The sequence below is a fragment of the Erinaceus europaeus genome, chromosome 17 (assembly GCF_950295315.1).
Source record: "Erinaceus europaeus chromosome 17, mEriEur2.1, whole genome shotgun sequence".
Classification (NCBI taxonomy): domain Eukaryota; kingdom Metazoa; phylum Chordata; class Mammalia; order Eulipotyphla; family Erinaceidae; genus Erinaceus; species Erinaceus europaeus.
Window position 1 is genome coordinate 47,461,907 of NC_080178.1, and position 63,214 is coordinate 47,525,120.

At 46.2% G+C, this 63,214-nt stretch overlaps 1 pseudogene; it reads left to right on the forward strand.

The window, feature by feature from the left end:
* Positions 1-23,107: 23,107 nt before the first annotated feature.
* LOC132533743 (NADP-dependent malic enzyme, mitochondrial-like) lies at positions 23,108-60,426 on the forward strand (annotated as a pseudogene).
* The last annotated feature ends 2,788 nt before the right edge of the window (positions 60,427-63,214 follow it).

The following is a 63,214-nucleotide window of genomic DNA, read 5'->3' on the forward strand; positions in this document are numbered from 1 at the left end:
TGAATCCTTCCTGGACCTGTATTCTCCCCACCCACCCAACCCAGAGTCTTTCACTTTTGTGTGATATGCCAATTCCATTTCAGGTTCTACTTCTGTTTTCTTTTCTGATCTTGTTTTTCAACTTCTGCCTGAGAGGGAGATAATCCCATATTCATCCTTCTGTTTCTGACTTATTTCACTCAACATGATTATTCCAAGGTCCATCCAAGATAGGCTGAAAACGGTGAAGTCACCATTTTTTAGAGCTGAGTAGTATTCCATTGTGTATATATACCACAACTTGTTCAGCCACTCATCTGTTGTTGGAAACCTGGGTTGCTTCCAGGTTTTGGCTATTACAAGTTGTGCAGACAAGAGTTCAATAACCAACATATATAAATAGCTTGCAAAAATCAACAATAAGAAAACAAACAACCCCCTCCAAAAATGGGGGGAGGACATGGACAGAATATTCACCACAGAAGAGATCCAAAAGGCTGAGAAACACATGAAAAAATGCTCCAAATCTCTGATTGTCAGAGAACTGCAAATAAAGACAACAAGGAGATACCACTTGACTCCTGTGAAACTTTCATACATCAGAAAAGATAATAGCAGCAAATGGACTGACAATTCTATCAGATTTGCTGGTGGAGCTCTTAGAAACTCCCTTTACTCTGCTATTCTTCTCGAGGACCAACTGTAGCAGTCCATGCAATTTACAGCCAGCTGTCTCAGGACCCTGCAATGCCAGATCACCCCTCTCGCCCCTTGGCCTATCAGGATCCTGCTCCTCCACCTAACAGGAAGCGCTTCTTCCACCCACTAGGCAGCCCCTCTCCACCTACCAGGCCTCCCCTCAGCATCACACTGGCCCTTGCTACTCTTACTTATCACTCCCTGTCTTATCCCAGTTCTTTTAAAAACACCTGCACTATATCACTCAGGTTTCTACACAAAAGGTTTCTGTTCACCCCTACACTGCTATTCCTCTGAGAGAAATGGAGTCTTTTACAACATTGACCCATTTAAATATGACCATTAGATAAAATGAAAGGGGAGATGTCAGAAAATTGTGAGGATGTGGTTGAGCTTGGCAGGGCTTGATATGAGGAGTACATCTATACTGTCAATCTCTCTCTACCAAGAGGTTGAGCAAGAAGGGACAGGAGTAAGCCCTAAGGTTTGCCCCATCTTAGCAGACTATGGCCATACTGATACTATGGCCATTAGATAAAAAGAAAAGGGGTGATGTTGGGAAATTGTGAGGAGCCTCACAAAGCACCCTGCATTTTTCTGCCTCCAGGAACCTGGCATTCCTCAAAACATTAAGCCAGCTCCACCTGTTCCACCCTGAATTCCTGATACTATGGCCTCTCTACATAATCATTGTTTTGGCTGAAAGATCCCCACCCATTCCATTCCTTAGATCTATTTTCTTTCAACTCTCAAGACCCTTCCTGCCTGCATGGTAGCATTACTCCTACCAGATAAAACTTTCACAACAGTTGCTAAGGGAAGTTCCTACCTTTCCAGTCCCTTTTGCCTTTCTCCACCCCTTTCATAGCCATTTCCGTTTCCAAGTTGCCACTTCCGGGTCTGCCCTTTAAAAACCTGGGCTCTCTGGTCAATAAATATATTGCATTGCCTCACCGACAAGTGTCTGACTTGAGTCCTTCAAGTCGCTGAGTGAGTAGCAGCCCAGGCACGCTTCAGTTGAGTTCTCTCCAACCTAGAGATTATGCATTCAGGAAGAGGTACTGCTATGCTAGCCTTGCAAAAAAGAAGATCAGAAGGGAAAACACAAGTAGAACCTGTACTGGAATTGGTGTACTGCACAATAGTAAAAGATGTGTGTGTGTGTGTGTGTGTATGTGTGTGTATGTGTGTGTGTGTGTGTGTGTGTGTGTGTGTGTGTGTGTGTGTGTGTGGATCAGGCCCAAAAAAGATGACACAGGAACCAGTGGGGGTTGTATTGTTATATGGAAAACAGGGAAATGTTATGCATGTACAAACTATTGCATTTACTGTTGATTGTATAACATTAATCCCCCAGTAAATAAAAAAAATTCTTGTGTTGAGGGTAGAATACTGGGCACCCACAAACCCACCTGGTTTCCTCATGTGAGTTTAGGATGCCCTGACTCTTTCCTATAAATAGTGGGTCTGTCAGTGTACCCCAATCCTGCATCCTTCACTGTGTCTCTCTCTGTTCCAGCTGAAACACAGACCTTACAGACTGCCTGTATATGAGCCCATGAGCACCTTCACTATCTTTGGGATGAATGAGATGACCCTGGAGGTGAGAAATGGCAGTGAAACATAGATTGTATGAAAGAGCAGATAGAAGACACTACAGGTGACAAAAGAAAGACTATCCTGAGCCACATTAAAAGTCGTCAAAAAGGCAAACACATGCTACAGAAAAACCAAGAAAAGTAAGGGGCCTGGGCCTTCCTTCCCCACCACAATACTCTCCTCCCTTTCCTCCCTCTCCTCCCCGCTCCCCCTTGACACCTTACTAGAAACATGGGTGGACACATGGAGAGTTCATGACTGGCCCTTGCTCACCCCACCCTGCTTTCTCATCTCACTCTCCCCAGTCACCTCTGAGGCTGTTGCATGCCACAATCCACCCTATGATATGAGTTTTTGTGGGACTATGTGAAAGCTTCGTAGAGCTTAGGGAAGCTCTCCCATCATTGGATGGAGGTCTGGAAAGACACCACACTTGTTAGCCTCTCTCATCAAAGAGATGAGCCAATATGGAAAAGTCTCCCAGACTCAGTTTCTTCTTGTTAGACTCTCAAGCTCGCAGAAATTTTACAGTTTCTCCCTGCTAGCAGCAGACCACATGGCTGCCTGATTTAAGGTTCATTCAAAGTTCACATACTCACTCAAAGTTCACACATCCACTTCACCATTTAATCACAGAGGAGAAAACACTCTATCATATACCTCCCCAACACCAGACAGAGAAAACCCCAAAACTCCATTTCCTGATGGTTTTGGATATCCATGGTTTACATCAAGCCTTGATTCTCTTCTCTCTATCTTACCTTACTGGTTAACCCCTATGCTTCTCTCAAATGCCTTTGGATAATTAACTTGACTGAATCTTGGAGGAATAGTTGTCTTGACCTTTATGTATCACATCAATTCTTGTCATACTAGCCCCCTACCATAAGGGCAACCTGACCTTTAAAAACCTGTAATTTCAGACGTATTTGAAAAATGTTCTTTGTTTAACTTTCTATATATACTCAAGCCCACCCTCAAATAAAACAAGTGTTTGTACCAAGATGCTCCCTGAGCCCTTTTTCTTTTTCTAATCCAGCGTGACATAATTTTATTTTTATTTTATTCGTATAGATCTACAAACTTATAAGGTAACAAGGATATAATTCCGCACCTTTCCCACCACCAAAGTTCTGTTTCCACATTCCTTCCATTGAAAAATTTTACTTGTTTTCCTAAGATTATAGATATGGATTGACTATTACTTCTATAATTATACATCTATACTTTTCTTTATCATGCAGTCACTAGAACTGGTGAGAGAGGAACGGTAATCTTACTTCCTGGCTGGATCCACCCAACATGAGCCCCAACAAGTTTTTAGATCAGTTAAAAGAAATGAACAGCTTTTGGGTGGGGATGGATTGACCAGAAGAGGGTCTTTGCTGAAAGCAAGCAGTCCTGGACTCCTCAGTTATCTGAAAGCTAGGGTTCTTTGTATTTGCTCATGCTATTGACTCTTTTTCTTTCATTCTTCCCTTTTACTTTTATTTATTTATTTTGGATAGAGATAGGGAGAAAGGTAGAGAGATACCTGCTGCACTTCCATCCTGAAGCTGAGGAACTGAGGCTTGAACCTGGGTTCTTGCACACTGCAATGTGTATACTTCAAGTAGTTGCACCACCACCTGGCCTCTGCTTTTACCTCCTGTTTCAAAGAGTGAGAGCAAAACCAGATTTCCTACTGAATCGAAGGGTACAAGGACTTTGGGACGGTGGTGGTAGTGGATGGAGTCAGACTCTTGCCTTCCCTCCAGGTATTTAGCAGGAAGGTGTGCATAACACGATTGAAGGAACAAAATAAATTTAAGCCTACAGAAAGAATGGGATGAAGATGTGCAGAAGCAGCAGCGAGATGAAGATGCCAAGGCTTTTGACAAGTAATTGCCCTCTGGGGTTGCAAGTTCCCTCCTCTCCCAGTTTCCTCCCTCTGATCTCGGGGTCTATAGAGCTTCATGAAAATATATGGGGATTGCCAATGGAGCTCCATGAAGGATAGAACTCTGGGTTTAGTGTGGGGACAGTTGTGTTGCCTGTTAAATGTCTACCAACAGTGCTTTGGTCTGCCTCTACTCAAGAGATCCTTATTTTCCTTTTGTGGAGGGTGGGAAAACCTGGGTGGAAGAAGGGGCAGCACATTTCTCTTTGGAAATAACAAGTTGGAAACAGGGCGAGTGACTTTGCATCCCAAAATTATGGAGTTGTCAGTCAAGAACAGAACTGAAGAATCTTGGGTAAATGCATGGACAGTTAAGAATGGATCTGAAGAGTCATGAGTAATGGGTACTATACAGTGTAAGACATCCAGCTGGGAACCTGCCCAGACCATCCTCCCAGAGGGCACCTGTCCCCTCTCCTCAGCCCTCTGGCTCTACTTAACACCCAGGAGCAGAGCCTCTATCCCAGGGCCCTTGAAGTTAACAGCTAGCCTGGGAAATGCTGATGATCTTTCATCTTATTTTCATTTGTCAGTGGGGAAAATTAACATGTGCCTGACTGAGAATGTGAAAAACTTGCCAATAACAGATGGAGCCTATCCCTTCAGATACTATCAAAGCATCAATATGCCAAACTTTTTTTTCCCCAGACTTAGGTCAAGGTTATAGTTGAGCTGTGGATCAAACTGGAACATAAAAGGAAATGAAAGTCATTTTCAGAACCACTGTACTATCTCCCCAGCCCCAAACATTCTAAACAACCAATTAACAAATTGTTATCATGGGTAATTGTTATCATGGGTAATTGTTATCATGGGTAATTGTTATCATGAGAACTCCTCCTCCTCCTTCCTTTTCTCCTACTCTTCTTTCTCTCTCTACTCCTTCTTTCTGGTTGATGATGGTACAGGGGATTGAACCTGGGACCTCAGAGCCCCAGATATTCAAGTCTTTTTCAGAACTGCCAAGTTATCTTTCCCACTGGGATATAATCTCTTCTAGAGATGTTTTGATATTGGTGGAAGGTAATTCCTCCCCATCTCCAATGTAGGGCCCATCTTTTGTGGCAGTGAGTGAGAGGAGAAGGGCAGGCTGAGGGAAAGGGGAGCAGGTACTGGGGGGGTCACTGTCCTTGTCTCCTTTTCACCATTTTGAGGAAGGCCTCTCACCATTGCCTGTGCTTCTTCCCCTCAAGGGCCCCAGACAAACTATTTATTTTGGATCAGTGTAATGACTACAAACGCTGCAGTGTCAGTGAGACCCGTCCAACAAGGGCGAGACCCACTTCTGGCCCTACAATAAACACTTGCCAGGGTCTTGCATGCTCATGTGAAGCCAGAGTCTGGTCCTTGCCTCCCAGTTGTCTTGGGACTCCAGCAGGATGCCAACTGGGAGTTTGCAGAGGAGATTGTGTCTGTCCTCCCTCCCTTTGTGAATCCATGTGTGTCTGACAACCCCCAGCCTCCCCCCAGTCCACCTGCACCCCAGAACATAATTTGACAGCTCTGGGGCAGAGTTATGTAGCCTCACCCTAGGGTGGAGTGCTGTTTTCCACCCCCACCCCGGACACCAGTCCAGCCTCAACCTCACAGCACCCGCTGCCAGGGTGGCAGGGGAGTAGGCAGCTAGCCTCACCTGAGCTGTGGTGCACTGCCCTCAAACCTGCCTCCCCACATTTCCTTCCCTCACAGTCCACTGGCCATCCCCTCAAACCCAAGTCCACGTCTACCCCAGCCCACCACTCTCCTTCCAGTCCACCTTCCTTCCCCCCATTCACCACCTTCCCCTCATCCACCACACTCCCTGCAGTGTGCCTCCCTTGCTCCAGTCCACGTCCACTCAGTGTACACTACCTACCCCCCTCAGTCCACCGTCACCATATACCACCCTGGCTGTGGTGTGCTGTCCTCATCCTCATTCTACCCTCCCCTAGTCTACCACTTCAGCTCTAAATACACACCCTTCCCTTTACTGTACCTCTCCCCTCTTATTCCACCACCCACCAATCCAGATACCTCACCTCCACTGGACTCCCACTGTCAAAACACCCACCCATTACTCCACCCTCCTTCAACCCTCCACTCCCTGTCCATTCTCAGCCTGAAAGCTACCCACTGCCAGAGTGGCTGGGGAGAAGGCACCCAGCCTCCATTTGGCTTTCCTGTGCTGCCAACCCCCAACCAGTCCAAACCCCCACCTCCTCACTTCTGTCCTTAAATTAATCCCTTACAGGAGTCAGGGGACATTCAGTGAGTACTGGGCTTTATAACACCAGGAATGTTGGTCAAGATTCATGGTCAAGACTATTATGTATTTATAAAGATTTTATTTATTGATTCATGAAGAATGATAGGAGGAGAGAGAGAGACCAAAAACCAGACATCACTCTGGCACATGTGCTGCTGGGGATTGAATTCAGGACCTCATGCTTGAGAGTCTAGAGCTTTATCCACTGTGCCACCCCTTGTAGCACAGATTCTATTTTTTATTTTATTTGTTTATTGACTTATTTACCAGACCACTGCTCTGCTCTAGCTTAGAGTGGTCTGGGGATAGAACCTGGGATCTTGGAGCCTCAAGGCATGAAAATCATTTGCAACACCATTATGCTGTCTCCTAAGCCAATGATATCCCACAGTGAATTTGCACATCTTTATTAGCACATCCAAACTCCTTTGTTCCTGCCTAAAATAAAACCAAATGGACTGGTTCATGCTGGCAATTCATCAGGACCTCTGCTTGGCACTTCTGATCATTAGAATATGAATGTCACAGATGCAAGGCTTTTTAAAAAGAGATTCCTTCAGGAGCATCTTGGGTCAGGCATCCATGAGAGCAATTCCAGGCTTGGGCTCTCCTTATCTGAGATGTTTGATCAGGAGCCCGGCCTGAGTGTTCCTGCATTGGTTTTACACCCACAGAGCACTGTGCTGGCTGTCATTTTGTCAACCACATTGGAGAGAAGGCTTCATATCACTAAGGACACCACCACATTAGTGTCCTTGATCCTGCATAGGCTCCCATCCAGAGCTCTTTTAACAACTCAAGCTATACAAGGCTTAGTCCTCAGGTCTCTGGGACAATAGTAACTTCCTGCCTTGCAAATGAAAAGACTTGTCATAGTCTGGGGCACACATGTGCTCTGTGAAAAACTCCACCATTCACTTTATTTTTTCATCCTTTCTCTTTATTTTTTATTTATTTATTTTTTCCCCTCCAGGGGTATTGCTGGGCTCGGTGCCTGCACCATGAATCCACCACTCCTGGAGGCCATTTTCCCCCCTTTTTGTTGCCCTTGTTGTTTAGCCTCACTATGGTTATTACTATTGCTATCGTTGATGTTGTTTGTTGTTGGATAGGACAGAAAGAAATGGAGAGAGGGGGGAAGACAGAGAGGGGGAGAGAAAGATAGACACCTGCAGACCTGCTTCACTGCCTGTGAAGTAACTTCCCTACAGGTGGAGAGCTGGGGGCTCGAACCGGGATCCTTACACTTTGCACCACATCCCTGCACTTTGCACCACATGCGCTTAACCCACTGTGCCACTGCCTGACCCCTCCCCCCTTTATTTTGAGAAGACTCTGGCATAACAGAAAGAAACAGGGTCTGTAGCACATGATATGCAACCCTTTCAATAATTTGATCCTTTGTTGGCACCATACTGTCCCTTTTTCCCCCCTTGGAATGTTAGCTTGCCTCTCTCTGTGGAGTGAGGCTTGCTCTGTCTTTGTGAAACACAGCGCCTGCAAAAGAAAACTATAGAAACTGGATGCTTGAAGGAATGATGTTCTTGGCTAATTTTACCTTAGTGTCAAACACTTGTCTAGGTTGAAATTTTTTTTCCCAGAAATTAAGTTTTAATAATATTTGCAGAAAGAATATTATAGCAAGTCGACTCATTATTTTTCCTTATTATTTTTTTATTTAAGAAAAGAGACATTAAGAAAACCATAGAATAAGAGGGGTACAGTTCCGCACAATTCCCGTAACCCGATCTCCACATCCCATCCCCTCCCCTGATAGCCTTCCCATTCTCTATCTCTCTGGGTTTTATTTTTAAAAGTATCTTATTTACACATTTTGAATAGAGCCAGAGAGAATTTGAGAGAGGGAAGAGGAGTCAGAGAGGGAAATAGAAAGGGAAATACCACAAGTGCTATTTAATTGCTCATAAAACATAACCCTTTCACTTAGGTACTGGGGGCTTGAACTAGTCCTTGCTCATAGTAATATGAGTGCTCTACCAGGTGTCACTGCCCAGCTCTCTCATTCTTTAAAAAAATTTATTTGTCTATGATTTTTTTTTTGGATGGAGACAGAGAAATCAAGAGAGAAGAGGGAGACAGAGAAAGAGAAAAAATGAGAGGCACCTGCATCACAGCTCATGAAACTTCCTCTCTGCAGGAGGGGACTGGGGGCTTGAACCCAGGCCATAGAATATTATAAGATATTTGTTCTACCAAGTGTACCACTGCCGGGCCCCTGACAACTCACTCTGAGTACATTTCTTGTGTTACCTGGACAAAGGTCACATCATGTGCTCTAGTCATGAAGCTACAGACAGCAAAGAAAAGTCCAGGGAGTGGGAGGTGGATCACCCTTTACAGCACACATTTTCATACGTGAGAACCTGAGTTTGAGCCCCAAGTCACCACATGGGAGTGTCTGCTGTGGGGAAGCTTTATGATTGGCAGAGGAGTGTTGCAATACCTTTCCTTCTCTCTGCCTTTCACTCTGTCAGAAAAAGAAATGGCCACCGGGAGTGAAGGAGTCAAGCAGACACTGAGCCCCTATGGTGACCTTGGTGGGAGAGAGAGAGAGAGAGAGAGAGAGAGAGGGAGAGAGGAGAAAAGAGGGAGGGGTAGAGGAAGGAAGGAAGGGGAAGAGGGAAGGACGGGGCTAGGGGAAGAGAATCCTGTAATGAATACACATTTTCTGGAATGAAAAGAGACTTAGAAAGCTAGTGGCCTTGCCAAATTGTAAAAAGCATCAGTTTTATACCATGACTTTCCCAAGTCTTTGATCTTGTATAATGTCCTACAGTGTAATTGGAGTTACTGCCTTTAATACACTTCTTTTTGTAAGAGTGGATTTTCATAATGGAGACCACTACCAGAAACATCTCATGTAATTACTCTTCAAGGGAGGAAGACTGAGAACACATTTGCATCCATTTAGCTGAGGGTCTGTAGATCTGAGGGACTCTTAGGCCCCGAATTTCCATGGAGGAAGCGTTTATTTCATTAACTTCATCTCTTAAGCCCACACAGACAGGAACTGCTGTGTTAGCATCTTTGGTCAAAGTACTTCACTCAAGTCCTTTCTTTTGGTTTCTGTGTTCTGATACCATTTCTGCTTCAAACTTGTGAGTTTTACTACTGTTGTTTTCTCTATTTTCCTTACCAAGTGTGTGAGGAGATGACTCTCCTACTCTTCTCTTCTGCTTGATATTTACCCCATTAGAATTGCAAAAGGGGATACTAGGACTTCCAGAGGTGGGGCTACAGAGTAGCAGCAGCTATGTTTCTCTCCTCTCCTCACTCTGGCCAACTAGGAATATCAAAGAAGATCATTTGAGGCTGCAACAAGACTAGACTAAGACTGCCTTGGGAACCCACCAAGTCAACGGTGAATGAAAACACATGTGACTCGTGGACAGAGAGGGGTCTAGGGAGATATTCCTGGGGCTGAAACCCATATCTACTCCTGAGCAGCTGGTAACGGTCCGGTCCAGCAGTTTGCCTGTTGAGGAGCAACCTCCAGTCTGTTTCTACCAACAAAAAGACTGCTGAAGGGAGAAGAAGACTCTCCTAAAGCTCACCAAACACAACTGTGAATCTCCATTGCTACTGCCTCTCGGAGACTGGAGCAACAGTGGGGAGGCCCTGTGCTAACATCGGGGAGCAGAGAACTGACAGGGAAACTCAAGAGAAGATCTACATCCCAGTAGTCTAGAGGTGGAGCTGTATAGTGGGAGCCTACTGGGATGAATAATTAATTGCCTCAGAACCAACGGACTATAAATGGGACTTGTTTAGAAACTCACAAGACCAAGCAGAACTGTGCAGCTTGGCAGCTTGGCTCTGGCTACTGGCAGAGAAGCTGAATTGAGCTCGAGTCTTTGGATCCTTGAGGTGTGGGAGTCTCTTTTCATAACCACTGTGTATCTCTCCCCCACTCTTCTTTATCTCTAGCTCAGGAGTGAGTGATTAAGCTAAAAATATTTACTTATAGGTAAAAAGCCCTCAGGCTACCATAGCCTACAGGGAAGAAAAAAGAGGTTTTGGACATGGATGTTTACAGTTCTGTTGGGCAGATCTTCACACTTTTTTTTTCTTTATTGGGGGATTTAATGGTTTACAATCACAGTAAAATACAGTAATTTGTACTGTGTAACATTCTCAGTTTTCCACATAGCAATTCAACCCCCTCTAGATCCTCTTCTACCATCATGTTGTAGATCCTGGCCCTTGCCCCTACCCCACCCCAGATTCTTTTACTTTGGTACAATATTATTATTCAGTCTCTCTCTCTCTCTCTCTCTCTCTCTCTCTCTCTCTCCCTCTCTGATTTAATACTGATAGAAAAGATTGTGGGATAAGAAGGGCATAATTCACACAACTTTCACCATCAGCGTACCAAATTGCATCCCCTCCACTGGAAGCTCTCCCATACTTTATCTCTCTGGAAGTATGGACCAAAGATCTCCACGGGGCACAGAAGTTCTGGCTTTTGTAATTGCTTCTCCTCTGGACATGTTGACAGGTTGATCCATATCCCAAGACTGTCTCTAACTTTCCCGAGTGGGGTAGGGATCCAGGGAGGTGGAGGATCTTCACATTCTTGAAGGGGTGATCTAGCTTCCTGGAGCTTGATGTTTTCATGAGAGATACCTGCAACACTGCTCCACCACTTATGAAACTTCTCCCTTGAAGGTGGGGACCAGGGCCTTGAATCTATGTCCTCACTCATAGTAACCTGTGCACTCCAATGAGTATGTCATCACCAGCCACTACTAATGTTTTTGTTTGTTTGTTTTTTAAAGGATATAGCCAAAATGACCCATAGGGAGGCAGAGCCAGGCTGAGGTTTTCTGCAGAAACTGGAAGCCAGGTAATTCAGTTAAGACAGAGCCACATCTGGAAGTTTAGTCCCAGATCTCATCTTTTCCCTTGTGGATATTTCTAGGGCCTCTCTGTTTAGTGTCTGTAGTGCCTTCTCCTCACTTCCTCCTGTCCCTGGTCTGACATGCATTTTTCTCTTTTATCAGTGCCAGTTCATGTCATTTCCTCTGGAACCCTTCCCAGGCAGCTCTGCCCCAAATGTGGGCACTGTACCTCCACATTTCTCCATTGAATCTCCCTGTTTGTCTCACCACCCTGTTCACACCCTTGTTTTTTATCACACCCACCTTTATGGACTCCCCAAGGACAGTGACTGTTGAGTCTGTTGTTATGGCTCCAGGAGCCTGGGTTGGCGCTGTACATACAGCACAGCTGCCTCCTGGTGCTTGCTGAGGGAATAGTTCCTATAGCCCTGCAAGGACTCAGGCTTCTTCTCTCTGCCATGGGGGCTGTGATCCAGGCTTCTCCCACTGAGTGTCTACCTTTACTGCCCAGCTCCACCTCCTCTGCACTATGAGAACTCTCTCTACCAGGGACAGATCAGGAGAAGCAGAAGAAGAAAGCAGAGAGGAGTTGAGTGGTAGTGCCACGGGTTAAGCACATGAGTCGCAAATCACAAGGACTGGGTAAGATCCCGGTTCAAGCCCCCTGGCTCCCCTCCTGAAGGGGAGTGGCTTCACAAGCAGTGAAGGAGGTCTGCTAGTGTCCTTTCTATCTCCCCCTTCTCTCTCAATTTTTCTCTGTCTCTATCCAATAAAAAAATAAAAAATAAATAAATAAATAAAAAGAAAGCAGAGGGCTGGGAGACCATCACTAAGCACTTCCAGCATGTTGGGGGGGGCATGTTCAGATTATCCAAACCTAACTATTTTCAGTGCTTCTGTGAAGAATGAAGTGCAGACATCACCACCCCTGGGGACTGGCAGCAGGACTCTGTCTGAATTGCCTGTCATTGTCCCTTATCACCCACCAGCTTGCAGGGATGGTCAAGGACAATATTCAAAGGGGCCCGCCAGAGCATTTGCCAGAGAGACTGCAATAGATAGAAGAGGATTATCTACTAGCCTCTGGCTGGATTTGTTGTTTTTGTCCACTACCACCACCACCCCCAAAACAGAAAACAAAACATTCAGCAAATACAAAAGCCAGGACCCTTTTCAGCAGGAATGTGATCCTTACTCTTGGGCAGGCTGGAACTAGGATGCCACCAGCCATGCTCCTTGTTTTCCCAAGGCAGGGTTGGGTACTGCAGCCCAGATGCCACAACTGAGCACTTTGGAATCATGGGGTGTGATCCTGAGTCTGATGTTGGAAGGACTCTCCTGGAGGTGCTAAAAATGAAGTTTCTGGAAGGTGCTATACTCAAGATTCAGGCCCAGGAGATTGTCATCACATGTGTTTGAGTGTCTGGTCTCCTTGGTCTTAGTTTATCAATTACTTGATTGAGAGAGAGAGAGAGAGAGAGAGAGAAAGAGAGAGAGTCTCTGTTGGACCCCCTTGAAAGGTTCCCTTGACTTCCAGCCCCACTGATGGCCCTGGTGGCAAAAACAAATAAAGAAATCTATACAAAACACAAAAAGATCAGTCCCATGCTGAGTCAGCCTTTCCCACCCATCCCCCAACTCCCCTTCAGCTTTGCAGAGTGCCCTGTTGTTTTTAAGAGCTGATTTCCAAAGCTAATGCTGTCTTTAAGAAGTCAAGCCCATGGGCTCACCCCACAGTTTTCTCTGGAAATAAATTCAGAAACCCACTGACAAAGTCGTGGAAGAGTCCCCACTGGAGGAAATGGGATGACAAAGGACTGCATGTTCAGGGCCACTGACTGGACAGGCTAGAGAGGCTAGCCATTCTCATGACCCTGTGAGAAGATAGCAGGGCTGTGGTTTCCAGCCCTAGGCTTTCATTCCTCACAGAAGACAATTGCTGGGTCAGGCCCACTTAGTCTTCTGCATCAACAGCTGACTTTCTAGGGAGCTTGTGTGTGTGTGTGTGTGTGTGTGTGTGTGGAGGTGGGGTTTGAGAGAGAGGAGTGTGTGTCTCCCAGGCCCCTCCCTACAGAGAGAATTGAATTCTGAGAGTGCTGAAAAACAAGGGAAAAAAGTGAAGATAGTGGGGACTACAGGATAGTGCAGCAAGATAAGCACACATGGCTCAAAGCGCATGGACCAGCATGAAAATCCTGGTTTGAGCCCCTGGCTCCCCACCTGCAGGGGGGTGGCTTCACAAACAGTAAAACAGGTCTAATAGTGTCTATCTTTCTCTCCCCACCTCTGTCTTCCCCTCCTCTCTCAATTTCTCTCTGTCCTATCCAACAACAGTAACAACAAAAATGACTAACAGCAAGGGCAACAAAACGGAAAAACTAGCCTCCAAGAGCAGTGGATATGTAGTGCAGGCACAGAGACCCAGCAATAACCCTGGAGACAAAAAAAAAAATGAAGACAACTGCCCAGGATGTGATGCAGTGGCTAGAGCACTGGAGTCTCAATGTTGAGGTCTCAAGTTCAATCACTGGCATCACATGTGCCAGCATGATACTCTAATACCTCTCTCTCTCTGTGTTTGTGTGTGTGTCTCCTCTCATAAATAAGTATGTCTCTAATAAAAAGAGTAAAGAAAAGTTGAGAGAGAGACAGTAGGGGAGTGGTCTTCAAGCTATATATACATATTTAAAGTTTTTATAAAATGAGAACACTGACAAGACCAAAGGATAAGAGAGCTACAATTCCATACAATTCCTGCCACTGAAACTCTATATCTCAGACACACCCCATAGCTTTCCTATTATTTATCCCTCTGGGAGCATGGACCCAGGGACATTATGGGATGCAGAAGGTAGAAGGTCTGGTTTCTGTAGTTGCTTCTCCACTGATCATGGGTATTGACAGGCCGATTCACACGCCCAGCCTGTCTCTCTCTTTCCCTAGTGAGGCAGGAATCTGCGGATGTGGGACTCCAGGACACATTGGTGGGGTCATCTGCCCTGAGAAGTCCAGTTGGCATAATGATAGCATCTGGAATCTGGTGGCTAAAAATGATATAAGATAGAAAACAGAGCAAATTGTTGACTAGTCATGAACCTAAAGGAAAGAATATTGTGGATGGAGGTCTGGGGTCTCCGTTTTGGAAAAAAGCTAGTAGGTCTATCCTAGGTACATTCCAAGGCGTCCATAAGCCAAGCAGTTCTTGCCTATACCTGACATCCAATATGTATGTGACCTATGCTATTGTCTGGGATTTTTAATAATGACTTGATCTTTGAAATATTAAATCTCCTTAAATCTTAGACCAGGGAGAACAAAAGCAACTGGTGATGTTCCTTTATAAGGTAGAGCTATAAGTAAATAATGTAAAAGGACATAAATTATGGTGAGGTCTTGTATGTTACCGCAATCCTAATAATGGGATTTTCAAAGTTAACCCAAGCTTTATTTTTATAAGAAGTATATTAATTCTGCTTCAGTCTCTGTTTACTGGATTGGAGGCATCTGGCTGGAACTCTACCACACTTGATCCAGATTCAGACAAACAAAATTGAAAGCCAGAGTGATGCAGACAACCCTCACACAGTGGCAGCAGGCAGGTCCAGGGGAAACCCAGAGTCAGGGGCTGGGGGCCCCTCAGAATGCTCTAGCTTCTTGATTCTCTTCATGTTAGAAAGACTTCTGAACTAGGAATATCAAAGGAGACCACCTGGGACCACAACAAGACAGGACTAGAACTACTTTGGGAACGCACCAAATCACCAGAGCATCCAGAGACCACAACTCTGTGCAGACCCCCAGCTCTATCCAGTTGAGAAACTTCTCCAAATGACAAGAAATATCAAAGATCACCTGAGACTGCAACAAGGTGAGACTGGGAGCCCACCAAGTCATTGGTGAGTGAAAACACATGTGGGACAGAGAGGAGCCTAAAGAGAGATTCCTGGCGCTAAAGGACATATCTATTCCTGAGTGGCTGTTAACAGTCTGGCAGTTTTCAGTTGAGGAGCCACATCCAGTCTGTTTTACCAACAAAATTCTGCTGAAGGGAGGAAAGGACACCGATAAAGACTCACCAAATGCAACTGTGAGTCTCCATTGCTACTGCCCTCAGAGGCTGGAGCAGCAGGGGCGAAGTCCTGTGCTGACATGGGGCAGGGAGGGGGGCAGAGAATTAACCAGGAAACTCAGGACAAGATCTACACCCTGGTGGTCTATTAGTGGGACCCTATAGTGGGAGCCTATCCACATTGTTCTCCTGATGAGAACATGGGGAATAATTGCCTCAGAACCTACAGACTATAAACAAGTCTTGTTTAGAAATTCACAGGGCCCAGCAGTGCTGCCCAGCTTGACTCTGACTGCTAGCAGAGAAGCTAAACTGAGCCCAAAGCTTTGGATCCTTGGTGTGTCAGAGTCTCTTTGCATAACCACTGTGCTGTCTCTCCCCCCACCCAGCTTTATCTCTTGATCAGGGGTGAGTGATTAAGATAAAAAAACTAATTACAGGTAAAAATCCCTCAGGAGGGGACCAGGCGGTAGCGAACTGGGTTAAGCACACATGCTTAGACACATGTAAGGACCCTAGTAAGAACCTAGTAAGGACCCTAGTAAGAACCCCTGGCTCCCCACCTGCAGGGGGTGAATCACTTCACAAGTGGTAAAGCAGGTCTGCTGGTGTCTATCTTTCTCTCCCCCTCTCTGCATTCCCCTCTTCTCTCCATTTCTCTCTGTCCTATCCAAAATCAACTATATTAATAATAATAACCACAACAATGATAATACAAGGGCAACAAAAGTGGAAAAAAAAGTCTACACAAGCAGTGGATTTGTGGTGCAGGCACCAAGTCTCAGCAATAACCCTGGAGGCAAAAAATAAAAATAAAAATAAAAATAAAATCCCTCAGGCTACCAGAGCCTGCAGGGAAGAAAAAGAACAAAAGAGGCTTTAGTAGCCGCTGTGTTTCAACTCAGGGACTGAGATAACATTGAGAGAACTGTTACTTTCCACAACTGTGAACTCTTTAAGTATGTTACTTAGACACAAGTCAATCCAGGCAAGAGTGATCAGTGGACTGAAAAGTACTGAGAGAAGAACTTCATAACACATGATAATAATGGTTAAAACAAGGAGAAACATTGGAGAAATGAACCAGGACAAAAGTTTGGCGAAAAGACCCTAAAGGTTGAAGCACCGAACAATGAGGTCAACATCCAAATGTTAATTAAGGAGTTAATCACAGGAGTGAGGAAAGAGTTTCCAAGTATAATCATCAGAAATGCAGGAACAACAAATGAAACTCTAGAAGAAAACACTAACTATGTCTAGGTAATTAGAGAGCTGAAAGCTGAAATAGCTGAGCTAAGAACACGCTAAACATAGCTGAACAAGCTAAAACAGTATCAGAAAAGGATAACAAAATAGCTGAGCTACAGAAAATAACAGAAGGGAGAGAGAACAGAATAAATGTGGCAGAAAACAGAATTAGCAAGATTGAGAACAAATTAGAGACAACTAAGAAAGAAGTAAGGGATCTCAAAAAGAGATTAAGAGATACTGAAAAAAGCAACAGAGACCTTTGGGGTGACTTAAAAAGAAATAATATATGCATTATAGGCCAACAGAGGGAGAAAGAAAGGGAGAGGAAGAAAACATTCTACAGGACATAATAGATGAGAATTTCCTTAGTCTAGGCAACACCAAAAACGTAAAGGTTCAAGAAGCCCTGGTGAGACCTTTCCTTTCATAGTATTCTCTAATTCCATTCCAGGTGGTCCACTCCCCAATAAAGTCCCCAAACCTAGATATAGTCCAGGTCCCCTGAGATAGAGCATAGGTTCACATGTGCCCATACCCATAAACTAGGGGGAAAATATATACCTGAAAGCAGAAGTACACAAGAGCATCCAGGGAATACCCCCCAACACTTCATCTGCACTATTCCAGTCTTTAGGTCCATGATTGTTCAACAGTTTGTTTGGATTTGTATATTAACTCTCTTTTCAGCCACCAGGTTCCAGATGCCAGCAAGATGCTAACCAGACTTCCCTGGACAGACGACCTGATCAATGTGTACTGGAGCTCTACTTCCTCAGAGCCCCACCCTACTAGGGAAAGAAAGAGGCAGACTGGGTGGATCGGTCAGTCAATGCCCATGTACAGCGGGGAAGCAATTACAGAAGCCAGTCCTTCCACCTTCTTCAACCCACAACAACCCTGGATCCATACTCCCAGAGAGATAGAAAATGGAATGGCTATCAGGGGAGGGGAGGGGATATGGAGATCGGGTTATGGGAACTGTGTGGAATTGTACCCCTCTTATTGTATGGTTTTGTTAATGTCTCCTTTCTTAAATAAAAATAAAAATAAAATAAAAAATAAAAAAGAAGCCCAGAGGGTCCCAAAGAGAATTGACACAGACTTAAAGACACCAAGACATATCATATTTAGAATGAAAAGTAATAAGTGTAAACAAAGGATCTGGAAGGCTGCAAGAGAAAAACAAAGAGTCACCTACAGAGGAAAACCCATAAAATTAGCGGCAGATTTCTTCACACAAACACTACAGGCCAGAAAGGAATGGCAAGATATCTATCGAGTACTCAGTGAGTAAGGCTTTCAACCAAGACTACTGTATCCTGCTAGCCTGTTAGTCAGATTAGGAGGCATAAAAACCTTCTCAAACAAGCAACAGTTAGAAGAATCAACTATCACCAAGCCTTCCCTGAAGTTCTGAAAGGTCTCCTATAAGCAATCAGATCACCTTAAACATGTCATATGTCAGAACACTCTAAAATTCTTCAAAAAGGGTGTTAAAATATCTTCATTCTATAATATTGATAAATGCCAGTGGCCTGAATTCACCTATTAAAAGGCACACAGTAGGAAGATGGGACCAGAAAACACAACCCACCCATATGTTGTCTGCAAGAGTCCCAAAACTCAACAAGACAAACACAGACTCAAAGTGAAAAAATGGAAAACTATCATATAAGCCACAAAAAAAGGGGGGCAGGAATAGCTATTCTCATATCTGGCAAGATAGACCTTAAAATAAATAAAATTTAAAAAGATAGGGGTGGACATTACTTAGGGCTCAGAGGACTAGTCAATCAAGAGGACTTAATGATTATCAACGGGAGTCAGGTGGTAGCACAGTGGGTTAAACGCACGTGGCGCAAAGCAAGGACAGGTGTGAGGATCCCGGTTCAAGCCCCCGGTTCCCCACCTGCAGGGGAGTCGCTTCACAGGTGGTGAAGCAGGTCTGCAGGTGTCTGTATTTCTCTTCCCCTCTCTGTCTTCCCCTCCTCTCTCCAATTCTCTCTGTCCTATTCAACAATGATGACATCAATAACAATAACAACAATAACTACAAGAATAAACAAGGGCAACAAAAGGGAATAAATATTAAAATAAATAAATAAATAAATGATTAGCAACATCTATGCACCTTTTGAGAGGTCATCTAAATACATCAAACAGCAATATATCAGTAGCAGCACAGTAATAGTAACACCCCACTCTCTCAAATTGACACTTCATCCAGGCAAAAAATTAATAAAGAAAATGAGGGAGATAAGTTAAGAGATAGATAAACTAGCGCTATTGAACATTTTCAGAGTAAAACTGGTGATTTCACCATTTTCATCCCATCTTAGATGGAGCTTGAAGAAACCATGTTAAGTGAAATAAGTCAGAAACAGAAGGATGGATATGGGATGATCTCACTCACAGGCAGAAGTTTAAAAACAAGATCAGAAGAGAAAACACTAAGTAGACTTAGACTGGAGCTCATGTAATGCACCAAAGCAAAAGACTCTGGGGTGGGTGGGGAGAGTACAGATCCTGGTACAGGATTGCAGAGGATCCCATGGGGTTGTATTGTTGTGTGAAAAAATTAGAAATGTTATACATGTATAAACTATTGTTGACTGTAAAACATTAATCCCACAATAAAGAAATAAAAATAAAAAATTATAAAAAGAAATGCAATTTCTCCTCCTCCTCCCCAATTTCTCACATAGACTGCCCCCAGATCCCAGGCTTATCTTAGCTTACAAAAGATACAAGTTCTGCCTTCACATCATCTCAATGCTAAATTATGAGAGAAAGAATAGGATACTCCAATTGGAAGGAAGGACCACACATCTTGGTGTGACATACTGGAGTGTGAGCTGGATGGTGGTGGAGACCCTGAGCTGGCAGACACTCCAAGGATGTCCACTACATTTACAATAGGGCATTTTTATTTCCGCCTATCCACAATGCATCTGAACACACAGAATACTTGGTGACTGCTGTTGAATGGGAATATCCATCAGAGGTACCTATGAAAGGGACTATTGGGGGCTGGATGGGTGGTGCAGCTCATAGAGTGCACATGTCCCTGTGCATGATGTCCCTGGTTCAAGATCCCAGTCCCCACCTATGAGGGGCAAGGAGGTTTCAGAAGTGGTGAAGCAGTACTACAAGTTTCTCTCTCTCTCTCTCTCTCTCTCTCTCTCTCTCTTTCTCTTCCTCCTCCACCTCCTCCTCTCCTGTTTTTCCTCCTCTTTATCTCTTCCTATAATACATTAAAATTTTTTTTAAGGATTCAGGCTTCACTGGGTTAAGTGCACATGGGGAAAAGCACGAGGACTAGCGTAAGGTTCCTGGTTCAAGCTCCCAGCTCCCCACCTGCAGGGGAGTCACTTCACAAGCAGTGAAGCAGGTATGCGGGTGTCTCTCTTTCTCTCCTCCTCTCTGTCTTCCCTTTCTCTCTCCATTTCTCTCTGTCCTATCCAACAACAACAAGAATAACTACAACAATAAAACAACAAGGACAACAAAAGGGAATAAATAAATATTTTTTAAAAAGTAAGGGTAAAAAAATCCTGGGAGTGGTGTACAGGCACTAAACCACGGTGATAACCCTGGTTAAAAAAAAAAAAAAAAAAGATTGAGAAAGGGAGGGAGGGAGGGAGGGAGAGAGGGAGAGAGAATGTAAAAATCAATTGATTGAAATGCAGGTTAAGTTGTCTTTTTATTTATTTATTTATTTATTTATTTTTGTCTTCTGTGCAAGAACACTGTTCAGCTCAGGCTCAGGCATAAGAGTCTCTTTGCATAACCATTTTGTTATCTCTGCATAAGCTGTTATTTCTCTAACAATGCCCTGGTTGCTTGACTCTTGCCTGACTGGTCGCCTCAATAGCATATAATTAAAACTAACAATAATAGCAAAGAATCATACAGCACCTTAATAGGTCATATCCTGTCCTAAGTTCTTTGATTTTTGTCAATCCTTTCAAATGATATAATGCATACAATGATGATGACATAGTTCAGCAGACAAATGTCTTTTGCTCCTTTCTAATATACCTGGAAAAAAAACCAAATTCCATGAGGTGATGCTATTTGCAAAGTGGTATGGTCATTTACCCAGGTCACACTTGTCAGTGACACTGTGGTCAAGATTTCAGTGCAACAGCTAGAGAGTCAGTGCTTCAGAGCCAATGCCTGAAGGCTTCAAATACAAAGCTGGAAAACCACACTGGCTGGGCCACTTTACCGAGTTTGAAAAAAATATCCCTATCATGGGCTGATGATGGAGATCAAAGATAAATGCCAGAGGTCACAGATGCTACCCCAGCATTGCCATATGCCAGAGCTGAGCAGTGTTTTGGTGTTTTGGTGTTTGGGAGTCAAGAACAATAGGCTTACAAACAGACTCTTGGAAAGCAGGGAGCTGGCCACAGGGAATTCTGTTTAAGGAATGATTCACCAGCCTTTCAGAGCACTTCCTTTGTTTGGACAGGACACCATCCCAGCAGTGCCAAAGATTTCAGGGACAGACTCAACCTTTCTTTCCACATTGGTTCACAACCAACAGCTTTGCAAAACAAGTCATCTACAGGCAAAAAAATGAACAAAAAAAATAAATCCTCATTCTCAAGTGCATTTGAACTGCCTATGCTAACCATGTGACTTTGTAGTACTGTAGACAGAGATGAGCCTCAGTTTACTCTTCCATAAGTGCTGTCAGAAACCCTCTGTCCTGGTTGGGGTCAAATGGTCTGAATGGCAGGGGCCTGGGCACACCCAGTAGAGCACATACCACCATGAGCAAAGACCCTGCTTCAAGCCCCAGCCCCCACCTGCAGGGGGGAGCATCATGAGCAGTGAAGCAGTACTGCAGGTGTCTCTCTTTCCCCCTCTACTTCCCTGTTCCCTCTCAATTTCAGTCTGTATCATACACAAATAAATTTAAAATGAAACTGTAAAGCAGTACAAAGCTGCAAGGCAGCTTTTCACATCAGCAGGGAGATGTGGCAAAATCCTGCAGATACTTGCACACTGAGTTTTAATTTTACAAAACACTTAAATGAATAATAGAGAATATACGGTGTGGCAGTGGTGCAGTGGGTTAAGCACACAAGGTGCAAAATGCAAGGACCAGCATAAAGATCCTGGTTTGAGCCCACAACTTCCCACCTGCAGGAGGAGTCCCTTCACAAGCGGTGAAACAAGTCTGAGGTGTCTATATTTTTCTCCCTCTCTCTGTCTTCCCATTCTCTCTTGATTGCTCTCTGTCCTATCCAACAACAATAACAACAATAATAACAACAGTGATAAACAAAGGCAACAAAAGGGAAAAATAATGGAGAATATAAAATCAGTCTGCTTTTTGACAATTAAGTTCATGCTCTCTTTTCTTTCTTTCTTTCTTTCTTTCTTTCTTTCTTTCTTTCTTTCTTTCTTTCTTTCTTCTTTCCTAAAGTACATCTTTCCTTGTTAGTATAACTCTTTCTCTCTCTGTCTCTTTATGTCTTCATTCTCTCTTTTCTCCCTTCACCCTTTGCCATCAGTGTTATTGCTGAGGCTTCACAATCCCCAGTGGCCATTTTTTAATAGTGGTAAGACACAGAGAGAGGAGAGAGAGAAAGAAAAGGACAGATACCTGCAGCACTGTTTCACTGCTCCTAAAGTTCCCCTTCCCCATCCAATGCAAGTGGGGGCAGAATTTAAGCCTCTTGTGTACATAAGAGGCTTTCAAATGCTTCTGCTGTGCTAGCTGGACTTCAAATAGCACTGAACACCCAGGAGATGTTTAGTGGTATTGTAAGGGTAAAAGAAAGTTCACTTGGATAGTGTGCTGCTTTGCCATGTGCACAACCTGGATTCAAGCCCAGCCCCATCACACTGGAGGAAGCTTTGGGATTACGGTCTCTTTCCCTCTCTCCTTGCTTCTCTCTCTCTCTCGTAAAAATTATCATATTGGAGCCAGTGAAGCCCCCCAGCAACAGCAATACATAAATTATCATGTTTTTTTTGAGAAGTAGTGGAGCCCCAGTAATAACAAAAAAATTAATTAATTAAAAACAAATGAAAGAGAGTGCCAATCTGTGTGTATCTTCTATCCTATTCCTCTCCCTCTCTCTCTCTCTATATATATATATATATATATATATATATATGTGTGTGTGTGTGTGTGTGTGTGTGTGTGTGTGTATTTCCTTTTTTTTCTGTAAAGCTAAAAGCTATATCAAGATCAACTAGGTACAACACAGTGATGACCCAAACCCCAGGCAGTTCACAAGCAGAGATGGTGCCCCAATTCCCAGGAGGAAGCTAGGGCACAGAGTAGACCCTGACTTACCTGTGCCAGGTGGTTGAGTCAGCAGAGCTGGAGTTCAAATGCAGCTCCAACTCCCCACCCCCACTCGGAATCTGCAGGGAATTCAGGGCTAGATGGTGGGGTTCTAGATACCCATGGGTCTGCCTCTCTTCCTCCTCTCCAGGGCATGGCCTTCATGCTAGAGGAGCAGCTGCAGCTGTGCATACATGGCTTGACCCCGCCCTGCTTCCGGAGCCAGGACGTGCAGCTGCTCCGTGTCATGAGGTCCTACGAGCGGCAGCAGAGTGACCTGGATAGATCAGTGGTGTCCTCTGGCCAACTGCTTTCTAATACACTCCTGCAGGCACCCCAAACCCAACCTGGCCCCCAGAGCAGTGCAGGTCCCCCTAAGGTTCTATCTGTTTGACTGGGAAGGATTCCATCCATGAAAACCCAGAAAGCCCCTTAAAAAGAGGTGGCATTTGAGTCAACCAGAGAGAAGCATGAATGAATGCCTTCATTGAACTGTGTGGATTTTCTGGTGGGACCCTCGGCTCCTGGAATGAGGAGAATGACGCTGTGTGGGGTGGAGGGAGAGAAGAGGGTTCCTTGCCTCCAGGATCCTACTGTCACATGTGATACTAGTGAAACCTGCCCCCAACAGGACAGATGGGGTTCTGGGGACATCAGTGATCAGAGTGGTAAATGGAATTGAAGCTTACTTCCAGCCACTCAGAGACTAAAGCTGAATCTTGAGACCAAAGCACAGCCTCAAGGACTAGAATCCTACTGGTCTTTGGACAGATAACTCAGCTAGGTAATCTCTGCCATGTGAGTCACCCAGGTTTGAGCCTGGCCCCCAATCACTGGACAAAGCTTCAGTGCTGTGGTCTCTCTCTCTCTCTCTTTCTCTCTCTCTCTCTCTCCCTCTCTCCCTCTTCCTCTCCCTCTGTCTCGAAAGACAGAAAGTCCACCTGATGGTTTTACCCTCTTGAAACAAACAAACAAAAAAATCAAGACCCTTTGTGAACTGAAGTCTAGGAGGAAGTTTTGAGACACTCTACTCCCAGAGGTAGGAAAATGCAAGGTGTTTGGCTTCTCTCTGCTTGCCCTAAATCAGGTTAAAATCTTTCCAGTCCTTCCCATGGCCATTCTTAAGGGAGGGGGAGGTGAAATGGGGTTTCCTGAATGTCATGTGTGAGTGTGTGTGAGTGTGTGTGTGTGTGTGTGTGTGTGTGTGTGTGTGTGTATGAAAGAGAGAGAGAGAGAGAGAGAGAGAGAGAGAGATTCAGACAGAGAAAGAGGGAGACACACCACAGCACCAGAGCTTTCCTGGTGCTCTATCACCCTCCTGTGTGGTGCTGGGACTCCAACCTGGGCCACATACATGTCAAGGCAAGTCCTCCCCAACCAGTGAGATATTTCTCTAGCCCCTTCCTCTATTTCTACCTACCTAGAAGGAGCGAGTGCGTCAGGTAGTGGATTTCATGGACTCTATCTCTGATTTCCAAGTTCAAGTGACAATAATGCAAATATCTTTTCATGTCAAAGCTGGCATGTGACAGCATCCAGCTTTCAGGAAGGGAAATGTTTGCTGCCTACATGAATCCACCATCCTGACCACCATTTTTTATAATGAGTGACAAGTAAGAGAAGGAAAATAAGGGAGATATCTGCAGCACTGCTACACCACGTGGAAAGCTTCCCCTTCAGGTGGGGGCAAGAGAGTCAATCCTGGACCCTCACAAATGGGGATGGGATGAGCCACCACCAGAGCCCTCAGCCTGGTTCTTGTCTTCCTTCCTGAGGTACATCATCCCCATGACGCTCCAGAATCAGAATGAGAAGCTCTTCTACCGGGTGCTGACATCTGATGTGGAGGGTTCATGCCCATTGTGTACATGCCCACCATGGGGCTGGCCTGTCAACACTATGGCCTGACCTACCGGAGGCCACAGTGGGTCCTGGGGATAGTAGTAGAGGTGGAGACATCTCCTGGATAGGACCCCATTCCTTCTGCTGGCTTTGGCCACTGGACTTCTACTTGCCAACTCCTGATGTTAAAAATAGTTCTTATTTTCTTTTCACCATGCCTGGGGCTTCTCCTCTCCATGCCACCTTTTTCAGAGAGAGAGACAGACAGACACAGAGAGAGACCACAGCATTGAAGCATTGTCCAATATGTTGGGGACCAAAATTGACCCTGGGCCACATACAGTACAGGGCAAAGCAGCTCACTATCCAGGTGAGCTCTCTTGCTAGCCCAAGACATCTACTTTTCAGCACTACCCAATAAATAAAGAAAGAAATAAAAGGGAACAAGGAAATAAACAAATTTGACAGCACTGACTATACTAAATGCATCACATCCCAAAGACAATGTCTCTATGGAACTGTGGGCTGCATCTGCAAAACCCCACCACCTCCTCGGCTGATGGAGGCAAGGGTTGGGGGACCACTGGAGGCCCATGGAGGTACCAAGGGCCAGGCATGGTCGTGTGGAGACACGAACTTCTGGGAGTACTTCAGAGAGACAACTCAATTTTATTGGGGTGATAACAGGTATATATATGGTTAGAAAAGGAAGAAAAGGATTTGGGCGGTAGCACAGCAGGTTAAGTGCAGGTGGTACAAAGACAAGGACCAGCATAAGGATCCTGGTTTGAGCCCCTGGCTCCCCACCTGCTCACAGGGGAGTTGCTTCACAAGCAGTGAAGCAGGTCTGCAGGTGTCTGTCTTTCTCTCCCCTTTTCTGTCTTCCCGTCCTCTCTCCATTTCTCTCTGTCCTATCCAATAATGATGACAACAGTAATAACTACAACAACAACAACAAACCAACAAGGACAACAAAAGGGAATAAATAAACAAATAGAAAAAATAAAGAAATAAAAGTGGCAAAAAAGGGAGAGAACTAATAGAAGAGGATCACTCCAAATAAGGACTATTGGGGAAAGGCCCATTGCTAGTATGCTGAACAAAGTGGCTAGTAAAGGAATTTATGATCAGGCTGGTCCTGGAGAGTAGGGCTAATCTTATCTCTGGCCAGGGGGAGGGCTTCTTTTATTGCAGGTCAGTGGTCCATTCAGCTTCTTGTAAGCTGAGGCTGGAAGCACATGCTGATCTCTTTGTAGAGGGAACCTGGGGTTCAACCCCCTCAAGGCTTAAGGACCACTCTCCACATGGAAGTAACAAGTTGAGATGAGAAAGTTTTGACAAAAGCACTGCAGAGCTCCCCCAGCCCTGACTAAGATCTGACCGGCAAGTGCCTCATTCAGAGCTGTGTTGCTGTCTGTTTTTCTCCCCGTATCTCCCTCTCACCTCCCCACCGCCTGTTTCCTGGTCATTTCTGAAGGAAGGGAGGTGAGCTTGCCTGCCTGCTGGGTGTCACTGATGGATCACTGAATGTTTGGATTCCAAAGACAAGAGTTCTCAGGCTGACTCAAAGAGCCAAACACCCTCCTTTGTGTTTCACTCTAATTTCACTTCAAATGTGATTTTATTAGGGTGGGGCAAGAGGGGACAGGGGTTCCAACTTCTTTCAGAAACAAAGATTTCCAGGAACATTTCCTAAAGCGATCCCTCATGGGGGGTTTGTGTGTGGGGGGGTTGTTTTCATAGTGTATTCATGCCCCTGCCAACGGGACATGAACATGGGCTAGGAACCCAAGAACCTGAAATGAAAGGAACAGGAGACACAAGGAATGACAGCAAGACAGGATTCTGATCAAGCTGCAAAATTTTATTGTGTGCACAGGCATTATAAGGCTTTGGGGAAGGGGAAAGTACTGGAGGAGGAGGAGGAGGGGGAGCAATCATCAGGGTGGAATGTTCCTTGCAACATACAATAGCCGAAACCATGTTTGTTACCACAACTATGTGGTGTGTCACTTGCTTTCTGATAAATGGCCTACCTGAGGGGAAATTGCCTGCCCGTGGGGGAAATGAAAACTTGTCTTGAGGGCTTCCATTGTTTCAAAGCTTCTCAAGCAGAGAATGGCTCCTGGCATCTCCTCCCTTTGTTACAATTTAACTGAGGCAGGCAATCATGGGTGAGGTATAGAGACCTTAACAGCAGTTTTGGTGGGCATTAACCAGAGGGAAGAAGTATTGACCTGATTCCTCCTGTGGGGTGAATGTAAAACCAGTCTTCCCGCATCTTATAAGGCTCTTGGTGTCTTTTTGGGGAGGGGAGGCAGAGCCAAAGTTTTCAGGGTGTAGACAACTTCAAGGCAGAAGTTTTTTCTTGCTGACACCAACCTCCATGCAAATCAGGTTTGCTTCACGGGGGACTCAGAGGTGGACTATAGGGTCCTCCCCCTGAAGTGCTTTGCCTTTCACCCCTTCCTGGTGCCCTTTCCCTGCCAAGGTTGGATGTCTCAATTTATAATTCTGAGTTTTATGCCCTCCGAAAAGGAGGTCTGTCACCCTCAGGTTCAGCCAAGCCTCTGTCAGCCAAATCAAACCTATCATAATGTATTTGTAACGGTTTTGATGCCAAGGAGTCAATTTGCCATTTTATAAAATCAGTAATCTTATTAAAAATAAAGGGTCCTAAGGTAATCATTAACAAAAGACTAATCAGGGGTCCCACGACTGAAGGCAGCCAAGAAGGGGGAATTCATCCATGATTGTGCAGAGGAAGGGTCATATCTATTTCTCAAATCTCGACTAAGTGTTTGTAGGTTTTTAACATTTTGTTCTATAATTCCTGATTCATTAATATAAAAACAACATTATTCTTGTAAAGCTAAGCAGGTTGCTCCCTTTTCTGCTGTGAGAAGGTCAAGGACTCGTCTGTTCTGTAAGTAACCTTTGTCAGAGATGTGATCTGTCTCTGTAGTGACTCTAGACTGTTTGTGGTGGAATCTATGACTTGTTGTAATTTGTCAGAAAAGTCATGGGAGAAGTAAATAGAATGTCCTACTGCCCCACCAACTATGCCAGTAGAGGTAGCTAAACCTATGCCAACTATCAATGGGAGGAAAACAGATCTTTTATGAGTGGAGTGTAGGAGCCATGCAAACTCATCAGGTTCATATAAAGTGAGTTGGGGGACTATAGCTACCATGAGGCAGGGCCCAAGGGTAGTGGTATTTATGCTAGTCAGAAGTGTCCCACAGCACCAGAAGTAAGCTAATTGTGGTGCTTCATGGACAGTGCTTACAGAAACATTATGGGTGCAAGTGAAATTAACAGGGCCAGTGTTGTTGGTATAAAGGAATACCAGTATAAATGAATTGCCTATGTGTTCTAGAAAAAGTGGGACTGAGGAGACGGAGGGATGGGGCCCCATAGGGGGTTCATTTGTGGTTGCATCTAGAAAAGTTGGCAGTGTGTTGTTTAAAGGTTCTGCTGCAAGAATGGGTAGTGAAAGGGATGCACATAGCAAGCAATGGGAAATGTTGAGAAAAATCTGAGAATAACTTAAAAGGTTAATTGCATATTGGAGATGTAGGGGCCAAGTAGCCCATTTTTTAGTTACTTCCATGGCCGAATTTGTTTGGAAAGCCGAATGGAGCTTATTCTCTGTTTCTATAATGACTTGATTTACTTGTTCTCTATGCTTGGCCAATGCCAATTGTCTGGAGATATGTATAGTTACTGTAGGATATGTGGAGTATCCATTATTATATAATTTACCTGTAACTCCCTCTTGCCAATGGGTATCCCAGGGATCAGAAATCTGAATAGTAAACTGGGACCCTTGTAATCTGAGACTACTGGGCTTTCCTGTTTTGGTTCTTGGCAAGTGGGCATCATGGAGAATGCAGGACCAATAGCGGCAGCCTCCACAAGTGGAAACATCAGTAAGGCATCTGCTCCGGTCCTTATTATCAAAAAGAAAGCAGGCATAAGGCCGATGGGTGCTAGATATAGTCTTGGGAGAAATATTAATGACAACAGTCTCCCGGAAACCTTTAGGAGGATAGAGTGCTGTGCCAATGTTTTGGACTGTAGTGTGAGAGTCTTTGGTTTGTGTCTCTCTAACCTGGAATTCCCACTGATAAACAAGGACTGTACAAGTGGGAATGGCCAATATTAGGGGCATGTAGAGAAGACAAGGAAGCATCACACGGTTGGACTTCTTTGGAACCATCTTCAGATTTTAGTGTTGTTTTCCTGAAAGACAAAAGAAGAAAAAAGGGCCTCAGGAACTCACATTCTTGGGCACGGAATACATTAGTAATTCTTGGGGCTTTAGTGAAGTGTATCAACACTGTTTTTAGGAAGAGCAGGGCAATCTCCCCTTGCGGGTGAGATTCCATTGACTTGTCTAACAAGCCTTTCAGGAAGCCACGTAGGAGCTCCTTCATTTTGATCATATATGCAGGCCGAGCCACGTCCCCAGATGAGGACAGGGTCAGGACCTTTCCATTGTGAGGGGGTCATACCACCTGAACATGGCTTGTCTATTATGGGTCTCAGGATGCCAGAGATGGTTAGCAGCAGATCTTTCTTGTGCATCCAGATTGAGAAAATTAAGAACAAAAAGAGCATGGTTGAGGCTATTACGTGGCACTCCACGAGTTTCATAGATGGAAGTCTTTTTGAGTTTATGTAGAGTTGCCTTAAGCATTTGGTAGGGTTCCCATCAATACGTAGGCTGCAGTTCCATTAACAGAGCCGTCAGTAAATACCAAGGAGGCCTTATTAAGAGGCTGGGTAGCTGTTATCTTGGGGAATACAAAGGGATGCACAGCAGCAAATTGTAGCAGGGGACTGTTGGGATAATTATTATCAGTGGTGCCTGAGAAGGAGGCACATGCAATAGGCCAGTCATCAGAGGCTTGGAGCAACCAATCAAGCTGATTTTTAGTGTAGGGTAAGATAAGAGAGTCAGGATCTTTTCCAAAATATTGACGGCTCAGTTTTCGTGCTTTTATAATCAGCTGTGCAACCAGGAATGGATATGTGGCAAGCACCTTTTGAGGGGAAGCAGGCAGATGAACCCATAGTAGGGGGTGCCCCTTATCTTTGGCTTTAAGTGAGTTTTTCCAGAAAACACCAGTGGGTGTATGAGAAGTGGAACAGATAACAAAATAGCAGGGGTGTATTATAGTCAATTTGAAAAACAGTCTGCTCTTGTATAGTGCGGTTTAAGGAAGCTTGGGCTTCAGCGGAGAGCTTTCTGGGAGACAATGGGTTTGGGTTACCGTTAAGGACTTCATTTAGGGGGAGCAGGGAATGAGTGGGCAATTTTAAATATGATCTAAGCCATTGAATATCACCTAGAAGTTTTTGGAAGTCATTTAAGGTCTGTAAATGGGAGGTGCATAGTTGAATTCGAGAGGTTAGCATGCGATGGTGAAGCAATTCATATCCCAAATAAGTATAAGGGTCAGCTATTTGTACTTTATCGGGGGCAACTTGAAGTCCTCTATTTGAAAGGCTGGCTGTCAGGTCTTCTAGGCATTGAAACAGGCTGTCCTTTTGGTCAGCAGCCAAAAGTATATCATCCATATAATGTAGAATATATATGGAAGGCCATTTTTGTCTAATTGGAGCAACAGCCTCATCAACAAATTTTGGACAAAGGGTATGGGTATTGGCCATGCCTTGTGGTAATACTTTCCATTGATAACGGGGCATAGGGCCCTGAAAATTTATTTGGGGTATGCTGAAGGCAAAATGGGGCCTGTCATCAGGGTGTAAGGGAATAGTGAAGAAACAATCTTTGAGATCAATAACTATTTTAAGATAGCCATAGGGGATTGCTACAGGGGAGGGTAGACCTGGTTGAAGGGTCCCCATAGGGAACATTACTTTGGTAATAGCTCTTAAATCTTGTAATAATCGCCATTTTCCTGATTTCTTTTTTATGACAAAAATTGGGATATTCCACGGGGAGGTAGTTGGCTCTATGTGACCTACAGCAAGCTGCTCCTGCACTAGCGTCAGTGTTGCTTTGGCTTTTTCTTGTGTTAAAGGCCATTGATCAACCCATACGGGGACACTTGTTTTCCAGGCAATTTTTTCTGCTTGGGGTGCAGGCATGTCAACGGCCATTAGGAAAAAGGCAGAGGGGGAGGGATACCCAGCCCAGACTGATCTGTCCTTTGGATGACTGTAAGGGGTTCTCTAATTCCTTGAGAGTTTTTTTACAAGTCCACTTCCCGGGAGAAAACCTTGATTTAACATCTGCCGGGACACCTTTTCGTTGGGGCTGCACATAATGACATTCATTTGAGATAGAATATCACGGCCCCAGAGATTAACTGGCAGCCCAGGGATAACAAATGGAGTAACAGAGCCAGTATCGCCCTCTTCATCTGACCAAGTAAGAGCCTGGGAGCTGACTTTGGGGTCAGTGGACTGGCCTATGCCTTTTAAGTGGGTGTGAGAGGCCGTTAAGGGCCAAGTGTGTGGCCAGTCTTTTTCAGAAATGACTGTGGCATCAGCCCCTGTGTCTATAATATCAGTAAAAGGTTTGCTATTTAAAAATAGTTTTAAGGAGGGGTGGTCGAGAGAAACCTGTTGGACCCAATATGCGTCTGAGGACCCAGGGGGGGTCATCGAGATGGGACTGTTTATGGAAATTACTATTAAGGTGCTGTAAGGGAAGTAATATTAGTTGTGCTAAATGCTCACCGGGTGGAATGACCTGTGTGCCTTCTTGAGAGGAGGCGATAACTTTAATTTCTCCAGTGAAGTCATTGTCAACAACTCCGGGGACCACATGTAGACCTTGGAGGGTGGAACTAGCTTTTCCTAGTATTAGGCCAGACAAATTTTGAGGGAGGGGGCCAAAGACTGCAGTATTTATGGTCAGAGGGCCTGCATCAGGGGTTAATACTGTGAGGGAGGTGGCACAGAGGTCCAGTCCTGCGCTGCAAGCGGTGGCTCTCCAGAGACTAGAGACCGATCTTCTGAGGCATTGGGAGTTGGCTGGGGAGGGGGAAGCAGCTGGGCTGGAGACTGAGGGACAAACCTGATAGCCCCAGGGGTTGTCCTTTGTGTGGGGGCCAGGTGCCAGCCCCGCAGGAAGTTTCCCAACGGTCGGGGGTTTAAGAATTGGCCCTGGATGTTACTTCTAGATCTACATTCAGAGGCCCAGTGCTTGCCTCTTTGGCAGCGCAGACAAACTGTTGCTGGAGGAGGGTGCCCCAATACAGGAGGTTGGGCTTGGGCGGTGGCCATACACTCTCTGATAAAATGACCAGGCTGTTTGCAGTTAAAGCAGGTCTTGTTTTGTTGGCCGGCGCCTGCAGAAAAATTGTTGTTACGGAGGGTGACACCAATGGCAAGCCCAAGAGCATGTGTAGTGCCGATGCCAGAGCAAAGCTTAACATAATTAGCAAGAGTGCCACGCTTGTGAAGACAGATGGCATCTTGACAAGCGGGATTAGCATTTTCAAAAGACAAATGTTTAACACAAGGATTATCAGTTTCATCACCTCTGAAAAGCCTTTCTGCTTTTGATTTAGCCTCATTTAAGCGGCTAATAAAATCACTATAGGGCTCTCTGGGCCTTGTCAGGCGCTTTCATGCTTTTAAGCCAGCCTGTTGTATCTGGGTGAGCAAGCCGGGTGGGAAACGGGCTTGAACCTCGTTGGAATTATAGGGGCTCTCACCTACGAGTTTTTTAAGAGTCCAAGTCTTTGAGGAATCTTTTTTTCTCATTGCGCTGAGCCAGGTCCCTACAGTTTTCTATAAACTCAATTTTCCAGGAGACATAATCGCCTCCATTAAGAGCAGTGTGAGCCAGCCGATTCCAGTCATTGGGAGTGAGCCATTTATCACTAAATCCTTCTAACAAAGCTACAGTAAAAGGAGCGGTCGGACCATAGTTAGCAACCACCCCTTTAAATTTTTCTAAGTATTTAAAATTTAGATTTTTATGTTTTTGAGAACAATTATCATCATTATCATCATCTGAACTTGATTGGGCTTTGTCATTTTTAGTTTTAGAGGGGGTGGAAGATTGTGGGAGATTATTGTCGCTATCAACATCTGAATCTGGAGGTTCTTCAGGGTCTTCTATTTGTATAGAAACCTTATGTGCAGGGTCAGTTTGAGTCTGGCTCCGAGTGACAGGGAAAGCCAAAACTGGTTTTGATTTGGATGATTTAGTTTTAGGGATTGGGCTTAGGTTTTTTGGTGAGGCTAAAAATGTAAGTTCTTCTGTAACTGCAGCTATTTCTTTCATTAATTGAAGCTGCTCTCTCCAGTCAGCAAGGACCTTGTGGAGGGTGGAAATTCCTGTAAGGGCTCCTGAGCGTGCCTGCCTGATGGAAGGATCATCAAGGAGGGGATCAGGCTGGAGAGCAGGGGCATGAATGTAAGGAGGGGGATTAAAGGGAAGAGGACACCAATCAGGATTGTGGTATTTGGCAGCCTCTCTTTCTAGCGAAGCCTCCTCCTCCACGGGAAGTGCTTCAGGAGGGGGGGGGGGTTTGTAAAACTGGATAGAGGCGGGGGAAAGATTGCAGGGTTTTATTCTCATGTGAATTAGCAATACGAGGGTCAATGGAGGTAACTTTAGTGAGTGAGGTGGAACCTGTAGGCAGGGGGACAGGGTCTTTATTTTGGCCGGATACGGGGGGATCAAGGTCAACAATTACAGAAGGGCACTGGGATGGGGTCTTTGTCCTGGAGGGCAGGCAAGAAAGTTGCCGGAGGACCTTTTCACCCTCTGTAATGAGGCTTTTAATATCAGGGTGATTATTATAAATTTTTTAAGATATCATTAATTAAATTCCAATAGGAAAAGGCTGAAACAGGGACATTTTCAGGACCAAAAGATTGATAGTAGTCATTAAGACAATCACCAATTCTCCTCCAACGCCTCTCATCAATAGTGCCTTCCTGGGGAAACCAGGGGCAAATATCTCCAATATAGTCTAAAAACTTCTTTAAATCTTTCTTTTTAACCCTTGTTCCTCGTGTCTTGAAAGACTCCTTGAGTCCATTAATAAATAAATCCTGTTTGCTAAATGCCTGTCCCATGGTAATGCTTACCTTGTGCCTCTGTGACACTCCTTCAGACCTGACTCACGGCCGGGCAGCTCCATGGTGATCTATGCGAGCCTGTGCATTACCTCCTCGGGCCACGGTGGCTCAGTGAATTTCGAATAGCAGCAGCATTCCAAGGTCCAGAAGGCTTCTTCACCCCATGTTCGGGCGCCAGATGCCCCAGCCAGCGGGGTGTGAATAGGGGCTAGGAACCCAAGAACCTGAAATGAAAGGAACAGGAGACACAAGGAATGACAGCAAGACAGGATTCTGATCAAGCTGCAAAATTTTATTGTGTTCACAGGCATTATAAGGCTTTGGGGAAGGGGGAAGTACTGGAGGAGGAAGAGGAGGGGGAGCAATCATCAGGGTGGAATGTTCCTTGCAACATACAATAGCCGAAACCATGTTTGTTACCACAACTATGTGGTGTGTCACTTGCTTTCTGATAAATGGCCTACCTGAGGGGAAATGGCCTGCCCGTGGGGGAAATGAAAACTTGTCTTGAGGGCTTCCATTGTTTCAAAGCTTATCAAGCAGAGAATGGCTCCTGGCATGTTCAAAATATCCTTTTTTTAAAAATTTTGCAATTGGGGGCTGGAAGTAGCCTACCTGGTAGAGTACACATTACCAAAAGTAAAGGCCCGGATTCAAGACACAGGACCCCAGCATGGGGCGGGGGTAGGAGGGACACTATATGAGCAGTGAAGCAGTCCTAAATGCTGTCTCTTTCTCCCTCTCTGTCTCTCTCTCCTTCCTTCCCTCTCTCATTCTACCTTTCACCTTCTGTTTTAAAAAAAAGCCACTAGGAATGGTGGAGTCAGGCAGGCATATATCAGTGATAACCCTGAAAACCCTAATGACAAAAAGAAAGGGCAGCAGTTGGGGGGCCAATTGGACATATACCTTGTCATCCCCATGACACAGGCACCACATGGGAAGTGCTATGACATGACAGCAGAGGAAGCTCCAGTGCAATGGTGTCTTTATATGAAAGAAACAGTTGCCATGAATTATGAAACCATATATGTATAAAACTTCAGCTATGAAAAAAATTAAAATTTAATACATAAAAATAATGAGAGAGGAAGTCAGGCGGTAGCAGCAAAGCAAGTTAAGTGCACATGGCAGAAAGTTCAAGGACCTGCATAAGGATCCCAATTCAATCCCCAGCTCCCCACCTGCAGGGAGAGTCACTTCATAGGCAGTGAAGCAGGTCTGCAGGTGTTTATCTTTCTCTCCCCATCTTTGTCTTCCCCTCCTCTCTCCATTTCTCTCTGTTCTATCCAACAAAGATAATGACTACAACAATAAAACAAGGACAACAAAAATGAATAAGTAAATAAATAAATATTTAAAAACAATTTGAAAAGAAAAGGAACACCCACTGCCCTAGTTTCTCCCTGAGTTTCTTTCATTTTCTGCCTACCAAAGACTGGCTGACGCTTAATGCTATGGCTCAGCCACTGGCACTGGGCCAGAGCTGAAGAAGTGGCCTAAGGGGGATTTCGAGGGTCTTTCAGCAAAATTCCATCTGATCCCCCAATCACTGTCATACTCTGCAGGAGAGAGCTGGGTGCAAGAGACAGGATAGTGTGGGGCCACTTACCCTGGGGCTTGACTCATGGGTTTCAATCACTGGATGGACTAGCTCTTATTAAAGTACAGTTCTGTATGCAAGAGAGAGATCATCTGATCACTGCACTGACCCATAGAGAATTCAAGTCCTGCACTCTGCCATTTGAATATATATATATCATTTTATTGAGAGAAAGACAAGAGCACTGCTCATCCCTGACTTTAGGTGGTGCTGGGTGTTGAACCTGGGACCTCAGAGACTCCAGCATGAAAGTCTTCTGCATGAACATTGTGCTGTCTCTCTTCCCCCACTCCCACCCCTAGTCAGTATTTTTTAAAGGCATGTGGAGATTTACATACACAAAATAATGTCTAAGATGTACATGAGTGGAAATTTTTTGGCATACCGAAGGAGCAGCTTGTATTTGGGGAGGCAGGGAACACCCTACATGCTCCTATGAGTGTGGACACAGGGACTGGAGTGTCAGGGGACTGACAGGCCTCATGTAGATGCATTCCTATTTCCCACTGGAGCCAGAGGGGGATGAAGTTTCGCAACTCCAACAGGATGTCCTGAGCTTGAGACCCTTCAGCTAAAGGCAGTGCTCCCTGGCAATGGAAACAAATGGACCTGAGTTTCTTTTTGATCAGCCCTTGACCTTTTCTTCCCTTGGTCCTGGCCATCCTGGCTACAGCAATCAAAAGAAGAGGTGTAGGGAAAATTTCCTAACCCAAAAGGGAAATGTGTGTATGCAGGCATGTGGCCCAGACCTTTCCTCAGATAATCTTGCTCTCCTACTGACTTGTGAAATGCCCTCAACCTGATGTCCCCTCAAGCTGACCAAAGCCTCCATCCCAAAAGAGAAGCTTCTTGAAAGAGGCTGCAAAGGGCATAGGTGTTCTCAAAGGTTCTAGACTAGGGCGTGAGTGAAGCCTCATTGTAGAATAGCTTCAATGAAAGTACAGACTGCCTGTTCAGCAAAGAAGCTCAGCACCAACCAACTGGTCTACCCAGCTCCAACTTAGACCCCTTCTCTGTGTGAGTCCACTGCACTGGACGGGATTCCTTTAAATTCTCCTACTAGAATGTCCTCAGAGGTTTAAAAAATGTTTTGTTTGTTTATTCATGGAGTTGAGAGAGAGAACCAAAGCATCACTCTGGATACTGCCATTCCAGTGATGGAACTTAGAATTCATGCTTGATAGTAGTGCACCTTATAGCAGCATCTTCTGAGACACAGAGCATATTTTCAGAGATCCCGGGCAAGCTGAGAGCACTGAGTGCAAAATGCATCCTGGAGCCTGTTGACCTCTCCCACCTGGTGAAAAGTCAGGGGGGAACGAAGGTCATGGTTCACTTCATCATGACTTAAGAGCACTTTCACTGGGGCCAAGCAGTAGTGCACCCACTGAGCACACACATTACCAGGTGCATGGATCCAGGCTCAAGCTCACGGTGGTCCCAACCTGCACAAGTCATAAAGTAATACTGCAAATGTTTTTCTTTCTCTATCCCTCTCTATCCCTCTCTCCCTCTCAGTTTCTACATATCCAAGTATACATGTTCTAGTATTCTCTTTCAGTAACTGGCAGATACCACATGACCAATCAATTAGCTTGGTTTTTCCCCTCCTTCATACAAACTCTTGCTTCCTTTTTCAAGTCCTCTCAAACATCTTCACCTCTGGCCACCTGCCCCAGTGTCTGTCCTTCCCTGGCTATTTCTGTTTATCCCTGTGGTTCTACCTGGGCATAAGCATGGAACAGACAGATTCATTGGCTGCTAGTGACTTACAAGCTATGTCTTCTCTCTGTGTCACTGTCACTCATCTTTGGATCTCTGTTCCTACCTGTTACTACTACCCCATCACTACCACCACCATGCTCCTTCCCCACCCCTCCACTGCCCTGTACTATTCCTTTCCACACCATCACTGATGACCTCTGAGCAGGGGACCTCTCAGACTCCCAGTTCCACACATTTTGTTGTCTCTAAGTTTGGCTTCCTGTGACCAGGACATATGTTTCCTTCTCTCCTCACTAAGTACTTCACTCTGTTCTCCTTAAAACTCTAGTTCTTGGCACCAGGAGTCTGTGAGCTCTGTCTAGCCAAGCTTCTGAGATAAATTAAAGTGGGAAGAGCCCTCCCTCCACTCACAAATAACTTCAAGATTGTCCTCAGACCTCTGCATGGAAAACTGCCCCTTTAATGACAGTGTGAAATGGGACTCTGGGTGTGGAGGAAAGCAGTTTAACCTTGGCTCCCAAGCTGCTGCCTCAGTGGGTCTTGAGAGCATCTCCCCACACCTGTTTCACCCCTCAACAAATAATAAAAACAGAAAACAAAAAACTGAGGCACAAAACACAAACATGAATGACTAAGAGGACAAAAGTAATCCTGGTCCACTTTGTAAAAAACAAGCCAGTAGGGTCTTTTTCTCTCACTGTCTCATTCATACTTACACATAAGTCACCTATTTGAGTGGGCCACTGGGTCAGAAACATACCAATTGCAGGCTCTTATGTATAAGGAATACTTGCTTTGGATAAACCAGAAACTCATGTTAGAGCAGAGCTGTGTTCCAAAAGGCATAATGCCCAAAGGTCCATATTATGTTCAGGCTTTCTACATGTTTTCTTATTTTATAAAGTGGTGGTGTGAGGGGGTCTACAGCATAGCTTTGAAAGAACGTTGTGACATGTTAAGTGTGACTTCTTGAGATGGGAAGGGGGTATTCAAAGCCTCTGCTATTATTATTTTTGGAGTCATAAACATTACAGTAGAAAAAGAAAACCCTTTGTAACTCATTCTGAGTTTTCTTGTCACTTTTTATGGTTGTCACATAACAGCTGAAACCACATTGACCTCCCCTACTCTAGATGGAAGCATCTGGGAGTTGCCAAATGAGGATTTTTTCAAATGCTGAAGTCATCTGATGTTTGGGCTGGGGTGTCAGGTTAAGCAGAAATTTTCATCTTTGGGAGCCTTTCTGATTCTTCTGTTGCTTATAAACTGTGCCATTGGCTGTGATAAGATCCTGTCAGCTTTTCAATGAGCATTCGCTTGTCTGCATGAGCACAACATGTTTCTTCTCCAGCTGTTTGCACACCTTATTCTCTCCAAGGAGAAGAGCTGGAAACATTCCCCCATAATCCTTAGAATTTGACTTCATTTTCTCTTGCAAGAAAAAAAATAGCACCTTAGGACCAAAGCCGCTAAAGTAGTAGATAATGTTTGCACATTTCAGGAAGGAATAAAGCATCAAAATGTCAAGAAACCTGTTTTAGCTTCTTCTGTGTTAACAGAGACGTATCTTCTTTTTTAATTTTTTATATTTTATTTATTTATTTTCCCTTTTGTTGCTCTTGCTGTTTTTGTTTTCAATTGTTGTTGTAGTTATTAATGTTGTTATTGATATCATCGTTAGATAAAACAGAAAGAAATTGAGAGAGGAGGGGAAGACACATAGGGAAAGAGAAAGACAGACATATATAGACCTGCTTCACACCTGTAAAGTGACTCCTATACAGGTGGGAAGCCAGTATGACAGTCCTTGCACTTTGTGCCACATGCACTTAACACGCTGTGCTACCACCTGATTTCCAGAGATCTACTTCTAAAGGGATTACTGTCTTAAGAATAATTCCCAGGAGCTCCACTTCCTCAGAGCCCTGTCCTAATAGGGAAAGAGAAAGACAGGCTGGGAGTATGGATCAACCTCTCAACGTTCATGTTCAGTGGGGAAGCAATTACAGAAGCAGGACCTTCTACCTTCTGCACCCCATGGTGACCCTGGGTTCATATTCCCATGGGGTTAAAGAATAGGAAAGCTATGAGGGGGATGGGATATAGAGATCTAGTGGTGGGAATAGTATTCCTCTTATCCTATGGTATTGTCAGTGTTTCCATTTTATAAATAAATACATTTTAAAAAGAAAAAAAAGTGAATAACTCATACCCAGGGACCAGGCAATGGCACACTTGGTTAAGAACACACATTACAGTGCACACAAACAAAGGTTTAAGCCCCTGGTCCCCACCTGTAGGAGGAAAACTTCACAAGTAGTGAAGCAGTGCTGCAGGTGTATCTCTGTTTATCATCATCATCATCATCATCATCATCATCATCATCATTATTATTATTTTACCAGTATACTGAATAACTCTGGTTTGTGGTGGTGTGGTGTCAGTGAAAGTTCACGGCACCAGTATGCTGGGCTAGCTTTGTAGAGGGAGACAGATGACCAGGGACACATGGCTGAGCAGGGAAGCAATATTTCTACAGGGCCCTCTGACTCTCAGGCATTAAAAACATTTCCTCACTGGTTCTAAGAGGACAGGTTCCCTTTTGCCAAAAAATGTGTGGAATGGAGGTTTTTGTCAGCAACAGAGAACCTTTGTTGCAGAGTTGAAGATACAGACACACCCCTCCCCACCACCCCCCGATTTCATTAAGTTTTCCTTTTGTGTTTGACCCAATGTCAAGAATCCCAGTCCAATGTTTTCTGTTTGAGTGGGTTTTGTCAGTCTCTCTTGTCTAATTCTATTTGAGGAGAGTTCTAGGGGTCACTCACTCCTTTGCAGGCTTAGATAAGGCCTAAGGGACATTTACATTCTCCTAAGTGGAATGGTCTTGGTTTCTTTTTTCTCTCATGTAACTTCATTCTGAAAGTTGAGAGTTTTTTTCTGGCTCCTGATGGAAACTTCAGATGCTGCTGTGATTAACAGGCCTCTTTTGGGTGGAGATAGCATTGCCTGTAATTCCCCTTATGAAATCTCAGCAGACCAGATTCTAAGAAATGCACCATATGCCAGCACTTGAGTTCAAAACCCCAGTCCCCACCTGCATGGGGAAGCTTCATCGGTGGTGCAATAGTGCTATAGGCTCTCGTCTAGGTATCTTGCTCTGCCTCTCTCCCTTCCTACTTATCTCTATCACTTTTCCTCATGATCTCTCTCTCATCTCTATCAAAAAGAAGGGAAGAGTGATAAGAGAAGAAAGAGGGGAAACTGTGGGTGCCTCTGCTCATAGCTGCCACATGGTTGTTGTATTCACTTCCTAAAGTTACCACAACAAAATGCCCAAAACTCTGGCCAGAAAGGTGGATCCACAGGGAGAGCATATGCCTCCAAGCATGAGGCTCTGGGTTTGATCCCCAACACTACACAACAGCACCATGGACAGAGACAAAAGGGATTCATGAGTAGCAGGGCATGACTTTACCCTCCCCCACACATACTCTCCTTCTCTCTCTCTCTCTCTCTCTCTCTCTCTCTCTCTCAAATATATAGTAAAAATTGGGTCGCATGCATGAGCAGTATTCCATTTTGTAAATAGACCACAGCTTTTCTAGCCACTCAACTGTCATTGACATCTGGGTTAGTTCTGGGTTTGAGCTGTTACAAACTATGCAGCTGTGAATATATGTGTTGTTTTCGCCGGGGCTGGCTTCACGGTTGGGTAACAGACCACCAGAAACACACGGCTGAGCTGAGAATGCAGTCTAATCTTTATTTATGAGCGGGAAATGTGCTCCTCCATCTTTCTCCTCCAGAGGAAGCGTGGAACTCAGGAAGTACATAGGAAAGGGCGTGGGGAGAAGGAAGAAACTAGCAAGGGCTAAACCAAATCTCCCAGTGGGGGAGAGTGAGACCAAAGCAATATAACAGAAAAGACTATGTAAATAGACCACAATGTCAAGCAATGTAACAGAAGCAGAACTAGATCCCAGAAGCAGAACTAGAAGCATACCAACATATATGTGTATAAAGATCTCTTTGGAGCTGGTGTTTCTGTGTTCTTTAGCTAGATCCCTAGGAAAGGAACTGATAGATCAGAGGACATATCTGTTTCTAGTGTTCTGAAGAGACTACAGGGGCTGGGTGGGGGCACACCTGGTAGAGCACATACATTACACGGAGCCTGGTTTATTTTATATGTGTCAAAAACTATAGTGTACACCATTATCCCCCAATAAAATGATTAAAAAGATTTATAAAAAGAAAGATAAGAAGAATCAAAAGAATCTCCAAACTGCTTCCCACAGGGCTTGGATTTGCATTCTCCCAGCTGTATAGAAGGCTTTCCTTCTCCCCATCCCCTTGCTAGCACTTGGTGTTTCTGTCCTTTCTGATGTCTGACATCCTCACAGCTGGCATCTCTTTGTTGTTCTTACTTGCATTTCTCTGATAACCAGTGACTAAACGTTTATTCACATGTCTGTTGGCCATCAAGATCTCCACCTATCACAAGGAGATAAGAAACTGTCCTCAGGTGTCAGTAACTGTCCTGTAAACCATGATTTCTCCAAGGAAAATTGCTTGTGGTGGGGGATGGACTACAGAGCTGGCTCAGAGGCAGAGCACATGCATGAGTTTGATTCCTCAGTATCTTGTTTCTGAAAAATACATCAGAAACTTGTGGCTTCAAACAGTGAAATGTCTCATCTCACTGCTGGAGGCTTGCATCCTGGAATGAAGGTAATGGTAGGGTCATGAGCTTTCTAAAAGCTATGGGGGTGTCCTGTCTTGTCTCTGTAGCTTCTGAACTTCACAAGTAAGCCTAGTCCCTGTTTATTGTGGATTCTGCTGCATTCACCCAGTCTGCCATCATCACTACATGTCCATTTCTACCTGTGAGTCTCTCTCTTCCCCTCTTCTCAGGAGACAACCAATAGACTAGATGACAGTGCCTCTTACCTTGAATGTGTCGGCAAAAACCCAATTTCTTTTTTTTTTAATTTTTTATTTAAGAAAGGATTAATGAACAAAAACATAAGGTAGGAGGGGTACAACTTCACACAATTCCCACCACCCAATCTCCATAACCCACCCCCTCCCATGATAGCTTTCCCATTCTCTAGCCCTCTGGGAGCATGGACCCAGGGTCGTTGAGGGTTGCAGAAGGGGGTCTGGCTTCTGTAATTGCTTCCCCGCTGAACATGGGCGTTGACTGGTCGGTCCATACTCCCAGTCTGCCTCTCTGTTTCCCTAGTAAGGTGTGTCTCTGGGGAAGCAGAGCTCCAGGACACATTGGTGGGGTCTTCAATCCAGGGAAGCCTGGCCAGCATCCTGGTGGCATCTGGAACCTGGTGATTGAAAAGAGAGTTAACATACGAAGCCAACAATTTGTTGAGAAATCATGGATCCCAAGCTTGGAATAGTGCAGAGGAAGTGCTAGGGAGGTACTCACTGCAAACTCTAATGTACTTCTGCTTTCAGAAAAACCCAATTTCTAAGTAAGATCACTGGGATTAGGGTTTCCACATGTCAGTTAGCTGGATCCAGTTCCTCCGAGGGGTTCGCAGGAAATATCTGGCTATAGTATCACTCTCTAGCAAAAGTAACCCTCCTCCATCCTCATTTATGGACTGCTAGGTCATGCCCCTGGCACATTTTATCCATGTCATTCTCATTTTGAGGTGACTCTGATCATATGTCCAGAGGCTTTATTCACTCAAAACAAAAATACAAACAGAAACATAAGAAAAGATGCAGACCGGTGCACTTGTGTGTATGTTAGTGTCCTGGATCCAGAAAGCTCACAAGTGCCCTGTGGAGGGTGATTATAGGGTAGGCTATGGGGGTGGCACCAGTGAGAAGACAGGTATTTTCTGGCCCTACAGAATAAACAGTCTAGTGGGAGGCTGTTTGCACTCAAGATGTGGCTTCCTAAATGATAACCTCTAGCCAGGCCTGAGAACAGTATGGTGATGTGCATGCCTGGGTTCTGGTGCCCTCTGGTGACTGTGGCTGTGTCTCTTCTAGTGGGCTGTTCATCACCATTCATGACAAGGGCCACATTGCCACCATGCTCAACTCCTGGCCTAAGGATGACATTAAGGTAGGTTTCTTCTCTTCTGTGCTGTTGCTTTGTGGTGTACTGGGTCCTTTCAGCCTGGACCAGAAAGAAAGCCACCACAGCACTAAAAGGAAGAGTCAACACACCTGTCCCAGTTATGACAGGCTCACACACCTGTCATAGCTACGCAGGGAAAGGCCTGACAGAGGGAGAGTGGGCCAGAGCAAGGCTTCCAGGGATATCAGGGGCTAAGGGTCTGAACCCATATCCTGGTGCATGGTAACCTTGGCTTCTCTGAAGGATGATGACAGATGGGTTCCCTCCACTGAGCCTGCAGCAACCAAAAACCCTCAGAGGGGAGTCGAGGGGACAGAGGACCATGCTGGCTCAGATAGGCTGTCATCCAGAGAAGGACCTCTGCAGGAGCACTCCCCTGTCTTGCAGGCTGTGGTGGTGAACACATCCTTGGCTTGGGGGACCTGGGAAGCTATGGCTTGGGCATCCCTGTGGGCAAACTGGCACTATACACAGCATGACGGGGGTGTCTACCCACACCAGTGTCTGCCTGTGATGCTGGATATGGGCACCAACAACCAGATAATGCTCCCAATCTGGGTCACAAGGGCAGGGATGCTTCTGCCTCAGGGCACCTCCTCTGCACAGGCCACACAGGAGAAGGATAGAGAGAGACACACAGGCAGAAAGAGAGAGATGCCAGGTCAGGCAACATATGTAGATGCCAGACCAGGCAACATATGTGTCCAGCAATGAAGTAGTTACAGAAGCCAGAACTCCTTTGTTCTGTCTCCCCAAAAGAATTTTGGTTCATACTCCCAGAGGGGGCAAATGTTAAGGGAAGATGACCTGAATTCCACTGGGATCTGAAATGTTTGTCACCAAGAATCTTTATTTCTATACCATCACTGAGAGGGAAGAGAATCTCAAAAAACAGAGGAAGTCAGGTACTGTTTTGCTTCTCTGGGAGAAAAGAGGGAAAAGGAAGGACATTTGGAAAAAGTAATAGGTGTAAATGTGACTTAGAAAGGAAGTGAATAAATAATAGAAATGAATAAAAGTGGGCAAAAAATAAAACTACATACACATATATATACACACACACACACACACACACACACACACACACACACAGAGAGAGAGAGAGAGAGAGAGAGAGAGAGAGAGAGAGAGAGAATATATACTCAACCCACACCTATGACCTCAGAACTATGGTAATTTCTGCAGTAGATGGATGGAAACACAGAACTCTGGTGGTAGGGATGGTATGGAATTAGACCTCTATTATCCTATAATTTTGTAGCACACTATTAAGTCACTAATAAAACATCAAATTAAAAGGAATCAGGAAAAGAAGCCAGACCAAGTAAGACAAGGGCCTGGCCCAGGTGTGAGCCCCCACACCAAACAGGGATGCTTGGCACTAAGGGAAATTCAGGTGCTGTGGTATCTTTTCTCCTCCTTCACCACCTCCTCCTTCTCATTCCTCTCTCTCTCTCTCTCTGTCTCTCTCTCTCCCTCTCTGAAAAACTTGGTCCTGGGCAATGAAATTGTGCATGCCTTAGTCCTGGTTCCAAAAAGCTAAAGTCATGGAGAACATGGAGAGAAATGGTGAAAGTAGCATAGTGGTTCCCATTCTAGACTCTTTTCTTCAGTCTTTTTTCCACCAAAGCCATCCTTAAGTCCAAAGATACCTTTCCCACCCACTAGAATTCAGCTGTTTGTTTGCTTGTCTGTCTGTCTGTTTGATTGTTTTACCAGGGCACCAATCAGCAATGGCTAAGGATTGAACCTGTGACCTTGGAGACTCAGGCATGGGGTGTTTTTGGTATTACTATTAAGCTGTCTCCTTTGCCTCCCCGCCCAAAGGTGTCATTTGATTGGATGCTGGGTGTATCCAGAGTTCCATAAGGAAATTCCCTCCCACAACCGGACTCAGGAAGTTTCTCATCTCCTGGCAAATAGAAACCTGGTTCTAGCACTGAGTATCTATGGATCAGTGTTTGTGTTCCATCCTGATTATCTTCTTACGATAAATTCTTAGAAACATAAGGCTGGGAGGGATAGCACAGGGATTCTACACAAATACTTTCCTGCCTGAGGCTCTGAGGTCACAGGTTCAACCCCCAATCACACCATAAACCAGAGCTAAGCAGTGTTGAAGGGGAGGTAGAAAGAGAGAAAAGAAAGAAGGAAGAAAGAGAGAGAGAGAGAGACAGAGAGAGAGAGACACAGAGAGAAAGAAATGAAGGAAGGAAGGAAGAAATAAAAGGAGAAAGGAGAAGAAAGATCCTGCAGGTGTGGAGGGGAGGCAAACGTTAGAAGCTGTACTCCAGTGTCTCTCTTCTGTCTGACTCTCTCTACCTCTGAACCTGTATCTAAAAGAAAAACAGTTGTGGAGAGAGGCAGGCAGTGGTGCCCCTGGTTTAGCACACACTGCAGTGTGCAAGGTTCTGGGTTCAAGCCCCTGGTCCCCACCTGCAGGGGCAAAACATCACAAGTACTGAAGTAAAGCTGCATGTGTGTCTCTGTCTCTTTCCTTCTCTATCTCCCTCTCCCCTTTCAATTTCTCTCTGTCTCTATCCAGCAATAAATAAAAAAATGAAGTTATAAATTACAAAAAGGAAGAAAAACAATTGATTGCTGGAACCAGCAGTTTTGTTGTGCAGGAACCGAGCTCCGAAACCAATGCTGTGTCAAAATTTAAACAAAGAAACAAATAACTGAGCTGGCTTGGAGGTGCAGAGTAACCCCCTAGGCTGGAAGCTTAGCCCCCAGGCCCCTTCAGCACAGATCATCACCTCCCAACCCCACATCCATCCTTCCCACTGGGCTGCCATCCTGAATAGTCTGTCAGTCTGTCTGTCTGCCCCAGGAGCTGCTGGGTGACCCCCTGTACATAGCCTGTGGCAGGAGCATGTACATGGGGAAGATTAGGATTAAGACCAGATGCTGGACGAGTTCATGGATGCAGTCACCCACAAGTGAGAGACACAAGCCCCTGTGATGTTGTGGGGCAGGAAGGGGCTCTGAGAACAAACTGAGGTGGGGGAGTGCTCAGGGGGGATGAGGAATGGAGACTGCCTCACCTTTGAACTCAGAGACAATCAGGGCCATCAATGGTGAGTGTGTGTGGGATTTGGAGGTGAGTGGTTACTGAAACACATGGGGGAGGGAACCCAGCATCTAAAGTCCAAAGAGGGAAACCTCCAGGCCTGAGCTGTTCTGACTGGAGGCAGGCTATAGGATGTTATGAGTGGAGGGGAAATGTGTCCTTCCCACAGAAGGTTCTAGCATTTAGGATACCTCACCCCTACCTGGGGCCAGGTTGAGTAAGTGAGCAGGTCCTGTGGATGCTGGCTGTAAGATTAATGAGGGGACATCTCTGCCCTGGAATGATGGTGCCCTCACTTTGCGGAGAACTGCCCAGGGAAGTCCAGCTAAGGCCAGTGAGTTGCTCACTCTGTCTTGCCCCAAATCCCATCAACCAGCTACACACACATACTTGGAACCAAAAAGAAAGATCCAGAAAAAGGAGCTGAAAATGTACCTGAAGGGACGAGTATGCTGAAGAGGACACATGAGGCTGAGGCTCAAAGGGGCAGGAGTGTGGTGGATGTGTGGAGAAGAGCCAGAGGGATGTCATCCAGAAATGCCCACAGAGGTTGTCCTCTGGCCTAAATAAGCCAGCGCTGCCCACAGTGCTCTGGCTTCTCTTGGAGCAGAGCCCCCCGACACAGGATGAGGAACTGAATGAACTGCGTGTCTCAGTGGCTCTTCAGGGACTCTTCAAGGAGCTGGGAGTAGCTGAAAGTGCTGGGTTCAAATCCCAGCACCACATGGGAGCATCCCAACACCAGGGGAATTTTATGCCTGGTGGACCAGTGCTGTTTCTTTCTGTTTTATGCCTGACCCCCAACAAAAAATAGGGAGCAACAAGGCACTATGGGGCTTGTCTGGTAGAGTGCGTATGTTATAAGGCCAGAGGACCCTGGTTTGAATCCCAAGCCACTATCTGTGAGCACCTGCAGGGGGGACACTTCCTGTGCAGAGGAGCAGTGCTGTGGATGTGTCTCCCCTTCTCTAGCTCTCTATCCCTTTCGGTATGTCACCCTTTCAACTCATTGCTGGGGCTCAGTGCCTGCACAGCTCCATAGCTCCCAGAAGCCATTTATTTTTCTTTCCTCTAGATAAAGGGTGAGTGACAGAGAGATAGAGAGGAGAGACACAGAGAGGAGAAGAGAAATCATAGCGCTGGTCCATTACTTGTGAAGCCACTCCCCCCTCCACTGGTGCCCCCATGTTGTGGCTGAGGTTCAAACCCAGGACCTCTTGCATAGTAGCATATACGCTCACTGACTTCTCCACTCAGATACGGAATCCACTGCCATGTCCAGTTTGAGGGCATCACCAATGCCAATGCCTACCTTCTGCTAAACAAGTCCTGAAACAAGTACTGCATGTTAAATGATGACATGCAAGGTAGGTTCTGCCTTGGGACTGAGTATCTAGGACTGACTCCCTCACACAGGACCACCTGCTGCCAGCGTGCTACTGGGGCTCCACTGCCTCATGGCTCAGGTTTCACTGTGACCTGGGAGAGAGTTCTGGGGCTTTGCTAAACCACTGCTCCCTGGTCTAGACCTTGGAGACCATGGCTGCATCCAGGGAGATGAGTATTACATGACTGCATATATCTGTGACTGTGTACAAGGTCGCAGGGTCTAGCCTCTGGACACCACATGGGATAACCTACAAGAGGGAAGCTTCATGAGCAATGGAGCAGTGTTATGGTGTCTCTCCTCTTTCTATCTCTCTCACTCTTAATCTCTCTGTCTCTTGATGTCTATCATATATATATATATGTATATATATGTATATATATATATGTATATATATATATATATATATATATATATATATATATAATGTAGGTATTGAGCCCTATCAAGAACACTGGTGGCAAAAAATGCAATGAAACATGTAAAGGACATTCTAAATAATGCAACCAGCAAGTGCAAACTGGACTAGGACAGAGCACCTTTGTGAGCCACAGTTTCAGCCTCTCTCCACAAGAAGTAGCTAACAAAGACCTGAGGCAGATACAGTAAATGTTTAAAATGCTAATATATGGGGATCATATGGTGGCATGGCTAGTAGATCATACAGGTTATCATGCTCAAGGACCCAAGTTCAAGCCCCCAGTCCTCATCTGCTGCAGGAAGCTTCATGAATACTAAAGCAGTATGGCAGATCTCTCTCTCTCTCTCTCTCTCTCTCTCTCTCTCTCAACCAGATGTCCTTCATGTTTACATTTACAGGGAATGATGAAGTGTGAGTAGTGGGTCCCCTTTCTGGTGGCCTTGAAGACCACAGGGGACGGGAGGGGCTGCTAGCAGACACTGTCAAGCACGTTCTGCATTGGAAGTGCCCAGGAGGGTCCAGACTGTGTCCAGGGGCCCTCAACAGTGGGGACTAGAAAGCTGTCCCCACAGCCAACACATGGGCCTGTGACTGCAGATAGAGGACACCCCACAGGGAAAGGACTCTCTGGGGAACAGTCCTGCTCACTGCCAGCCCAGTGTAAGAGCATGCTGCACCTGCTGCCCCTGCCTTTCCCTCTGGCTCTGGCAGAGCTGCTGTCATGCTGAGTCAGAGCAGGCCAAGTAAAGCAGTCCAGGGGTTGGGGTTGGGAGGTGGGGTGGGTGCCTGGGTCCTGCATCCTTGGGTAGACTCTCTTCAGAATTTAGGAGGAAATACATGGCTCTGACTCTGGGAACTATTGCTGGTCTGTCTGAGACCAGGAATGTCCCAGAAGACACCAAAAAGGAGGTGGTGATAGGAGAGTCCTTGCTGGAGTCCAGCAACTCCACACTAGGCTGGGGAGAGGGAAGCCCACCTGGTCTTCTCTGGTTTTGCCCTGGTCCCTGTGTCCATGGGGGTAGATGGGAGTGAGGGCACACCCGGTCCCATCACTTTTATGCCTCCCAGTGGCCACTTGTGGCTTCCATTAAGTGACCCAACTTAATGACACGGAGCTGACAATGGGCCCACAGGGACAGCTGGCCAGTCACTATGGCTAGCATCCAACAAGCCCACCTTCTACAATAAATGGTTCAACTGGAGGCCACATTGGCCCACTATTCAGCCCTCATTCCCTAGTTGGTCTGAAGGGTTTGTCAGGTGACCAAGAATCTGGGGCTTAGCATCCTGAAAAGACATTGCAGTGGTTTTGCAAAAAGGCTTTCACTCCTGAGCCTCTGAGGTACAGGTAGAATCCCAGCAGAACCATAAGTTTGAACTGAGCAGTGCTTTGTTTAAAAAATAAATGGATAAATAATGAAATCCCTCTTGAATATACATATTTGAAATACACACATACAGATATATGAAGTATTGGGGCCTGGGTGGTGGTGTTAAGGGCTTTATTATCATGCGCAAGGACCCAAGTTCAAGTCCTCAATCTGTTGCTACCTGCAAGGGGAAAGCTTCGTAGGTGGTGAAGCAGTGCTGGAGGTTCTCTCTACCTCCCCCCTCTCAGTTTCTCTCTGCTCTACCAGATAAAATAAATAAAGTAAATAAAAAATAAATGTTAGCAAGAAAGATAGACTACATATATATGAAATAAATATACATATTTGAAAGAAACATGGTTAAGGTGGGAGGCTTTGAAGGAGACAGGCACAACAGCTCATTCAGATAGTGCACTCCTTTCTCCTGTGCACAACCCAGGTTTGAGCCCAGCCCCCACACACTGGAGGTGCTATGGTCTCTCTCTCTCTCTCTCTCTCTCTCTCTCTCTCTTTGTCACCAGGGTTATCACTGGGGTTCAGTGTCTGCCTGACTCCACTACTCCCAATGACCATTTTTTTCCTTGAGATGGAGAATGAAAGACTTCAAGGGAAGGAGAGATACCACAGTACTGTTCCACCACTTGAGAAGCCCCCACCCCTCTGCAGAAGCTCCCTTAGGGTGGCTGGGGGACTTGAACCCAGGACCTTATATATGGTAATGTGTACACTCTACAGGGTGAGCCAACTTCTGATCCCCCCTTTCTAAGTCCTTAATATGTCACCCAAGAGCCACCCCCAACCCCCATGAAAGTCAATGTTGGAGAAAAAAACAAACCTTCTGTTGTAGAGCTCAAGACTTGTTGTTCAGCCTTTGAGGTTCTGGGCTGAACTGTGTGTTGTGGGGGGAGTAACTTTTTCCTCCAAAGGGAGCTTCCAATGGCACCCCAGGGAGAACACCCAAAGCCAGCAAGGCAGCCAAGGTGTTGGGGGGCTCAGGAAGCCACATACACTGCTGGGGTAGAGAGTACCAATGTTCAAAGGTCAAGGTGCTGCTCAGAGGTCTAGGAAAAGTATATTTGGTGACCTGGGGGAGCAAACTGTGTGCAGTAGAGCAGGAAGCAAGGTGGCAGTGGATACTATCAGGGTTAATCAGATTCCAGCCACCAGAGAGAACATTCCACTCCCAGGACCAAGGCCCAGCCTTGAGGCTGTTCTGCTGATGGTCTTTGAGCCATCTGCTGGTCAGAGCACAATCCCTCCTCTGAGAGGCAGAAGGCTGCGCTGAAATAGGTTCCCAGGCTGAGGAAACCCTGGAATTCTTCTAGGGAAGATTTACAGGGGCTCAAAAATCATCAGGTTGGCAGAAACACATCTTTATACTCCAAGAAATTAATATTAAAGACGGTTGGCGGGAAATACCTATTCAAAAAGGGGACCAGAGACTTCTTTGCTGGATTTCGAGGGCCTCTCGTCATTCAGGGAAAGATATCTATCTTTTGTGTCATAAGATCTGTGAGTTCAGATTTGTGACTCCCTGACTTGGCCTTGGAAGTTTCTTTGAGTTGAATATGATTTCATGAGCCCAAGAGACCTCCTACTACTAGGCCCCCAGACAATATACATGCTATGCAAACCAAGCTGTAAATTCATGTTCAAATCTATTCTCCCCTGTCTGCAGTAGTGTTAGGCCCTGGTGATCCACTAGGCATAAAATGTAGCCCAAAGACTGTGCTTGAGTCCCCACACAGCAAATCAATATAAAGGGCTGGTGTGTGTGTTTGGAGGGTAGGATGTTGGGAGAAAGAAAATCAGCATCCCTTGACCCTGATTTCCTACCTCTCCCCAAAGAGCCTCTCTTCCCTTCTGGTTCCCATTCATTGGCTTTAACATCCACAAGATTATCATTATTTGATCTGGTCCATTCCTGTGTTTGCTTCTGAGTGGGAGGGCTACACAGCAGCTTCTGTCTTTACATAACAGACTGCTACTTAGGTCTTCCTCGGTCTCTCTGGGAGCCAGCTGGACATATGGGGCACCCCCTACCCCCACCAAGTAGCTGAGCCCACTCTGCTCTGTCACAGGCACAGCCTCCCTGGCAGTGGCTGGGATCCTTGTGGCTCTGTGGGTCACCAGAAGCCGGCTCTCTAGCCATGTGTTCATCTTCCGCTGGGGAGGTAGGTACTGCCAGGAAATGGAGAAGCCTAGAGGCAGCCTGGCACGATGCCTCATCTGGACACTGCACTCCTTTGCCATGTGCACGGGCACTGCATTGGAGGAACCTCCAGACCTGTGGGCTTTTTGCATCCTCCCTCATTTGAGGATCCCTGCGTCCCCCAGGTGTGGAGGGAGGAGGGCTGGCTGCTACCTCCCTGGGTCTGAGCCTGTACTGTGTGGCACCCCCAGGCTGCCCTGGGCATCACTCACCTCCTGGTCATGGCCCTGGAGCAGGAAGGCATCCCTGCGGCTGAGGCCACCAAGAAGATCTGGATGGTGGACTCCAGGGGACTCATTGTCAAGGTGGGTTGGCCTGGGGGCAAGACATGGGGTATCTTACAGTAGCTGGAGATGGGGTGCTCATCTGTGAGGAGGCAAGTCTGGCAGGCAGGAGAGAGAGGAGGAGGAGGAGGGCAGGGCCTGCTCTTTATTTGGATTGATGGCTTGATTGATTTTGCCACCAGGGTTACCATTGGGGCTCAGTTCCTACACTGCTTCATTAGTTCTGGCTGCTTTTTTATGTAGAGAGGAAGAGATAGAGAGAAACAGAAAGGGGAAAAAGGAGAGAGAAACAGAGAGAAATGTAATTACCCTGCAGCACAGAGTGACCCCACTCAGATGTCACTTAGAGCCTGAACTCAAGCCCCAGATTCCACTAGCTTAGAAAACTGGGGAGAGGGACCCACAAAACTGTTCAAAGGTCAGAGCTGAAAATGTAAAAACTGGGGCTAGGAGGTGGCACATCTGGTAGAGTGTTGGGACTATGTGTAAACCTGATAGAGCTTAGGGAGAACCACCCCTGTCCTTGGATGGAGGTCTGAGAAGATAACCTCTTGGTAAGTCTCTCTCAACCAAGATGAGCAAAAGGGGGGAAACTCAGACTTAGTTCTTTCCTTCTCGACTCTCAGGCCCACAGAAACCCCAATACTACCCTCTATTAACTGCAGGCCACATGTCTGCAGATTCACTTATTCAATGTTACCTTCTGATCACAGAAGAACACACTTCATCACACACCTCAGACCCCAGACAAGAGAAATTCCAAACTATATGGCTTTTTGATATCCATCTTCTCTCTGTCTCACCCTTCTGGTTTAACCCCTATGCTTCTCTCAAATACCCTTAGATTATTAAGTTGCTGCATCATGGAGAATAACTGTCTTGTATCTCATCAATTCCTGTGATACCAGCCCCCTACGATAGGGCCAAGCCGGCCTTTAAGAAACCTGTAATTTCTGACATATTTCAATAATTCCCTTTGTTTGGTTTTCTATTTAACTCATGTCCACCTTGCTAATAAACGAGTTCTGAGCACGCTGGAGAGCTCCCTGGTGTATTTTACTTCATGTCACCCCTGTCGTGAGCGAGAAAGAACTGGTCCGTTACCTTTCCCCCCCGCCAGAGACGCGACAGTAGAGCACCCCGCCAGAGACGCGACAGTAGAGCACACACGTTCCCATTTGTGAGAACCTGGGTTCAAGTGCCTGGTCCTGACCTGCAAATGAAAAATTTCCCGAATAGCAGAACAGGCTTAAGATGTCTCTCCTTACTCCCTTTCTGTCACTCTCTGTCTCTATAAAAGAAGGGGAGAAAAAAGAAAAGTAAAGAAAAGGAGAAGAGGGGAGAAGGAAAGAAAGGAAAAAGGAAATAGAGACCACCAAGAGTAGTGGAGTTATGTAAGTACTGAGCCTGGGCAATAACAATGCTGGGTATAATAATAATAATAATAACATTAAAGTATAAGAACCATGGACACCTGCATCCAAGAGCCATATATTTCAGTGGGCGGGGTGTGTGCCTTGCCATGCACTTGAATCACATTCAAACCCTAGCACCACATGGGAGGGTGTCGCTGTACTGAGAGCTTTGGTGCTGTGATGGCTCCCCTTCAGTGTGTGTGTGTGTGTGTGTGTGTGTGTGTGTGTGTGAATTTCTCTCTCTCTCTTTCTCTATTTCTCTCTCTCAGAAAGAAGTACAGAGTACTCTCTGTGGCTCAAATGCAGCAACTTTCCCCAGGTTCCTCACAGCTACACCCTTTCTTTCTGTCTTTGCAGGGGAGGAGCCATCTGAGCCCTGAAAAAGAGACTTTTGCCCAGGACTGTGCTGAGATGGGCTCCTTGGAGGAGGTGGTGCAGCAGGTGAAGCCCACAACCATCATAGGTAGGAGGGTCGGCCAGGCTCGGAGGTATTGAGACTCCATGCTGGCAAAGCTCTCTCTGCTCAGGCCACAGCTTTTGTTGAGCAGCTACAGGGTAAAAGTCTTGGGACTATGGGGACAGCAGGAGCCCTCCTGGCAGAGTACACATGTGACCAGACTTGAAGGCCTGAGTTCAAGTCCCATGTCACCAAAGGGAGCTGCTACAGGAGGGGAGCTTCTCAAAGGTGGAGCTATTCTGCAGTGCCCCCCTTCCCTCTGTGTTTCTCTTTGGAGGAAATAGGGGAAAGGGGGCCACTGGGAGCGGTGGAGCTGTGCAGACATAGAGTCCCAACAAGAACCCTGATGGCAAAAAATAAAATAAAATAAAATAAAATAAAATATTATAGTATTATAGGATTGGACTGAGAAGAGAGAGTTTGAGTCACCTGACCCTGGGTTCAAGCCCTGGTATCCTGCCACCAGGAGAGCTCCATGGATAATAGGGTGATGCCATGGTGTCTTTCTCTCTCTGTCTTTCTCACCTCTCTCTCAGATATTACATGGAGGGGATTGACTGGGGTGTAGGTGGTATCGCATGTGACAGTGTTCCCCACCCTGTTCCAAAGCCAGAGCACTGAGGCTTCCAGAAGGGCTCAGATACCTTCCATGCCTGAGGCTCTGAGGTCCCAGGGTCAAGCCTGGTGTCACCAGAAGCCGTAGTAGTAGCAGTAGCAGTAGCATTAGCAATAGTAGTAATTAACACATTTAGCTATACTGGCCAAGATCAAATAATCTAGCTGTGACTCCTCCCTCGTGTGCCGGCTCCCAGGTGTGGCAGTCATGGCTGGTGCCTTCACAGAGCAACTCCTCAGGGACACGGCCTCCTTCCACGAGCGTCCCATCATCTTCGCCCTGAGCAACCCCACCAGCAGGGCCGAGTGCACAGCTGAGCAGTGCTACCATGCCACCCAGGTCAGCAGGCCCTTACCAGGCGGGCAGACGAGCTCTCCAGGGGAAGATGACGATGGGGCCTGGGAGCCTGGAGGAGGCATGGACATGGCCCAAGAGCAGTGGGGCTGGCAGGCAAGTGGGTGGGTGTCCAAGTGGACAGGTGAATGGGCAGGCAGGTGGGCAGCTGGAGGGCAGGTAGGTGGGCAGGCTGAGATAGGCAGGTTCTAGGACCTAGCAAGGGGCTCCCAGCTCTGTCCCCCTACCCCCACCCCAGGGCTGGGGCATCTTTTCCAGCAGCAGCCCCTTTGAGTGCATGACCCTGGAAGATGGCCACACCTTGATGCCTGGGCAGGGCAACAACGCTTACGTGTTCCCAGGGTTGGCATTGGGTGTCATCGCAGGTGATGTGTGGAACATCCCTGATGAGCTCTTCCTCCTCACTGCAGAGGTAGGCCACCTGCTGGGGAAGCCCACAGAAACTTTCCAGAAGCAAAGGTAGGGTGCATGTCTGAGTATCTGTCCCAACTCAGAAAAAGGGGGTGGATACCCCTCCAGGTAAAGTGTGGACATGAAGGTCCTTTCTGTTCTTGTCACCAGCTTCAGCACATTGGGCTAACTTTTTCAGATAAAGGAGGGAGAGGGGAGAGGCCCATAGCCCCAAAGCTTCCCCTTTCCCCCGTGCTGTGGGAGCTGGGCCTGGACTGGGTTTCACATCTGGGAAAGCCCCTATGTTCCCAGGTGAGTTAACTCCCGGCCCTGATATAGTCACTGTAGTTTGTGTGTTGGTTTGAATTGATTTGCTCATTATGGAACACTGCTCAGCTTTGGTTGATGGTGGTGGGCAGGGATGGAACCTGGGATCTCAGAGCCTCAGGCAGGAAAGTCTTTTGAAGCACTATGCTTGCTGTCTCCTTGGCCCCAGAAGATTTTTTTCCCACTTTTTAAAATTTGTGATTAATAGTAAATTATAAGATTTTACAGTGTATAGTTTCACACCACGCTCATCACCAAAGTTCTGTATCCCCACCCTTCCACCTCCCAAAGATAACCACCATAGTTCTCACAAGTCTTACAAAATCTGCTGCTTCAGGTGCTGCTTCTCCTCCTACTACTATTCCTCCTCCTCTTTCTTATCCTCCTCCTCTTTTCAAGTTCATCTGTACCCACTCTCTAGATTTCACTTATGAGGGAAACCATCTGATAGATATCTTCTATCTTATTTATTTCACTAAGCATAATCACCTCTAATTCCATCCATGTTGTCCCAAAGGTCATAATGTCAAGTTTTTTTTTGGTCATAGAGTAGTATTCCATGGAATATATATCTTGGAACTTGCTCAGTCCACCATTTCTTGATGGGCATTTAGTCTGCTTCCATTCTTAGAAGACTTTGCACTGGACGTGCTTCATGGATTTTTTTTCTGGACAACTCTGGGCATTCATAAGACCAGCTATATTTGACTAAATATTTATTTTGATGGTGGGGGAGAGGAAGAGAGGGGGAGAGAGACTGCTCAGCTCTGGCACATGCAAGGCGCACCCTCAGGCTTGGGGGGCCTGTACTCAACTGCTGGAGTGTCTCCCTGTTGTAGTGAGTGATGCTGAGTGTTTCTGAGAGTTTATTCAGTGCCAACCTCCCCCAAACACTCCCCCCCCAGAAGCCAAGGCTCAGACTTTGCCTTTGTTCTGGAAATGGCCAAACTCAGCTTATTTCTCTCTTCCCACTCCCTCCTCCCCTCCCCAACCTCACCGACCCCCCCAAGAAATTTCCCAGGAGGTGTCTGAGCAGCACCTGTTGCAGGGGAGATTATATCCGCCCCTCAGCTCCATCAGAGATGTGTCTCTTCTTCTTCTTCTAGCGTTTGCCCTTCTTCTGTCATGAGTCAACAACGTCAGGTTGAACCTGATGTAGAGTTTGGAGACCTCCTATGAATCTGTAGAGGTGGCAGTCATTGACTATGTGGGTCATAGTCTGTCTGTAGCTGCAGGGGCAGTTCGGGTTGTCTCTGACTCCCCAGCAATGGAACATAGTGGCGCACTGGCCATGGCCTGTTCGATAGCAATTGAGGAGGGCCCAATCATAACATGCTAGGTCAAAGCCGGGTTGACACTTGCAGGGGTCTGTGATGAGGTGTTTGTTCTTTACCTCAGCTGACTGAAAACTCTGTTTCCAAAAGTCTGGAACAGAGAAGTTCAGTGTAGGCGTAGGGGACCAGATTGGGTAACGAGACGTCAAGCGTTGGACAGGGTGGGCGAAGATATCCCCGTATATTGGCAGGTCTGGTCGAGCATAGACGTGGGAAATGAACTTAGATGATGGCGCATCCCGACGAATATCTGGCGGGCCGATGTTGCTAAGAACTGGCAGCCATGGAACCAGGGTGGAACGGATGGTTCCAGAAATTATCCTCATGGAGGAATATAATTTGGAATCGACCAAATAGACATGGGGGCTACGGAACCATACTGGGGCACAGTATTCTGCAGTGGAATAGCATAATGCCAGAGATGATGATTGTAGTGTGGTAGCGCTCACGCCCCATGAGGAGCTGGCCAGTCTTGCAATGATGTTATTCCTCGCGCCCACCTTTGCTGCAGTTTTTATGAGATGTTTGTGAAATGACAGAGTGCGATCGAGAGTAACGCCAAGATAGACTGGCTGGGCTTCATGCCGGATTCTCGTATCGCCTAGCTGCACATTAAGCTCACTTGAAGCCGAGGCATGGTGTAGATGGAAAACAGATGATACCGTTTTTGCAGTGCTAGGGATTAGTCGCAATTTTTTACAGTAATCAGATATCAGAGACATGTCTTTCGTGAGTGTTTCCTCGAGGATGTCGAACTTGGATGCCTGAGTTGCACAGCAGATGTCATCGGCGTAGATAAACTTCCTTGAAGAAGTTTCTGGGAGGTCATTGATGTAAATTTTAAATAGCGTAGGAGCCAGAACAGAGCCCTGGGGGAGGCCACTTGAGACAAGCCTCCATCTGCTAGACTTGTCACCCAGATGCACCTGGAATCTTCTGTTTTGAAGAAGAAACGATATAATGTTGGCAACCCATGGAGGCAGGCATCTTGAGATCTTGACTAGGAGACCACGGTGCCAGACCGTGTCATAGGCTGCTGTGAGATCAACAAAGACAGCACCCGTCTTTAAATTCTTCTGGAATACATTTTCAATGTAAGTTGAGAGGGCCAGGGCTTGTTCGCAGGTAGATCTTTCTGGGCGGAAACCAGCTTAGGCAGGTGATAGGAATTTCTCTGTAAGGTGAGAAATACGTGACAGAAGCAGCCTCTCAAGGAATTTGTAACACACAGAGAGGAGAGAAATTGGTCTATAGCTGGCGGCCAGTTTTGGGTCTTTCTTTGGTTTCAAAACCGCTATTACCTTCGTACGACGCCAAACTTTGGTCATAGACTCAGATTCCAAGATGTGGGAGAGGAATGAAGTGAGCCACTTCTTTGCAGCGGGGCCCAGGTTAAGAATGAGTTCTGGGGTTATGTTATCATAGCCAGCAGCTGTTCCCGGTTTAACCCTCTTCAAAGCGTCTTCCAGTTCAGACAGTGTAAAGGGAGAGAGTTTTGGAGATGGACAAGATAACCGGAAGTGGGATGACCACTCATGGGAAATTTCTCTTTTCCAGACTGGGTTGATCTTAGCACGTCCAACATGAGTTAGGTGACTGGCCACTGAGTTTGGAGATACGGGAGTCTGGGAGACTGGAGGGGGTTAGCTACTGGCACCCAGACTGTGAAGAAGCTTCCAGGCCTTCCTACTTGAGTGGGTGAAGTTCAGACTTTCCGTGAGTTGTTGCCCCTCAGCTATATCTGCCCCTCAGCTCCATCAGAGATGTGTCTCTGAGAATCGCCATCAAGGTGAGGACCTCTGCCCTGTGACACTGGCAGAGAGGCAAGTGGCCTTCTCTGTGGCTTGAGGGAGGAGGGGAGAATGGTGCAGAGGATGCTGGGAATGTGCTGCCTGGGCTAAACCCTCCTTGCTTCCTGTCAACCATGCTCTCACCCAGGGCTCCCACTTATGTTTGTGCACACACAGGTATGTGAAGACATGACTGCACATGTGTATACATGTGCATCTTATGCATGCACATATGTGTGAATGCACACGTGTATACACAGAAGACTGTATGGAACCAGAAATGGAACCTGAGAGCCCAAGCCATAAACATAAATCAGAGGTGCCAGGTGGTGGCTCACCTCGCAGAGAGCACAAGTTACCCAGGTTCAAGCCACAGATCCCCATCTCCAGGGGGAGCTTCATAAGCAGTGTAGCAGTACTGCAGGTGGCTCCCCTTCTGTCTCTCCCTCTAATTCTGTCTCTTAATTCTATCTCCCAGTATCTCTGTCTCATTAAAAAATAATGGCCACAGGGAATAGTGGAGTTATGCAGGCACTGAGCCCCAGAAATATCCCTGATGGAAAAAACAAATGTGAAGCAGTGAAGTTAACTTTGATGATTCCAGGAGTGCTGAGGACATTATTATATTGTTATTTCTATTAATATATACATATACATGTATATCTTTACATCTTTTTTGTTGATTAAACCAATTTTTTACTGTTTTGTTGTCTGGATAGTGGTTTACAGGACAGTTGTGGACACATGGGTACAATGTGTCATCTGCAGAACACTCTCAATTCTAAGTTAGGTCCTTCTGTTCCACCGTGCACCAGAAACCCTCCCTCCAAGCTCCCCACAGCCCTTTTGCTGCCTCCTTCCCAAAAATCCTTTGCTGTTTTTGTGCAATACATGAAACTCAGTTCAATTTTACTTGTTTTCCCTTTCTGTCCTTGACTGTTAAGATCAGCCTGTGAGTGACAACATCCATTATTCATCCTTCTATTTGGGGCTGATCTCACTTCACATGATTTCTTCAAGTTCCATCCACATGAGGCAAAGGAGATGACCTTGTCATTTTTAACAGCTGATCAGTGTCCCACCAGTGCTCCACTTTCTTAGCGACTCATCTGTCATTGGGCATCTGGTTGCTTTGAAACTTGGGTTGATACAAATAGTGCTGCTATGAAAATACCTGTAGTATTTATTTCCCAAGTCATTTTTAATATTTGTAATATTTATTGGATAGAATGCGAAATTGAGAGGGAAGAGGGAGATGGAGACAGAGAGACACCTGCAGCACTGCTCTATCACATGTGCAGCGTGTCCCCTGCAGATGGGGACTGGGAGCCTGAGCCCTGGTCACTGCACATTACAATGATTGCACTTTTACCTGGCCCCATATTATTGTTTGTGTTTTTTCATTTCCTAGAATTGAGGAGCTTCATAGTATATAGTCCTCCTAACTGTCCCTGCTCCCCTACCTGTTGCCCTCCTTAGGAGCACACTAAAGGCCCTTCATCCTTCATCCCCACCATCTCACAGGTCCTCACATATGCCTACAAGCACAACCTGGACACTTACAACCCAGAACCTTTGGACAAGGAGGTGTTTGTTTGCTCCCTGGTCTACACTCCTGACTATGACTCCTTCTCACTGGACAGCTATACCTGGCCTAAGGAAGCCATGAGTGGACAGATGGTCTGATGCCATTTCTGCAGGGCTGGGGGCAGGGGCAAGGGAGGGACACCCACAATACAGATGACCTCTGATGGCTGTTCTTATCACTGTCTATCCCTAAACTCTCTGTGCAAGAGCAGAAGCCCAGAGGCATCTTGTCCCACAGGCCCTAAATGCCCATATTTTTAGAACCTCCCTCCACATCTGGCTTAAGGATTTCTCCAGAATTCCTGTTGCCAGCCCTGAACCTAAGCTTGTGAGAAATCTAAAAGCCCCACCTGGACCTCGGCCCTGGCAGTGCCCATGACTGCTGGTGGGGAGAGAAGTGTGGTGTGGGGAGTCACTTGGCCAGGAGGAGAGTGGTTCAGGGCATGCAGCTAAGCAATGAGAGAGCAGAGTGGTGGAGCAGTAATACACGAGTCACAAGCATGAGATCCTGAGTTTAATCCTTGACATCGAGTGTGCCAGTGATGTCACTGCATGACACAGGAAGCAGACACTCAGGAAACCCCTGCTGCCTGCTCTGCCTAGAGCCACACTGCCATCTGTCAGCCACAACAGGCCCCTTTGGCCCAGGTCTTAGTCTCTCCATATCTCCCAGTGTGCTGACACTCAGTGTAGTGTCCCCAAAGCATAGCTCTGTCCCATGACTCCTGGATTCGGGCTAAAGATTCATGGGGGTTGGGGGTTGTTCCAGAACATTCATTCCTTCAGAAAAGTCCAGGCTTGGGGAGGCATGATAAGATTCACAAGTAACTGTTCTGGAGGAGAGAGGCAGAACATAGCTCTTCATACTAAGGCCTTGGGTTCGAACCCCAGTACCACATGGGAGCACCATGAATGGTAAAAGGGTTGGGGAGCTTCATGGTCAGGGGAACAGTGCTAGGGTAACTTTAGTCTCTCTCCCCCTCTGGACACAGTAAAACATTTGAAGCTGGAGGCCTCTGAGCAATGGAATTACACTAGCACAGGACCTTGGGCTTCTTGCCTTTAGCTACAGAAAGCTGTTACAAGCAGGGACCCAGGAGGGGGCTGTGATAAAGCCTTGATATAGGAGGCCCAAAGTTGGAGACCTACCACTAAATGGGAGCACCCTGGACAAAGGCCAGTGGAGGGCTGGCAGAAAAGCTTCCCTGAACAGAGGCCTGCTTGGCCCTACACTTAGCCCTGGCTAGAGCCCAACCCCTACCACACTGGAGGAAGCTGCCCTGCTGGGGTCTTTCCTGCTCTCCCTCTGTCTGAAAGAATTGCCTGGAGTGCTGAAGCCCTGGATGGGGCTCCATGGATGGTGGGACAGTACTTTGATCTTGTCTTCTCTCTAAAAATACAGACTTACAGATTGTCCGGGAAGGTAGCTCAGTCACAATGAGCAGGCATGAGGCCCTTGGTTTCCTCCTGGAACAAGGCACCACATTAGATAAAAAAACTATGAACTAGAAAAATAGCTTAGTAGAACAGTGTGCTGCTTTGTCATGTGCATGGCCCTGGTTCAAACCTGACAACCACAGAATTGAGGGAAATTCAGTGCTGCTTCTGTCTCTCAAAAAGTCAGCCCATAGTGGTTAAGTCTTGATGAGAAAAAAAAAAAGATTAAGAGCAAGCAGGCACATAGAAATGCTTTATTATTTTAACATAAATTCCAAGAGGAGGTTGTACTTTTTTAGAAAAGGACGGGGGTGACACACAAGGAGGGTACATGTACAAGCAGGAATACACCCCAGGCTAGGTGAGGCTGGGTGCCTCTTCCCCAGCTTCTTTGGCAGATGTTCTGGGGAGCATGGACTGGGTGCCAAGGGCATGAGAATGAAGACAGCACTGCACAGCTAGGGGGTAAGGCTGGGGTCCCCCTCCTCAGCTGCCCTGGAATTAAGTGATATGGGTGAGCTTGGAGGACAGGAGGCTGCACTGGTGGACAAGAGGGGTTGGAGTGGACTGAGGGGAACTGGTGGAGTGGGGGGAAGGAGTTTGGTGGAGTGAGGTGGAATGGGGACAGTTGGAGTGGGGGGAGAAAGGTGGATTTGAGAAGGGAGTGGGTTGGAGGAGGGGTAGAATGTTGGAGAGTGAGTGGAATGGGGGACACAGTAAAGTGGGGAGGGGTGATTTGGGGGAGGGTTAGAGTGGGGGAGAATGAGTGGAATGGGGGAGGGCATGAAGTGGGAAGGAGTGGGTTGTGGGAGGGATAAAGTGGGGGAGAGGGATTGGAATGGGAGAGGGTTGGAGTGGGGAGGGGGTGGGTTCAGGGAGGAGTAGAGTGAGGGGGTGTGGAATTTGAGTGGGGGAGGGGTGGGATGGGGATGGGCTGGAATAGAGGAATGGGAAGTCTTGAGGGGAGGGGTTTAGACTGGCAGATAGGGGAGTTTAGTGGGAAGGATGAGAGTGGTCTGGTGTGGGGTGGGGGTGGGGATAGACGCATAATCCAGAGTTAGGCTGGGAGCACCCTCTCCATCTGTCCTGGTATCAGGGCTGTGAGGTTGACAGTGGTGCTGGACTAGTCCCAGGGGATCTGGGGCCAAGAGAGGGATGGACTGGTGGGTGTAGGGAGTGAGGAGAGCTCACCACATTCAGTATGAAGCTGGGTTCCTTCTTCCCAGCTGCCCTGAGGGTGCACTGGGAGGGTGTAAGGAGGGTGGTTGGGTTGGGGGTGCTGAAAGGGGTAGAGGCAGGTTGAGTGGTGGGGGTAGGGGGTGGGGGTGAGGGTTTGTTGAGTGGGGTGAATCCTCCCTCTACCCCCCAGTCCACCCCTAACCCCCAGGACCTGCTACCAGGACTACTGAGGAGGAGGCACCCAGCCTAACTGGCTGTGATGTTCAGTCTT